The sequence below is a fragment of the Periplaneta americana genome, chromosome 7, assembly GCF_040183065.1.
Source record: "Periplaneta americana isolate PAMFEO1 chromosome 7, P.americana_PAMFEO1_priV1, whole genome shotgun sequence".
NCBI classification, from domain to species: domain Eukaryota; kingdom Metazoa; phylum Arthropoda; class Insecta; order Blattodea; family Blattidae; genus Periplaneta; species Periplaneta americana.
The window spans coordinates 15,452,890-15,524,978 of NC_091123.1; the positions used below are offsets into that span (position 1 = coordinate 15,452,890).

The window sequence follows — 72,089 nt, forward strand, 5'->3', positions numbered from 1 at the left end:
CCATCTTGGACATCATACACTTTTCTATTGACAGTATTGCAAGAGCAGTGAGACGATCCTGGGACATAGTGTTCCTTAAAAACGTTTTTATGCGTTTCAAGAAAGAAAAACATATTTCTGGCTCAGCAGTGGTCATTGGTGTTGTAACTAAAACATTTAACAACTTCGATACTTCACAGAATGGATCCTGTAAATTGTTGGATACTATGTATTGTGACAATTGAACAGCCATCTATATTTCGGAAGTCAGGTCTTCCGTATAGAAATCCAACTTGTATCTGGAACACTCTTTTCATCTTTTGTTCAGTATAGTATAGCTGTTGACAGCAACTTTAACTGGTAGATGGCAGCAGCAGTCGGACACTTGAATTACCAAATACATTGTACATAGTTCCGAATTCTTCCACAAACAAGCATTCTTTCGTTACGCTTTACTTTTGCAATCTCCAAGCTGCGTTGTGCTGAAGCTGGCTACAGCACTTTCCCGCGTAAAATTAGCCAATCAGAGCAGTGATTTCAGCTTCGCACATGCGCATAACTGTCTACATTTTTCATATGGAGCTTTGAGTAGCACAACGAACCCCCTGAGGCACCAAAGAGCGAAGAGCGAAGACTAAACACACTATAACGCGTCATGAACATAATCACGGGAAATTGTCAAATGACAGATCAAATACTATGGTGGTATTACAAATACATTTTTTGAGCCAAAATTATCATTGTGCTGTAGCACTGTAGCACATAAGGACGGGCCGCCCCTGGTTGGTATGAAATTCACTGATTCGCTATTGTATTCATATATCCAATTTTTCTTCTAATAATTGTCTTTTCGGGATTTACTTCCAAACCTATCGCTTTACTTGCTTCAAGTAAAATTTCCGTGTTTTCCCTAATCGTTTACGCTTCTACTATTTTCGTTAACTTCTGTTGGAATGAAATTCACTGATTCGCTATTGTATTCATAATATATCCAATTGTTCTTCTAATAATTGTAACTGTCCTATTCTAAATGAATCTCCTCAAGTTAAGTATCTCGGAATTATAGTCGACCAACACTTAGTTGGGATAAACATGTTCTTTTTCTTTGCATTAGATTAAGAAAAAATATTCACTATTTTGTTATCCTATGAAATTACCTGAATATTCATACTTCACGAATGATTTACTTCGCATTAATACAAGCTATATTACAATACGGTATATAAGATGGGGTAGTGCTTTTAGTACCTCCCTTATGCTAGTAACACTGCTACAGAGAAGAATAATAAAAATATGCCTTAATAAATATCTTGATTATTCCTCACAACTGTTGTATTCTGAATTTAAAATGAGCTATAAATATCACGGATAACACGAATTCACGTTCGATATAGATACTCTGCTAAAATGTTATTATAAAAATCATAATAAGCTTATATTACAGGCACATAATCATGACACAAGACGAAATAATAATTAAAAAATAGTAGAACCTAAATGTTTCACATCTGCTGGTCTAAAGCATAGCATTAATTTTGGTCCTTGGTTGTATAATATTTTAACTAAATTACACCCAGAACTTCTAACATGTAACCCACTAAAATATAACAAGAAAATTAGAAACATGTTAATGTCTTCAATTTGATTTAATAAATTTATAGCCTATGTGTATGAATTAATCAGCCTATATTATGTTTTTGTTCTATAATTTTGGAATATATATTTTTCATAAATTTTCCTACTTGTTTCACGTAGCTACGTTATTATTCTTATCTATTTTAATATTATATTATGTAATTTAGCTGTAGCTGTAAGTTTACTTTTAGTTCCCATTTTATTTTATTTTCTATATTTATCTTATATTAATAATATATCTGAACTGCGACCGAACACGAGCGCTGCTCATTCGGTCCTCAAATTTATTAATATTATTATATTTCTGTATTATTTTAATCTACTTCTATTGTTGTAATTACATTTTGTATATTTTGTATTCTATATAGCAATAAAAAGCCGATTGCAATTATCTGAGCGAAATCTGTTCCCCGGCGAACATTCAGATGTTTTCAATTCCAATTTTAAAAAATTATATACTTTAATGATTTGAAAATTTCCGTAAAAGGAAGGTAATTAGTTTAGAAATGCGAACTCCTGAGAGACAATATTCGTAATTCACAGTTGTATAATAATAATCATAATAATAATAATAATAATAATAATAATAATGTTCTAGTAATAATAATAGCAATAATAATAATGATAATAATTGAATGCTTTGTAGGTGACCGACACATGAAGAAATAGTATGATCAACATACAAATCTGTACGACCAGCATATTCAAAATGTTTGCATAATAAGGGCTAATAAGTCGGACATTGTAATCCGTAATTTAGATATGAAGTCACGCCAACTGATTGATGTCGCTATACCGTGCGGACAGAAGTTGGTATCTGAAGAGACTGAAAAAAACACCTCCTAGAATATCAGAACTTTGCAATGAAGGTGGGCTGAATTTGAGTATGAAGACAGAGGATCTTTTAATTAGAACTGCAATATAATTTTTATATATTACTCGTCGTTTGAATAGGCCTATTTCGTTTAGTATTCACCTTCTGATGTAAAAAACTAAATGCCAAAAATGTTAATAATAAATTTCAATTGAAATCCATCTAATTTAAAATATTTAAAGGCAAGTCTGGATACCGTTTTTTTTTGTCTCCCGAGAGATTGTTTCTTTTTTCAAGTGAGTTTGCTTTCTATTGTGTATATCGGCTAAGTACAACAGAGGGTACCACAAAATGTATTCTGGCGTTCAAAGATACCTGAACTCTATTCATAGATACCTACTGACTAAAATTTGTTCCTGTAAGTGTGGCTTCTTTACTTATTACTTGAACGAATAGAGATGCCAAAGATAACAGTCATTGTCGCCAATAGTACATAAATATACACGCATTATAGAATTCAACATTTAATTTCCCTCTAATGATTATAAAAAGCTCTAGGTTTAACGGGAAACAGCTGATACTGTGGTCGGTCATTTATGAGAATAATTTAAACTTAATCTACATCATCATTTTCCCGTTCAACACATGTTTACCCGTCCCGATAACAGTACCACCTATTGAGTACTAGCGGAACTATTTCAAAGTTTGTCAATTTGTTTATATCTTTGGTTCTGACATCCCGTGGTCAGAAAGTTCGCTTACACGATCAGAAAATTATAGATAGGATATTTTTGAACGCCAGTGTTCCACCAAAACAGAAGAAAAAAATATTGGAACTATACAAAAGATTTGGAACTAGTCAGGCCCTTCGAAAAGTGATGAAAAAAAATCACCTTTCTCCACTTTTCTCCTAATGAAGGTGGTTGCAAGATGGAATTTATTCTCGATTACAAATACAAATAATGATTTTTGAGAATATAAATTAGTAATGAATTTGTAATAATGATTAAGATGACAGTAATGATAACGATAATAATAATAATAATAATAACAATATCAATAATAATAAATATCACTAAATCGTTTTCAATCGCTTTATAATTCAGAAAACATATGAAGGGTTCCCTTTAAAAACGAGGTAGCTCCACTTTTACAAAGTTGCGAAAAAAAACGTTCTAAAAATTCAAATCTTAACTGAGTTCCTTTCCTCTTTAATAATACACTCGTATCCTAGTTACCTAGGAGTTTAATTTTATTACTCGCTCATTTACAGGGTAAATCAAAAGTCTGGAACCATATAAATGTCTTCCATATGCTTGATTTTCGATTACTATAGGAGTTACCAGTATTTGTAAGACCAAATGCTCTACCAGAGACACAATCGATTCTAGCCTTCAGTTATCTCAAAAGTCGCAAATTTGGATGCAACTTTGGAATTTTAAATGGAAAGGAGGTCATGTAGATATTCAAAATCATGTGAAATTTTCTGAAAAAAAAAAAAAACAATTGTGCAATCTGTTTTGAGATATCTCTAATCGTTTTCAAGTTATTTAAAGATAACTGTCATAAAGACATAAACATTAGTTAATGCACCTACAGATATTTTGTAACATGGTAGGGCTACAGTACTAAGGAGGCTTTGGGAAAGGTATTTTATGCTCGACCATGCTGAAATGTAGTAATTATATACCTGGTAGCAGCCCTTTAATGGACCTCATTAAAGTGCACCTATTCATTAAAGTTCAGGTGATATCGAGCTGCAGCTTACACCGCCGGAAATTTCGGCAAACTAATATTCAAATAAATTCAATTTGTCATCTCGTTTTTCAATGTCTAAATCAATTTCAAGGTTATATCAAGATTAATGTTTATTTTACTTTCTAGATTATATCAAGGTCAATGTCGACATTTGTTTCTCGGAAACAATCAATACTGTCGCGTCTGCGCACATCTCACAATTTACGAGGTATTGCACAAGGTCAGTTCCGCTCCTCAGTCAGATAAGAATAACATGAATACTTATGAATAATTTCAAGTTAGAAATATGGTCGAGCATAAAAAGTCGTATGAAACTTGACTATAATGGTAATTAAGACGCTCGTATGAAATGAATATTTAAATACTTACATAGTCACAATCATGCCATGGTATGAAAGAAAAATTCCACAACCTAGAGCGGGATTGTCCGCCATTTTACTTTGTCTAATCTCGCGCTATTTCTCTTTCGATTGCATATCCGAGAATAATCGATACTTGCGCTTTCATATTGCTGCAATGGTATTTTCTGATTGGTGGAACACCTGAACTTTAATGAATAGGTGTACTTTAATGAGGTCCATTAAAGGGCTGCTACCAGGTGTATAATTACTACATTTCGGCATGGTCGAGCATAAAATACCTTTTCCAAAGCCTCCTTAGTACTGTACCATGTTACAAAATATCTGTAGATGCAGTAACTAATGTTTGTGTCATTATGACAGTTATTTTTAAATAATTTGAAAACAATTAGAGATATCTCAAAACAGATTGCACCATTTTTTTTCAGAAAATTTCACATGATTTTGAGTACCTACATGACTCCCTTCCAATTTAATATTTCAAAGTTGCATCCAAAATGGCGACTTCTGAGATAGCGGAGGGCTAGAATCGAATGTGTCACTGATAGAGCATTTGGTCTTATAAATACTGGTAGCACCTAGACCTATAGTAATTGAAAATCAAGCATATGGAAGACATTTATATGGTTTCAGACTTTAGATTTACCCTGTAAATGAGCGAGTAATAAAATTAAACTCCTAGTGTATTATGAAAGAGGAAAGGAGCTCAGTTAAAATTTGAATTTTTAGAATGTTTTTTTTTTCGCAACTTTGTAAAAGTGGAGCTACCTCGTTTTTAAAGGGAGGCCTTCATATGTTTTCTGAATTATGAGGCGATTGAAAACGATTTATTATTATTATTATTATTATTATTATTATTATTATTATTATTATTATTATTGTTATTATTATTATTATTATTATTATTATTATTATTAACGTTATCATTACTGTCATCATAATCATTATTACGATATTCATTACTAATTTATATTCTCAAAAACTGTGGTTTGTATTTGTAATTGAGAATAAATTCGATGTTACAACTAACTTCATCAGAACAAAAGTGGGGAAAGGTGATTTTTTTTTTAAGTTTTTCGTCTCTTTTCGAAGGGTCTGGCTAGTTCCAAATCTTTTGTGTAGTTCCAATATTTTTTTCTGTTTTGGTGGAACACGGGCGTTCAAAAATATCCTATCTATAATTTTGTGATCGTGTAAGTGAACTTTCTAACCACGGGATGTCAAAACCAAAGATATAAACAAATTGACAAACTTTGAAATAGTTCCGCTAGTACTCAATAGGTGGCACTAGTATCGAGACGGATAAACATGTGTTCGGGGGAAAAATGATGATGTAGATTAAGTTTAAATAATTATTCTCATAAATGACCGACCACAGTATCAGCTGTTTCCCGTTAAAATTAGAGCTTTTTACAATCATTAGAGGGAAATTAAATGTTGAATTCTATAATGCGTGTATATTTATGTACTATTGGCGACACTGACTATTATCTTCGGCATCTCTATTCGTTCAAGTACGTCATCCAACATCGTAAGATGAAGTTTACATTTACAATGCTCGTATGAAAATTATGAAACTCGCTTGCGCTCGTTTCATAAACATACTCGCGTCTTAATTACTACCATTATAGGCTCGTTGCATAATGTACTATTATGCAATTCTGGTAATTAACTATAAGTAGATGTTTCATCTGCATTTGAGAATGTGATTACGTTCGTGAGTGTGGCGCCTGTCGATCGAGGCAATAAAGATTGAATTGATAATATAATTCAAGAATGCGGTTATGTAATATAGAGAGGAATGTAGCCTAACTACTGGTGACATAAGAAACTACGTTGTTTCAGAGTACACAAAAATGTATATTGAGAAAGTATGTATTATTTTGATGACACCGTTTGTTTAATGCTACAAATCTTATAATGGTCAGCTATAGTTTGAAGTTTGTATGTTCTATGTCAGATGGAAGCCAAGGGTTTTATCTGGTGTCCCTTTTAAGATTTTTTATAAACACTGAGTTGATGAATATTTTCTCAAGAATAAAGCGGCTGAAATGTGAACCTGGTTACTTAACTCTAAGAGATAAGATTACAAACACAGGAATCAGTATTTTCCTGTCCTTTTTAATTTTTACTCACAACTTTATCCTTACTCATTCTGTTGCACCAGTCTTTTCTTTTGTGCCAGGATTGTGTTTCTTAATTATACGGTTGGTATGGTACGTTCTTTATACAATATAGTGAATTAGACATATTAATTTATCCACATAATCACTTCAAAGTTACAAAAGCAGTCTGTGTTGAACTAAAACTTCGCAAATAAAAAAGTTGTTTTACTATAATTTTTCAACTACATCAGATTTCACCTAGCCTATCGGCTTTCAAGAGATCTTATGATTAGGGACCGGAATTTTAGGTTTTTAAAACCACCATTTTAGGTTTTTGGATTAGGTGAAATAGGGTTTTTGATTTTATGTCCAACCTGGGAAAGGGATCGCAAAAACTGCCAGATCGTTAAAAATGTAATCTTACAGTTATTCTTAAAAATACATTTATATATTTATTAAGGCAATATGGACCACAAAACTGTCCTTTTCAAGAACCAAGCTATTTATCAAAATTTATAAGATTCGAAATTTTTGTTCCTTCCCCTTTAACATTATTTGTAATTTATTGTAACAATTAACATTTTATCTTATATAATTTGCCTTGATGTAACTAAATACATTTTAATTTTCGATAGATAAAAGGTACAGTACACACTAAACTTTTGAATTAAATTTGTTCAAACTTTATTAAGAATTATCTTTAAAAAATAACAAACAAACACAACAGCATTATTTATTGGTACTGTTCCTGGTTGCAATATGTGACCAAATAATTTTTAAGATTCTCGACTGAGAATTTTTTTCTATTCTCTTTCAAAATACAGAGTGATTTATATAGAACTGACACATTTCTTTCATTAATTGTTTCAAAACGAATTGTGCTAGCGAAAACTTATTATACCTAAAATGTAGAGGAATTTTGGGAGATTATTTACCTCTATAGCAAATGTTGAAAATGTGACTGCTCCAGTCGTGCTCTTACGTCAACAACAACCGTGGGAAGCCTAGATGAACAATGCTTGCCCTTTTCACTCACCAGAGATCCAGTTGTTTCCAATTTGTTTACCAATCCCAGTATTGTGTTTCTTTGGGGGGATTACGAACACCAAATTCTCTCTGGTATGCCCTTTGAGTAGCTGTAATTGAATTCGTAATCCAGTATTGCTTCACAAGGAAGAGTTGTTGATTTAATGTGTACTGCATTTTCACGTTGACACAAAATGTCGAAAACAGCTTCCAACAATAGGAATAAAACATAAACATCTGCGCATCTAGTGCTGCCAACAATAGGAATAAAACATAAACATCTGCGCATCTAGTGACAAGGAATCGAAACTCCAGAACATTCTGCTTAATTTGGTGCTAAAATTGGGTCAGTGCTGCCAACAATAGGAATAAAACATAAACATCTGCGCATCTAGTGACAAGGAATCGAAACTCCAGAACATTCTGCTTAATTTGGTGCTAAAATTGGGTCAGTGCTGCCAACAATAGGAATAAAACATAAACATCTGCGCATCTAGTGACAAGGAATCGAAACTCCAGAACATTCTGCTTAATTTGGTGCTAAAATTGGGTCAGTGCTGCCAACAATAGGAATAAAACATAAACATCTGCGCATCTAGTGACAAGGAATCGAAACTCCAGAACATTCTGCTTAATTTGGTGCTAAAATTGGGTCAGTGAATGAATTTCCAACGGAATAATTAAAGAAAGAAATGTGTCAGTTCTATATAAATCACTCTGTACATTTGAAGGACGAAATGGTTCTTTTGACAGCACATGACGTCATAGGTGCAAATTTCATCGCTGCTCTGCAGCAGGTACCCACGGTAACTGACAATTGAAGCTTTCCCTCTGGAGAATGGAGCACACATTTTTCATTTTTCAAACCATAGATTCCTCTGCAATGCTTTCTTCAGTTTTAATGTGACGGGTTCACCCACGGGTCCTGGTACTTGTTTCTGTAGAAGTGAGTCAATTACATCAAATGCATCTTTCAGTTGTATCGACGAAGATTTCAAGTACTCAATATATTTTGAAAGGTCACTGAAATGTGCCTTGAGGAAAGCAAGGGAGCCATAGATGTTGTCACTGCTAAATACAGATTTTGCCTTAGGGATTGAGGCAGCCTCCTCCACGTCGAGAGTGTTCTACCACAGTCTAGTATATACAGTCACGAAGCTTGAGTTGTGAGGGTGCTAGGAACACTAGACTGTGCCGGTACTATTTCGCATTGTCTGTAATGAGGCGATATTAGCGATCCTAGTGGTTAGCAATTATATATGGATGCATATTTACTAAGTATTGAGCTTCGTGACTGTATATATTACACTGTGGTTCTACTCCCCCCACCCCCTCTATCTCCCTCTCTCTGTATTGATATTTCAAAATAAAAAAATCAATATATAACGCAGTAAATACAGGATAACGCTTATCAACAATGATTAAGGTATTTTTAGGAACTAAGGTCCAATTTAGGTTCTTTTAGGTTCAACATAATTCATATATACGACTCCTACGATTATGATTCGGGAAAGTATTGAAGAAATTAGGAGTTCAGAAACAACGAAAAAAAAAAAAAAAAAAGGTAAAATCTACTAATCCGGTCCCTACTTATGATACATTGAAGTGTTTTGGTTTAAATCTGTTTACTGACTACATCAAGTGAAAAAATTGTTTTTACTGCACCATAATATCTATCTACTCACTTAGTAACATGATTTTGATGATATATTGAGCTAATATTACAGTTCACATACTAGAAGAATATAAACAACATAAGAACTTTTAAACAAAGCAAATTTTGTAACATAACACCCATATAAACTTGAGATATAGTTTCACTACGAACTGGCCCACACTCTACTTTGATTGCCCTAATTGTGTTAGAACACAGCTCGAAACACCATCCTGGTTCGTCTTACTCATGTGAGCTATTAAAGCAAAACTGGAGATGGATAATTGGGCTATATGGCAATTTCAGTTCAGAGAATAGTGCGTTTATGAAAAGGTTACTAATGGACCATTAAATATCATTAGTGAACATTTTAAAACCGTCTTCAATTACTACAATGCTTGATTCTGAATTCGACGCATATGTGTTTAAAACTCGTTCAGGTTGATTAATTTTAACATCCTATTTCTTGGACTGTTACGGAGAGCATTTTATGTACCCCCAGAGGTAATTTCTCGATAAACATTCCCCTTCCATTGCATTCCTTGATGGTGAAGCTAAAAAAATCTCATACCACTTTGGATAGTGAAAGTATGAAAATATATAATAATAATAATAATAATAATAATAATAATAATAATAATGATAATAACAATAATAATAATAATATTAATAATAATAATAATAATGCTTCATTTTTTTTCACAGACTTTTTCCACTCAACTATAGGATAAAAATGAAATACTCAATAATATAATGTTAATGCAAAAGAAAGTTATAGGTATACTTAAGACAAAATCGAAACAGAGAAGAATATGCATAAGCCGCAGGATTATCGAACTTAATGTACTTACTTAAACTAGATGAAAATTTAAATTACATGATTATGTCAAGTGGTTTTCAGTAGAATGTTTCTTTGACTTGAATACGTTCTTTTTCCCCCCAATGTATGAGAAGATGTAACATTTCTAGCGTAACACAAAGTTCAGAAAGCCTCCGCTACATGGCTTGCTGCCATCTACCGAGTATTGAGTAATTTACTTGCAAGCGCAGATATGCATTTCATTTATGGAAGCAAAAAAAAAAAAAATGGGAGGGAATTTGCAAGGTTTAACCAGTTAAAATATAATTTATGATGCCAACTAACTTACTATGTTTATGAGACATCACCAACATCTGTAGGAACAGTTCTTCTGCAACCATACTTCAAAAGGGTGGCCTTGAGTTCGATTCTAGCTGGTTACACTGACTAACATATCTAGACTTTTAACTACCAAACGAAACTTTGTGGACATGGGATCTTATATGAAAATTGTTTATAATCGTCTCCTCCAACAGCCCTAAAAGTCCGTAACATCAAAACTGAATCACTCTGTATAATCAAATGTTTGTTGATAGTGAAGGAGAATTTAAATGAGTATTGTATACGTTCGGAAGTACATCATTATTCCACAAGATTCACTTACTTTATCATCATCATCATCATCATCTTCCTAACAAGTATTAGGCCAAGTGGCCTGTTACGGTCTCAAACTAGAATTTTCAGTCCATCTCTTCTTTGGACAGCCTAGAGATCTTTTGCCATATGGATGGTAATGAAGCAGTGCTTTTGGAATTCTGCATCGATTCATTCGTTCGAGATGACCCTTCCACTGAAGTTGATATTTGCTGATGAACTGCATAATGGGTTCTATTTGAAGTTCTTGCATTAGGTCCTCATTTTTTTTTATGATCCCAGCGAGTATATCCAGCTGTTGCTCTCATAAACCTCATCTCACTTGCTGTTATTCTACTGACATCTTTATTCTTCACAGTCCACGCTTCGCTACCATAGCTTAATACTGGCTGTGCTAAGGTTTTATACAAGCCTATTCTTGTGTGCCTTACTACTAGTGAAGGTTTCATGATTTTATTAATGATCCCAATTGTTTTATTATATATACATATTTTTTCAGCAATATCTACTTCATCTCACTTACTTTTTATATGTTCAAATAAAGCCAGACTGGCAGAAAATAAAAAGTAGGCCTATATGGCTGCATAACTGTGGATAGACTATGTTTAACAAACTTCCTGTTAAGGCCCAAATTGTAGATATATCGACATGTAGAAATGTTACAATTAATTTATTAGTCAATAACCATCTTTTACAGTTTAAAAGTTTTTTTGAAGATAATGTATTTCTTTTTAATCATGTAAATTTTTTAACTTTAATCAGTTAATATTCTGGACTCAATTTTATTATTGGCCTATATGTATTCTATATTTGACGATGTCTATGGCAGCTACAAGTATTCTGTTTGCTACTTAATAATAAATTAAATTAAGGAATAAAATATAGAAAACACTTTTGTGCGAGATCGTGCGTATTTGCTTGGTTTCCGCACAAAACCAATCCGCGGAAAGTCTAAAATTCCACATTCAGTATTCCCAACCTAACATACATAATTTCCCTCTTCTTACCGCTTAAGTGACATATTGATTTTACTGCTTTAGGCTTTTAACATATTATTTTTAGAGACGTTCAATATAGTAATAATTATAAATTGGAAACTTACCACTGCAATTTCACCTAAATTGCACTGTTAATTATTGTTTTTAAACATTTGCAAAGATTAAATAAACTCTACAACTCCACTAAAGTTACTGGATTCGTGATGCAAGTAACATTAAGGAAGCCGTGAAAAAATCAACAAGATTCCAGACTCATCATAGACTGGGGGGGGGGGGGAAAGACAGACGTATATCACGGCCTGCTGGAGTATAGTAAGCACAGAAAACATTTTAAAGCAAGAATGTTGAAGATAGATATTTTTGTTTTGCAAATTTGCCGTCATTGAACAGAAACCAAGATGGAGATTTCATTGCAACTAATTAGAAATTCCTCTTTCAGGTATGTAATAAACGATCTTCTCACAAAATAATGTACGATACACGAGCGGTATGTTTTCTTTCAATTCTCGGAAATTAAAAAAGCTCAACTACGTTTCGCTTTTTCAAACCTGGACTGTTAAAAAATAGAGTTCACGCAAGGTGCAGGGAAAAATTAGTAAGATCTGAGATGTTGGAACAAGCCACACAGCAGAAGTCTAGGTGGAAGATATGAAGTATTAAAGGGACTTTATAAAAAGAATTTGATGACAAGCTTCGAGTCGATCAAGTTGTGCAGATCTAGGGGTTTGCACATTGATAATAACTGGATTGAAATGTCTCTTCTACGTCTCATTATCAGATCATGTCTTTTATTAACGTAGAAATGTCGGAGATCATTTCCTAAATTAGATTCAAGCAATTTTGAAGGAAGTGGAATATCAATAACTTCATGAGCGAGAGGATAGAGAAAGAGAGAGAGAGAGAGAGAGAGAGAGAGAGAGGATACAGAAAGAGAGAAACAGAAAGGAAATGTAAGATTGACTCTCTCTCAATGTGCAAATCTTATTACAAGGAGCAACTCCTCGCGCAGGAGCTGTGACTTCGCTTCAAATTATTATTATTATTATTATTATTATTATTATTATTATTATTATTATTATTATCATTATTATTACACAGTGGCCGGGTCACGCATTTGCTTATTGATACAGTTTGAGAGCTGGTTCCAATCCTTGAACGAATGAATTAGTTAATTAATGAAACAAAGAAGATAGAGAGAGAGAAAGAAAGAGAGAGAGAGAAAGAAAGAGAGAGAAAGAAAAAGAGAAAGAAAGAAAGAGAGAGAAAGAAAGAAAGAGAGAGAGAGAAAGAAAGAAAGAAAGAGAGAATGAAAGAGAGAAAGAAAGAAAGAAACAGAGATAGAAAGAAAAAAACAGAAAAGAGAGAAAGAAAGGAACAGAGAAAGAAAGAAAGAGAGATAAATAAAGAGAGAGAGGGAGAAAGAAAGAGTGAGAAAGGAAGAAAGAGAGAAAGAAAAAGAGAAAGAAAGAGAGAGAATGAAAGAGAGAAAGAAAGAGAAAGAGAGAAAGAAAGAAACAGAGAGAGAAAGAAATAAACAGAGAGAGAAAGAAATAAACAGAAAAAGAGAGAAAGAAAGAAAGGAACAGAGAAAGAAATAAAGAGAGAGAGAAAGAAAGAAACAGAAAAAGAGAGAAAGAAAGGAACAGAGAAAGACAGAGAGAGAGAAAGAAAGAGAGAAAGAATGAAAGACAGAAAGGAAGGAAGAAAGAAAGAAAGAAGAAAGAAAGAGAGAAAGGAAGAAAGGGAGACAGAAAGAAAGAGAGAAAGAAAGAGTGAAAGAAAGAAAGAGAGAAAGAAAGAAAGAGGGAAAGAAAGAAAGAGGGAAAGAAAGAGAGAAAGAAAGCAAGAAATAAAGAAAGAAGAAATAAAGAAAGAGAGAAAGAAAGAAAGTAAGAGAGAAGAAAGAAAGAAAGAAAGAGAAAGAAAGATAGAAAGAAAGATAGAAAGAAAGAAAGAGAGAGAATGAAAGAGAGAAAGAAAGAAAGAAAGAAAGAGAAAGAAAGAGAGAAACAGAGAAACAGAGAGAGAGAAAGAAACAGAAAAGGAAAGAAAGAAAGAAAGAAAGAGAGAAAGAAAGAAAGAGAGAGAAAGAAAGAAAGAAAGAAAGAAAGAAAGAAAGAATGAATGACGCTATAGACACTTGTTCACAATAGCATATCATACTCTCCATTCCTGGCTGGATGTGAAAACTGGACATTAACATCAAATAACGACAAAATGCGTCATCGGAAATGAGATTTCTCCAGTTTGTGGCTGGATATTCACTGTGGTACCATAAGGAATATGTTGCTGTCAGACAAGATATACAAGATTATTGGAACTGGAATCAATTACATCTATCACAGAAGGATACAGAATAAATTGGAGGGACCGTGTATAAGTATGCCGAATACTAGTTAACGAAAACTGTGCTCCATTATAAGCCTACAGGAAGTAGGGAAGTGGGAGAAGATAGCATGAACAATTCTGAGATGGAACAGGCCAACAGGTCTAATCCTTGCCGTCGATGATGATTTATGAGAAAATATATTCTGAGGATTTTATCGCCTTTTAAGAATTAATAGTCTCAAAGTTCCGAAGTCGATACAAAATAAATTTAGTGTATAGTGTCGAATTATTCGCAACTACTGGAAGGAAGCAAATTACGTGCTCTTTTTCTCAATAAAATTTCATGGAAATACATTTCTTACGTCTCTAAGTACCTCCACAATTACACGTTATTCCGTACATTCGTTTAAGTGCAACGTTTTATGTAAATATGAACTGAAAATTCGTCGGTTAGGAAGCCAGCTTAATATTGATAATGGTTAATGCAGGTTTAACTGTCATTCCAACTTGCAAGAATTTCAAGAAGGGCACTCACAATTAGTTATGGCGGAAATAAATTAAATACCGATATATTGATACTGCAATATATTGCAAACCTAATTTCGATAAACGATATATATCGCAGAAAATATATCCATATATCGAACGATTATCAATATATCGCTATTACATAAGCAAATTGCGTTTTCAGACGTACATTTACTTATTACAATAAAATTACTTCAATTTTAATATTCCTTTTTATCATTGAAATTAACATCATAACTAGATCTCGGATTTTAGGTAAAAACCTATTTTGTTCCTCATGATATATACAAAATAAAAGTTGTGTGTATATATATATATATATATATATATATATATATGAATTATGGAAATATATGTTCGAAAATGGTGGTCCTATACAACCTAAAAATACCTAATTTCACGTTAGAAACTATTTTTACCTAATTTTACATTTCCCAATTTTTGAGACGATACCGCTTGAATAGCCACAAGTGAATAAGCTGGTTTCCACAATTAAAAGGTTTTTATTAAAGCAAGTACGAGGATTAAATTATTTCGAGAGCAACTTCCCAATGTGCCACTTCCACCAGAACCTATTCTTACCCGATGGGGAACATGGTTACAGGCCGTGGAATATTACAGCAAGCATTTGGAGGACATTAAGAACTTTGTTTTGAAACTGGGGGAGGATGCAGTGAGCATTACTTCAGCTAAAAAACTTCTGCAGGACCCAACAATTGCCCGGGATATTGCATTCATCAAATCACATTATGTATTTCTGGTCCCCATTATTAATGCTCTAGAGTCTTCAGGCAAACCGGTCTACACGCAACTGGGATTGATAGAGGAGGTGACAGAAAAAATCAACTTGATTCCTGGTTATGTTGGTGAAAAAGTTTCTGAAAAACTCAAATCAGTGCTTCAAAATAACCCAGATTGACAGTTCTCCGCACAGCTGCCGACATCTTGGCTGGCAAAACACCTGAACATGAATGTGCTGTCCCCTTGCATCTAATACCAACATTTAAATATGCTCTGGTGTCATCAGTTGATGTAGAACGCTCATTTTCGGCATATAAGATGGAGTTATCTGAGAAGCGATGCAGTTTCTCAATGGAAAACTTAGAAAATGTGTTAGTTGTTTACTCTGGCTCTAATTATGGACATGTACAATGAAATAATGTCAAATGTTTCGGCTAATTTGTAATGGGAAATGAAATAATGTAATTTTTTGTTCACCTATTTTTGTAATTTTAGAACCTATTTTGATTTGTGATAGAACCTATTTTAGGTACCTAATTTAAGATTTTTAGGACCTAAAAGTCCGTGGTCTAATCATAACAGTCAAAAGCATAAATCTAAAATTGTAACAATAAACAATACATTTCAAATACCATTTATGATGTAGGTCCTAACCTAAATCAAAATTATGGTGGAGGCTAAAATAAGAAGAACCGGAGAAGGATATGCGTTTAAGAAATAAATAATAAATTCTGAATTAAACAGAAGTTACCCTGAAAGTGAGGAAATGTCATTTCACCATTACTCCACTAATATAGGCACTATTGTTAACGATTACCTGTGAATTATCAATTTTTATGTTTCAAGGCGTGAATAAGACATTTTACATTTTGGCTGAGTTACTAACGCTTTTGGGTTACTCTCGTGAATATCTTTCGTAGAATAATAAGTGAAAATTTATGATATGGGTAAAAGAAGAAGAAGAAGTACGAGGGGACGGGAAAAGATTTAAAAATAACACTAAAACTTTACGATTAGAAAGATAGTACTTCTCATGGACCGTGAGAAGTTGTGTGCTGGTATTAAGCGGGGAAGACAGACACTACAATTGTCAGTGTCATTTTGAAGAATGCAAAACTGTCTGAACCCCCTTCACCCTTCTCTTCTCGGTGGGTAGTTGTGCGGTGCTATATTGGACGGGATCATTTGCATCTTAATTTCTTTTTATTCCTTTCGAATCCAATGTCTTGGCTTCGTTTCAAACGACATCCAAAGGCAGCACAAGAAAAAGGGTGAGGGTGCATGGAACTTGGCCATTGCAGTAGAGGGTGATGTAGTTTTCGGGGTGAGGGGGTGAGCTATACGGATGACTTCTTCTCCTCGTTGCTAAATTGACAACATTTGTATCCATTTCCCTGGTCTCTTCTTGGAAGGGTGAGGTTTGACTATATATGCATAGCCTTTTCCGCTGGCTGGTGGAGAATGCAAGCAGGAGGGCATCCTCTAGCGATATAAGAATTCTTGGCAGTAATAGAAGAGTCCTTATTCTTAAATACAACGTAGATTTATCTCTCGCTTAATAAAAAAACTTAGCCCTGCGTTTTAAAGAGATTCATTCTCATTATAATTTAATGCGTAAAATTTTCTTCTCGTAAAGCTGAGAATTTCTTTCTTTTCTTTTTCTTTCCTTGTGTTGTTTTGTGTGTATGTGTGTGCCATTTATGAAGTTAAATTGGGCGGGCCCTTTTCTCTTTTATTCTTAAACAGCGTTTTTCTTGAACTTCTGGAGAACTATCTTGTGTACATTCTAGTTCAAAAGCAAATTCATTTAGACCAAAGAATTCTCTGAATACAACAAAAGTCGTCAGAAAATATGTTCTAATAGTACATTATGCAACGAGCCTATAATGATAGTAATTAAGACGCAAGTATGTTGAGTTTCATACCATTATAGGCAAGTTTCATACGCCTTTTTATGCTCGACCATATTTCTAACTTGAAATTATTCAGAAATATCATTTTATTTGTATCTGACTCAAGATCGGAAGTGACCTTGTGTATAGCTCGTGTGAGATGTGCGCAGACGCGAAAGTATTGATTTTTTTCGAGGAACAATAATGTCATTGGCCTTGATGTAGAGAATAACATGAACTAATTTTGGTATAACCTGGAAATTGATTTAGAATTGAAAAACGAGATGACAAATTGAATTTATTTGAATATTATTTACAATTAACGCTAATTATTATAGTAACAGAACATAACCTTCTGCGAAAGTATTGGATTTCCAGCCTCCGTGACGTTTCCCTCGTTATCTTTCGATTGCATATCCGAGAATAATCGAAAACCTGAACTTTAATGAATAGGCGTACTTTAATGACATGCAGAGAGATGATAAGAAACTGAAGTGTCCTTAAGGGGTTGGGTACAGCTTACAGCAGTAAAATTTAAAGCAGTAAATTCTTACTAAACAAATTAATTGCTGATTAATATTTATTACATATAATGAAACTAACATCTGTCCATTATTATTATTAACATTAATTCTCTAAATAGATTTCTTTTCTCCCTTTAACATAGATCTAGTATGCTTATATTAAATTAATTTTCATCATTTTACTAGCTATCTCAAATCTCAAATTAATTATAATTCATTGAATTAAATTAGCTCATAAATTAAGTTACTACTTTACCTTATAGGCTTATCTAAATTTAAATAAATATGTAGTCTACTAATCGTTAAAACTTAACTGAAGAATATTGCAGGAGAACCTTTTAAGTGTAGTGTAAATATTCGTAATTTAAATATGTATTGTCTTGATTAAGGGTGGTTGAGTGGAAGAGAAGGCCTTATGGCCTTAACTCTGCCAGCGAAAATGAAACATTATTATTATTATTACTATTATTATTATTATTATTATTATTATTATTATTTTGGAAATATTCAACATTTTTTTCCTCTTTTACTGTATCTTGAACACTAATGAAAATTGGTAAGTTTAAAACACTGTTGCTCTGCTATATGAAAAAAATATTTACGATTAAAAAAAATATTTACATTTATTTTTTTTTTTCAAAATTCAGTTCACTGTGCAGTGATGAAGCGTTTCCTACATAACTATCAAGAACTATCCAACATTCTGTGATGAAATTGTTTGTGTGTATTTATGCATGACATCTATAATATGATGCAAGATTACTTCTCTACCTTTGATAGATTGTCTGATAACAAATAAATTCATTTAAAAAAGGTCATATATCAGTATTTTATTTTAACATGAAATAAAAAAATATTTATTAAGGAATGTAGTTGAAAGAGCATGATATTATAAACATAGTTTCAGCAATAAAATAAAAGAGAGAGAACATGAAAAAGTTAACAAGTTTATGAGTTATAAGGGAAACGCTTCATCACTGCACAATGAACTGCCACCATTTTGAATTTTGAAAAAAAAAATATAAATGATTTTTTTTACATCGTAAAAATATTTTTTTTTCATATAGCAGAAGGATAGTGTTTTACACATACCAATTTTCATTATTGTACAAGATACAGTAATCGAGGAAAAAAATGTTGAATATTTCCAAAAATTTTACTGCTGTACCTAACCCCTTAAACACTCCGAACAGTCTTTTGTGCTTTATGTATTTGTTTTAAGAAAAAGGGGGCTATCTCTGCTCACGACAAAAACATCAAATCTGTGATCCATCATCAGACATTAATAACTACATTAAGTTACATTGAATTCTTCACAGTTGATTGATGTACGTATATCTATTGATTTTCATCCTGGCACACAGAAAATATACCAGGTGTCCACTGGTTAGATCCGTCGGAAACAGCCGAAACTGGTCGAATTAAGTTCCCGCCCGCCGCGAGTCATAACTGAATTCGTACGCAATTGAGTTGTGAGTGTGGAGCTAGTTTGACACATTTATTGCTCTGTGCTTGACTCATTGTTTAATATTGTGTATTGTAATAATTCGACCTAATTAAGGAAAAAAAATCTTTTACGACAATTATGCGAAAAATATTCTTAGAAATTCTGCAAGAAAAAAATTAAGTTGCAATTATTCCAGAATACACACTGTATCATCACAAGAAATTTGTAAGCAATATATATATAGTTTCAACAGAGGAAACAGTTGACGATATAGGATGAATATTTGAAAATCTTTGTGAATATTAGCACAGCAAGCAAATGTTTCGAGAGCAAAGAAAACAATGAAAGAAAACTATTATGTTCCCCTGAAGATAAATGCAAACAAGACGGAGATCCTGGTCAACCAAAGGAAACAAAAGAAAGTAAACTTTCGAATTCCAAATGAGACAGTAGTAAAAGTGGACAACTTCAAATACTTTGGGTATTCTGTAAGTAGTAACACGAACTGCTGCCCGGAAGTCAAAAGAAGGACGTCGTACTTGCCCTACCCATCTCAAACGTCTGGATTTAATAATCATAATTATGTCAGGTGAGGAATACAATGAGTGCAGTTCTACGTTGTGCAACTTTCTCCATTCTACTGTAATTTCATCCTTCTTAGCTCCAAATATTTTCCTAAGCACCTTTTTCTCGAACATCCATAACCTATGTTCCTCTCTCAAAGTGAGAGTTCAAGTTTCACAGCCATACAGAACAACCGGTAATATAACTGTTTTATAAATTCTAACATTAATCTTTTTTTAGAGCAGATTGACTGATATAAGCCCAAGCTTCTCAATCGATTAATAAGAGGATTTCCCATATTTATTCTGCGTTTAATTTCCTCCCAAGTGTCATTTATATTTGTTACTGTTGCTCCAATATATTTGAACTTTTCCGCCTTTTCAAAGGATAAATTTCCTATTTTTATATTTCCAATTCGTACTATGCTCTGGTCACGAGACATAAGCATATACTTTGTCTTTTTGGGATTTACTTCCAAACTTATCTCTTTACTTGCTTCAAGTAAAACTGCCGTGTTTTCAATAATAGTTTGTGGATTTTCTCCTAACACATTCACGTCATACGCATAGACAAGAAGCTGATGTAACCACTTCAATTCCAAATCCTGTCTATTTTTCTGGATTTTCCTAATGGCATATTCTAGAGCAAAGTTAAAAAGTAAAGGTGATAGTGCATATCCTTGCTTTAGCCCACAGTGAATTGGAAAAGCATCAGATATAAATTGTCTATACGGACTCTGCTGTACGTATAGGCCAGTTTCTATCTGATGCTTTTCCAATTCTCTGCGGGCTAACTATGTATGGTGGATCCCTATCACCAAGGCATAGCGCGTCCTCAGGTTGCGGATAAAGGAGACGGCCTCCAGATATGGGGGTAGTTACGAATACTGGGTGTTCATTTCAAAGTGTGTCAAGACGTCACTGTTGTTGGGTCACAGATTTGAAGCGAGTTTCAGTTTATATGTTAGAGAAGTTGCCTATTATTTAAGGCGTTCTTCAATCTGAACTTGAGAATGTGTACGGTATAACTTGAACGTCGTAGCAACAGATGGCGGTCTGTACGGTCTGTGTGCTACCATAACCTCTTTCGAACTGTATTTTGCGCCGGCAAGTCGTACGCAGGGTATTTGTTATCATCGGTTGCGTACCACAACATTCCACAACGAAAATCAAATGCTCCGTGTCCATGTTGACCGTCGAAGTTAATGTCAACAAATACGTAAGTAATCGTCTTAACCCTCTCCCCATATCTCGACAGTACGTATTTCCAAACAGTTCACATTCCTGCCACTACCGGCGTTACCGTACGTATCGGCACGTACTCTTCAGAATGAACGCCGTACTTGCTAGCCAACTTCTCTGCCTCTTAGATTATACACCTGAGCTACGGAAGTGTAGGAAGATTGAATTCTCTAGGCTCATCAGCTAGCCACATGACGGCATGCAGCGAGCCAAGACACATTTTGAACTGAACACCCAGTATAGCTATTGAATAAGCAGTCGTGGACAGCCGATAAGGGGTGGTCCTCCAGCTTGGAGGTTGGGTGAAGGACTAACAACCCATCACCGTAGAAAAGAGTTTGTTACGAAACCACGATATAAGCGTCGGAATAATAATAATAATAATAATAATAATAATAATAATAATAATAATAATAATAATAACAATAATGAAGAAGAAGGAACAGCCTACAGTTCTCTTTAACGCAAAGCCTGAATTTTAACATACTTATTTAAATGTGACACTGTCATCGCCATCTGCAAGAGAGAAGAAGAGAAAAAAGAAAAGAAATGGCGTTCTAGTGGAGCGTTGACAATGTTAACTATACACGGCGTACTGTCACCCTATGAGCGAAAACAGCAAACCGCAATTTCGACTCACGACGGAAATGAAAACAATAAATTAGCCTGGCCAGTGGGTCGCCTGCTGGCTTGTCCCCCCCCCCCTTCCTCCATTTTACCATACAGCACCGTAACTGACGTCATTCATAATGTGCTGCCATAAAGAAACAAATGCCGGTCTTATTGCGAGCCCGCCGCAAGGAGGAGCTACTATCGCTGTTTCCCAAGGAACAATGCGCGCTCGTTTGTATGAAAAGAGCCTCATTATGGCAGGAAACCATGGCAACTCGCAAACAATTGACACTCATCCATCCAGCAGCCTGGGATGGGAGGAATATGTAAGTGCACAGTTTCCGAAACTTGTAAATCAGCTATTTTATTAATACTAAAAGAATAATAACGGAGCTACTTTACCATAAACATGTAAATACACTCCTTTTTATAGTAAGTACAGTTATCATGAAATAGTCGTGCATTACTATACTTCTGAATTGCTGTATGTTTCGGAAATTGCACCAGTATTTGCAAGTCACTCACAACTGCAATTCAACCTTCATGTTACGATGTTTTGTAACACACAGGAAACTGTTACATCCAACGCAAATGGCATAGTTTAAGAGAGACGGGATTGAGAGTTTGAATCCGAGATTTAATGCAGAAAAATGTGGTGTAAAATTATTCATTATCTGTTGTGACACTCGTAAAAATATTAATTATGAACAACTAAAAACTACTCTTTTCTTTAAAATAACGTTAGCTGTCTTAAAAGAAGCGTCTCTGCTTCCTGGTATGAAAAATAAAAACTCTTTGCTTTCGCCACGGGTTAGACATACGCAAAAAGGATCTATGGGCCTTGAAACGTGAAATAAATTCTGCGCTGTACCTGGTATACACCACGTAGAATATAATAATAATAATAATGATTTATTTTAGCTGGCAGAGTTAAGGCCGTAAGGCCTTCTCTTCCACACAACCAGCAAAAAGTGTATATACATATGCATGAACTTACAAAGAATTCAACAAATTGATTTAGATAAGAGTTACATGTATACAAGAGTTATTTACGAATTAAACAACAAAATACTATGAACTATTAATTAAACACTGAAATAAACTGGGTAGCAGAATTAAACTAAAATACATAGAATGTTAATATATTTCAAATTATATTAGATAATAGAAAGAGATTATTATGAGACAATTTTGAAAATGCAGCACCATCAGGATGATGTCTAAAGAAAAAAAGCAACAGTGTAGTCAGTAATATTTTAAATCAGTATGATTGGAGTGGAATACGTCATCTAGTTGTGTTGGTTTGAAGTTTTTATTTGTGTTTCGGTTTACAAATGGGGAGTATGGGTCTATGATAAGAGAAGTAATTAATGGAGAGCATGCAATACATTGTATGTAAACTTCCCCTAAAATAGGGGTTGCCCTGAAGGACAAAGTGTACCAGATATACAAGTATTATAGTCGCGACGCTGTTATCCCGGAAGTGAAGGCTCTATAAAGTCTAAGTAGGTAGTATCGTTCGCCATTTTTGTTCTTTCATTGCCGAGCTACCAGACGAGGAATCTATTTGCCACACCGTTAAACATTATCATGTCGTAGCTCCTATGATAATAAATCAAACGCACTGTAATTCAGCAAATAATTGAGCGGCAAATAACGTTTTCGTGTGCTCTCTGCGAACGCCAACGAAAGAGTCAAAATGGCGGGCGATTATATTAAGTATTTATCGAGCCTTAAGAAATGAATAACGACTTCATAAGCGAATCACAAGACGCACACGTTTAAATGTAGCCGTTCTGCAACGCGATTGGCTGCCGGAAATTAGAGCGACGGGACTATAGTAAATGCGTACAATTTTATGAAAATGTTTTCGTGAGAAATATGATAATAATAATAATAATAATAATAATAATTATTATTATTATTATTATTATTATGTGTTATTAATTTACTTTATATATATGATTTCTCAGAAGATAGACTTCATACTAAGCGACATTTTGAAATTAGTCCCAGCTCACAACGAATTTTTCACTATGGTTCATTCAAAGAAGTGTATCGTACGTATCTATTATCACTATAACATTGTAGAACTCGCGATTACAACTCAAACGAGTAGTCGCAAAGGTCTGTAGCTGCTCTCGATGCCGAGATATTACTGGGAGAGACCGCGCGGCACGACTAATTTTATATGCAAATTCGAAGTCTTCATGCCAGTAACGAGGGAAAGATTCATAACCTAACTACTAATAACACTAGCATTCAGCTATGGCTCATAAAGTTGTAGTCTATGTATATGTATGTATTTATTTATACTACAAATAGGTAAATACCCGGTGGCAGTGGTAACTAACTAATTACATTCAATAATAATAATAATAATAATAATAATAATAATAATAATGGCTTTATTTAGCCTGGCTGAGTTAAGGCCGTAAGGCCTTCTCTTACACTCAACCAGGATTAAAACTTGCTTACACAGTTGAACATAAAACTGGATCGGAATTAAGTAATTACATACTGATACAATTTAGGTACATGATGAGATCAAAAGAGGTAGTTACATAAAATTTACCTCATAAAATAAAAATAAACATAGTGGAATATACATTAATGTTGTTAGAATCAAATATGAATCACATAAAAAACAGAAGCCGATAATTCAATAAAACAATGTACACAGTAAAAATAAAAATAAACACATTAGTATACATATTAGTATTAGATTACAATTAAGTAGGATTTACATAATTAAACCAGAAACCGACAATTGAATAAAATGTACACAAAAAATAGATTAATAATAAAACAACACAGTGGGATACATATTGGCGTTAAGTGATAAACAGACTAAACACGATTTAGATAATAAAAATAAGAAACAAAAAAATAAATAAATACAGTGGAACACATTCCATTAAATATTTGCAACGCGTGAGGTCTGGCAACTCATTATAAGAAATTTTCCTAATTTACATTTAAAGGAAATTAAAGTTTCGCAGCCCTTGACTTCAGGCGGCAGAGAATTCCAGTGACGAGAAGTAGCAACAGTGAAAGATGAATAATAAAGAGATGATGTGTGGAGTGGTATTTCTAGCGTGTTATCATATTGTGACGGAGTATTTAAGTTATGATACTGAGAAAGACTGTGGAATCGGACAGATAAGTAAGAGGGAGTAGAGGTGTGCAAAATTCGGTATAAGAGAGAAATGACAATTAATAATAAATTAATAATTATAAATACTAATAAATAATAATAAATAATAATAAAATAATAACATTAGTATAACAATATTAACAAAGAGCATCCTAGATTAAATTAAGCACGATCTCTTAAAATACCATTTAAAGTAAATCAAATTTGTACCTTAACCCTAAGTTCTAACTAAAACCCACGAGTATGATATGTCCATACATGTACAAGTACCCGCTGTCAACTCACTCACTGCACTGGAACTACGACACATTTCACTGACACTGTCCTGAGTTCACCAACATTTCAAAAACATTTCACTGTTCAATTACTTTGCACTACCACTATAAACTATAAAACTTCACAGACACAAACACACTTCACTGACACAACACACTTCACTGACAACACACTTCACTGACACAACACACTTCACTGACACAACACACTTCTTCACTGATACAACTAACTACTAACAACATTAGCATTCAGCTGTGACTTATATTGTTGTTAGAGTAATTCTGTCATTTTTTGCTTCACCACGGATTCCTGAACGGGGAAATACGTGTTATGCGTCAAAACAACGTGTCTGCATTGAGCTCCATGTTTTCGCAACTAATTTTCTATCTCCTCTTTATAGTAAGGGGTAAATTAGTTTTAAAAATGTGTGCGACTAACAATTTATCTCAGTTGAAGCACAGACCGCATGATTCATGGCTCCAGGCCGCCTGTGACAAGTGGTCGACTCGTCTGCCCCGCTGGCTGCTGGAATTCTCTGAAGATTTACTCCCGCTTGAAGTGCATGACCTAATTGGCTTCACATTTTTATACATTTTTTTACCATGCTGTTCACGGTGATCAGAGGTAATTATGTTCGTAGATTCCACTTTTTGGTCCCTGCGCTAGCTCAATGCTAGAACGTGAGCTAGACGAGATTGGGCTCGATCTTTGTCGTTGAGTGGTAGGTCTACATGTGGTGGAAAAGAACGAGGGATGAAGGATTTTATCGGGATTCTCCATTTTTCCTCAACGTTGCAATAAATTTCATACGATCAACACTGATTTCATCACTGATGGCCTAGTGCTTACCACGATAGGCGTTTGATCCGACGTTCAATGGTTCAAACTCCGCTTAGGGCTATAACATTTTTAGCAAAGCTTCCTCTTCAAGAGAACTGAAACTATCATAGATTTTCGACATTAAATAACCTCTGAATTTGAAAGTTCCATTAAATAAAATATACAAGGACATCATTTTATTTTTACTTGCATTTTTATTGTACCTGCATTTCTGAATGTACTTCACTCCCACCCCTTCACTAATGTCCTTGCTCCCGTCAGACACACAAACTCACGGCCGCTGTTGCATTCAAAGTCTTCAAGCAGTGAAGTAAACACTGCAGTGTATAGTGTGTTTCAGAAATGTGGATGCGTTTTCTATAGAAGAAAGAACCTATATTAATAATATCGTACTAAAAAATTATATTCAAGAAACGATAAATTCAATTTCAGAGAATATACTTCAATATGTTTTTAATAATATGCGTAAAGAATTGAAGCCTGCATTGTAATGAACGGCAATCATTTTCAGCAACTTGTTTAAAAATTCAGATTAGCTTTTTTTGAATTGAGGTGGCTACAAGCAAAGGAATGCTAGTGACATTTGTAATAACATGAGTTAAGTGCATCCAGTGTAAGCTAAAGTATCTACAATTTTAGTGGCAAAGGGATATTTTAATCTCATCACACATTAAAATTTAAATAAAAATTTCACCGATTTTACGAAAGCTTAAATATTTAAACCCCATTTTCTCAAAAGTAACTTAAGTGCACTTACAGCCCTTTACTTATGAGCCCTCAATTTAAGTGCACTCTCTATATTGTATGTTAACACCAATAATTAATATGCTAAATAAAGTAGACATTACATAACGAACATAGCTGCCTGAAAAGTTGAGTTTTTGAAAAAAAAAATGTTACTACTCCACTGTATTTTGATAAATTGCATAAAAGTGATGATCAATTTGAAAAACGTAATATCATATTTCCCTACAACATAAATGGATACACTACTTTTCTCTCCTCCTATACCTAGTAAAATGATTTGTTTACATATTGCACTAGCAACATCAAACTCCTGTAATGGAAGGGGGCAACAGTGTTTCCGAGTATAGCCAGGTTAATGTTAAAAATGTTGATAAAAATAAAGTGATGTCCCTGTACTAACAGACTAACAGGCTAAGTCGTCCCTCTCCGTGGCGTCATGGTCTAAGGCATCCTGCCTAGTACCCGAGTTACGGAATGCGCGCTGGTTCGATTCCTCATGGGGAAGAAATGTTCTCATAAAATTTCGGCCAGTGTATGGGACCGGTGCCCAGCCAGCATCGCGATGCATTTGGGGAGCTACGATAGGTAGCGAAATCCGGTTGCGAATACCAGCTATAACGGCTGGGAAGATCATCGTGCTAACTACACGATACATTCATTCTGGTTGGATGATCGTCCACCTCTGCTTCGGCATATGGGCGTGAGGCCAGCAGCCGGCTGGTGGGTCTAGGCCCTTTACGGGCTATAGTACCACGGATTATTATTATTATTAACAGGCTAACTCAGGCGCAGGATCGCTCGGGCACGGGTTCGACTTCCGCTTGGTAGATAACCTGGTTGAATTTTTTCCAAAGCTTTTTCCAACAGTAAGATAAGCAAATAATGAATCCTTGGTCTTGTCCGCCAAGTATAATCTATTACCATCGATGCTCAATAATGTAGTAGTTGATACAGCGTTGTTAAATAATCGCTTGAACAGAAAATAAAATACTAAACTGCTATCATTATTAAAACCAATTTTCGTAAATATTAAAATTACATTTGAAATTGCTAAGAGACTAGTGAAGTGCTTTGTGTGGAGTGTGACATTGTGTGGGGCAAAAAAAAAATAAACGTAACGACGAAGTGAAGAGAAGCGACTTGAAAATTTGAAATGAAGCAGTTGGAAAGAGTGAGTGAAGAAAGAATAATGCTGAAACTGATCAGGAAGAGAAAAGGGGGATTGGTTAGGTCACTGGCTGAGAGTAAACTGACTATTGAAGAGTTCACCGGAAGGGATGGTGAACGGGAAGAAAGTTAGGGGCAGCAGGAGGTATGAGATGATAGATGACATTAAGATACATGAATCTTATGTTTGAGATTAAGAGTAAGGCAGAAAATAGGAAAGAATGGAGAATACTGGGTTTTCAGTGAAAGCCCTGTCCTTGAACAGAAAACTATGAATGACACACGAATAACTACTTCACATGAATTTGTGCAAAACTGATTAAAAATACAGATTACTCTAACTGCTAATACACGCAGATTTAACGTTTCAGTTAGCCTTGGGATAGGAGCGAGTTCATAAACAATGTGGCTTGGCTCAACCAAGTAAACAACTTACTCGCGGGGACGAGTTCATTTATCTTTCCTTTCTTGTTGTGTAGTCAACTGTCCGAAGACAGGTTCTAATCTCATAAGTGCAACCAATAAGGCATTACTCATGAGGCAACTAAGCCAGGAGATAATGGGGTAGGTGGCCAGTTCCTTTCCCCTCAATTTTACTTATCGCTGACTAGCTACATATTACACTAGTCAGACAAACAATTGTTCTTCCTCTGACACATATCGTCAAGTGAGATATACTGCTTGATAATAGATATGCATATCAGCCAGAACCCCAACCAGAGGTATTTCCTTTCTTACCACCAATAATATGGACCGAGCTCAATAGAAGCAAGACTATCACCTATTTGATATTTGATATATTTGGTCACAGCACTTCTTTACATGTAATGGTGTACCTCACATTTCTGTCTCCGGTGCCACCATTAACACTTACAGCAACACATATTTGCAGTACACGTCTACACAACTTCTACCAATTAAACTATGTACCTTTTTTTTATTATTACTTGTCCAATCTCCCTTTCAGTATTTCTCCTACATTTCTTTTGCTATTCTCTATTTGATCATTAATCGTAATATATCTAAATTTATATATGCCTTTCAAACCCCCTTTTTCCTCTAACTACTATTCACTAAGATTTCAATTTCACTTATTCTCTACAAATTATCATATTGAATTATTTGCCTTATTTGTTCTTTGACCTTTTCTCCTATCTTTCTCTTATATCCATTTACTGTTCCAACGTTCAAATGTCAATACTAATTTTATGCTGTCACTTGTTCATTTCTCTTAACCCTTTTTCACTTTTCCCTCATTCATATTTGCGCTCACTTTCAACTTTCTCTCTATTCCACTTACACCTAATCCTTTCACAATACTCTCACTTCCTATAAATACTTATATTTCTCTCTACACATCAGCTTATACACGTTCTCGCTCCCCTATACTTCTCTATCATTTACAATTACAATTACCCTTTACTAGCACTTTTTCATCTTTTCTTACTGCATTCGTCGCTTCTTCTCAGGCCAATAGCCTTTATACTGTGTAAGCGAGCTATCACCTATTTGTGAAACTAAAAGAAAATATTAAAAAGAAAGAAGTTTTCATCTAGTGAAACAGTGAAAAATAATATGGAAGATGTTTGCATACCAACACAACTTTTTTATTGGTTTAAATTTGCGTATGTCTTTTCAGTAAAAATAAAACTCATGTTAACGTTTTATGAAAAAACAAATTCATGATTTTTATTGACTTAGCCTGTTGTAGAACATTATTTATTGAAATCAAGTAATCATTTTCGTGAAAACCCTGTATATTATGTTTGATACCGACCGCAGATTACTCTCACTGTTAATATACGCAGGTTTAACGTTGCTGTTAGCCTTAGTTTACCTGCAGCAAGACAATTACAGTAGAACCTCTATTATCAGTGGTAATAAAGGGGGTGGATTGAACGGATAATCTAAAAAATCGGTTTATCCGTATCATAAAAGGTTTTCATAAATGAAGTGCATAATATAGTTTCGTAATTTCTCCGTGGTTTTTGGGTTTAACGCGCTAGGTAGTGCATCAGAAGTGTCGTTTTCAACGACGTGTTTTTAATAGCCGAGGAAATTCCTTATAACTGTTGTCTCTGGAAAGATAGGAATAGCAGAAGTGTCATGTTGTAGATGTACGTACCTACTTAAATACATTTTATAGTTCTTTTATTAAATCGCTCAAAGTTGTAATTCCAATCTCGTATTGTTATACGAGATGAACCACAGTTTCTCTTTTCCCAAACCACTCAATTACTTCCACTTTTTTCCGTAATACAATATATTTTTGACACCTGTGGAAAACATTTTGCATAGAAGTTAAACAGTACGGCCACTCGAAGAGTAGACCATGCTGTGTAAGATAAAAGTTTGTAAGAAACCAATTTGTAGAACAAATTCATACTAATATAATGTAGAGTACAATATTTTTTTTCGCAGAAAGAAAGAGATAGAAAGACAGTCGGATAATCCACCAATCGGTTAATAGGGTGTCGGATAATCGGAGTCCTACTGTATGTATGTATGTATGTATGTATGTATGTATGTATGTATGTATGTATGTATGTATGTCTATGTATTTATTTACACTGCAAGTGGGCATGCACCCGGTGGCAGTGGTATACACAATAAAGAAACGATAAACAATATTTACAATACACAATACAATTATACAATACACAATAAGCCTACAATTTTATACACAATACAATAAGAATACACAATATAATTTAACACAATAATAATAAAACATAAATAAAATACCTAATTTTACAATACAACCTACATTATTATGTACAGGCCCTACATAAGTTTCAATAGTCTTTCACTTTATTCTCATCTCACTCACTGTAGTGGCACTATGACGCATTTCACTGACACTTTAGCACATATTTCACTGACACTATAGAACACATTTCATTGACGCTATAAATTATCACTGATCGGAACTATTCACTGCACTGTAAAACCATAACTTCACTGACTCACCTCGCTTCACTGATACAACAGTTCAAATAAGTCAAATAATTACACCCTTATGCATACTGTACTTATAAACAGAACTACATTTAAACCAAACATTTCTAGTCTAAGACCCACTTACACGCTATTTTTAAATAATTTACAATTCAAACCAAGGAAGTAATTCGTCAGGCTAATTAAATACATGTCACCTTAAAAAATTAATAAACAATTTGTTTTGAGACTCAAAAACTTTTTTTCGTGTTAAGCTAACAACTTATCAGTACTGCTTTGTATAGTCTAGAAACACAAAATAATGGAGAAAAGGCGGTACGTAAACCTTCAATACATGTGTATTACATATGATTACAAAACGCAGTGTGTCGGTCCCATAGTCTATTATTTCACGCAGGGAAGAGATGTAATGAAAATGTACACTAGTGATCATTATTGACAGTTGCAATTCTTGGCTTATGAAGCTGCGTGTTCGAATCCCACAGGGTATGTTGGTCTTTTGCTGCGTTTCATTAGTGCCATGCCATCTCATCAACTGCTGCAACCCGATCCTGCAAAGCCATCCAGTCGGGGCCCTTATCAATAGAGTAACCCCCTCCAACAGGGTAAATGGATCTGTAGTTCAACCCCTATTTCATACACCCCCTAAGCCCTCCACCCCTTAACGTGATGCTGAGCTCAATAGATGGCGGAGAATAAACATAATTTCCAATCAGTTTAACTGATTTTGTTTGGAGACGAGGTAGCTTATTTGTTTAAGTCAATCCGCTTCGTCCGCAGTTGGACGCCTGAGATTTACATCCATCAGCAACACAAAGGCTCCAAGGATCGTGTCCAACGCAGGCATATTCGATAACCTGCCCTATGTCAATATTTGTGTGGGGGATAACTCGGATTCTACCTTATTAAATCCAAGAACTTCATGTTGACGAAGTAATAGGTAATATAAAACGTGATGTAGACCACAAGGGAACACTCTCGAAAGAAATTCCTGTAGGCCTAGTGGAAGGGACAGAGAAAGAGGCAGAGAGATATGATGTTCGCAATGAACAGATTTAGCACTTAATTCTTTCGCTATGTCCTGTGTTCAGGATGGTTTCACTCAGATTGCGGTGCTGCTGAAACTCCTCAAAATTTCATTTGTGACTTTGGTCAATCCCCATGTAAGAAAATTTAGTGTTAAGTTTCTCTAATTTATGTATATTGTTCCTAAATGTTGTTTCTATACCTATTAATCCATATTCCAATTGCATTTGTATCTGCATACTACAACCACAACTGCCTGCGTCCCATTTCCTTCTTGGTAGGGTAATGGTACGCATTACAACTTTTTCATATATCATGAACAGAAAAGAATGTTGTTTAGAAATACATTTTGCAACTTATAAATACTATTAGAACGGAACCTAATTTGTTTATTATCTCTGATAGTTTCAGTGTTACATTAAAATTATCTCAGAATTTGTAACAATAGGAAGTTAGTTGCGTGCAATTACCCCACTCTCAACTACTAATAATTTTTCTTAAAATTAATACGAGCTTACACAGTATAATTGATGTAGTTTCAATGAAATTTATTTACTACTGGTTTTATATACAGGGCTTTCATTTCAATACTTCGCAGTCTAAATAACTAATTATTTAAATTGAATTCAATTTAAACAAAAAGCACGTCAATTTAGATATTGAGGGGGAAGTCTGAAACCAGACTTAATTGCATTTTAGATTTCGCCCTCTCCCCTAGCCACCCCCAATTTAAAATATCAAATGGCACCCCATATTTTTATACTTGAATATGAAAGAGCATTCAATTGTTTATACACTTCATTCATTTGTTTTCGCATCTTTTGTTTTCTATCGTCACCTGGCAACCTGGATTGTTGTTATTGTTCATTAGAGTTGAAGAGAATAAAACTCCAAAAACTTATTGAGCATTTCTTGTAATAGTTGTGTTTGTGTACTAAATTATTTTAAAATGGTGTATACCCTTCAAGAGAGGACATAAATCATTCTTATTGATTAAATTTAAGAAATTCAGTGACGTAGCCAGACTAATTATTTTGGGTGGGCCAGATATGCAGGGCTTAGAAAGTAGCCTACCTGACCCATCTCCTGACAATGCCACTGCCATCAACTCTCTTGAAACTCATTCTCGGAAGTCTTATTTAATAACACGCAAAATTATGATAAACGATCACGCAAGGCACACCTATACAAAATCTTCATAAGGTGAACTGGAGCTGACGAGATTTCCTAGCAACGAATCTGTCGATCGCTGAAGATGGGTCCTTCAACAAATCCCAACTTTTCTCCCTCTCAATGGATAGAATTGCTAGATTACAAAGCCTTGTGCTTGACATGATTGTCGAATTTTTCTTCGTTTCAGAGCTTTGAAAATGTTATATCATTTCCTTAATAAGGACGAACATTTACTAATATCCATTTATGGAGACTGAGGTGCTTCCGATAATGAATTTGCAAGGGCAAGAATATCGTCTAAACATAGGCCTACCAAATAAAATAAGGTGTCAAATTTTTCTAGCTGATGTAACAATTCAGTAGCCTCCACGGCTTCCAGACAATTTTTTAGGCCCAATCCAACACAGTTAAATTGACTCTTGAAGAAATAAACGCATTTCTGACTTCTTACCTTAATGCTATCGGCTGTAACTATTGCTCTGGATCCATGGTTTAGTTTTAATTTTGAGTATTTTCCATTAAAAAAACGCAAAAATTCGCATATTTTTTGGGTGGGCCTGGGCGATGATAGAAAACAAAAGATGCGAAAACGAATGAGGTGTATAAACAATCGAATGCTCTTTCATAATTATTTAAGTATAAAAGGGTGCCATTTGAAATTTAAAAGTGGCGGTGGCTGGGGGTGGGGGGGTGAAATCTAAAATGCAATTAAGCCTGGTTTCAGACTTCTCCTTCAATATCTAAATTGACGTGTTTTTGTTTAAATTGAATTCAATTTAAATAATTAGTTACTTAGACTGGCAAATTTTGAAATGAAAGCCCTGTATGATCAAAAACATGAGCATGAAAGAAATTAAAAAAGAAATCTAAGTAGAAATAGTGATTCTTCATACTTTTTTTTATAACCAGAATTGAAGGAGAATAGCCGTCTTCTTCTTCTGATGTTCCGCCATACTGTATGCAGACATACGATCTGTACCATATTTTATTTCAGTATATAAATACACTGTATTCACGCACACATGCACACGCAAAGAGTACACGCATACATAATTCTTTGTGTAAAACTGCTGACAACAAAATGGAGACAACAAATTGTTTATCAAATGAGGGAAAAAGTTGCAGCAACAAGAGCAGCACCAGTTCTTTTTAACTATAGACTTGGACTGCCTTATTTCATCAACCAACATCATGAGTGAACTTCCAGCGACGCTCATGTTTCACAAGAGACTGAATATATGTATAAAAAGAGGAATATATGGGGAATGAATGAGGGGATAAATCGTATGCTTTATTTTTTCCCCTGCAGCATTGGACAGTAATTTTATCCACTAGTGTGTTTAAACGTCGGCATGCAGACCGATGTCCCGGATCCGTACGTCCTCACCAACTTGTAATGTATGGGACCAACCACGCATACGCGCTACTTTGTTGGTAATAAACCACGTCATCAGATCTGCGTGAGGGGAATATATTATATAAACCTACTGTACATACGTAGTGTGCTTTTATATTTCACTGAATAGGGGCTGGTTCCACCGCTCGGGCCCTCACCCATCCTTCTCCGCCCCCCACAAAACCTCCTCTCTCTTTTTTTCTAGCAGGGACAGACCTCCCTCCACCCTCGTCATACATAAATAAATTTAAACATATCGCGATGGAAGCCCTCCTGGAAATATGCAGCCGTGGGGGTTATACGCAAAGAGTGAAGAGATCATTTTGACGTTTAACTTTTTACGCTCCAAAATAATGAAAGAAACACCTGCGGCGAAAACGAGCAGAGAGATTCTAAAATAATGCTGAAATACTGATGTGGTCAAATTATTGGCATACATTTCACAGTTTTCTTGTACTTACACTAACTAGCATAAACATGTCATACCTACAAACATTTTGATGTCCTGTATTCGTAATACAGGGTGTAATTAAATGAACTTTATGTGCCAGGCATGACCTCTGCGCAAGTGGTATGTGGAAGGCCTAGGCCCAATAACCTCTCTGGGGGAGGCATTGGTTGAACGAAGCTACCAATCGCTTGCAGGGAGGGGATCATTTCTATCTGAACACTCTATCACGAGCATCTTACCCCTTAGCGGCCTCGGGCTGATCAGATATTATCTACTGATAACCATAGAGCGTATTCCGAATCTCACCGGTCCGGTAGCATCAATGACGTCACGTTGCAGCGAAATAAGGAACAAAACTGCTGGAAGGATCGATGGCTATCATGGCGACTGTACAAGTTGTTGTTTGTGCTACGCTAGCAAAATTTTGCGAAATGTTCGTACTCCCATCTCGTTCAAAGAAAAGATAGCATAAACAATTTATTTCTTGAACCAGCAGTAATAACTGGTCCGTTGACATGTTCGCTCATAAGCCATTACCATATTGTTTTTACGTTGTGCTCATTACAAACTATACAGCAGAACTAAAGCAGAACACACCGCCATGACACAACAGTGCACGATGTTATTCGTCTGCTAATTCCCGCCCTATACAAGAACCAATCAGATTCTCTGATGGCGGCTGATGGAGACTGCCACCACCTCTGCAAGTTGATGGCACCGGTGCGACACCGGTGGAGCATCAATGACGTCATCGGTGGAATTCGGAACACCGTGATGCCATCGGATTGCTCACCGGTGAGATTCGGAATACGCTCTATGGTTATCAGTAGTGTCAGAATTATAAGCTCCAAAACCGGTTGTGGAGTTGGATCGGAGCTTGAACTTGCTTATGTCTGTGGAAACACCGGAGCACGCAACCAGTCTAGTGGAGCGCTCCGCTCCGTTTAGTTCCTGTCTGTCAACGCTGGGTTACATAAACAAAAAAATATATATCGGTTAAACGAGCGTTGAGGGACTTCCGCCGATTTTGGAATAGACACCGACCCACTTAGGTTAATTTCAATTAAGAAATACGCCAAACGAATTACCTTTGCACCAAAAACGGATGCTCCCTGGACCAAATTATCGTATTTTATAATTATTTGGATGCAACACGAGTCAGAAGTCTTGCTAAAATCGGCGGAAGTTCCTCAAGGCTCGTTTCACCAAAAATAAATTTGAATTTCTAAGAAACATAAAACATAGCGTTAAATAAAGTGTTTTTCTTTACTTAAGATTGTATATATTTGATCTCAAACATACGAAAAAAATTTTCTTGATCTTTTAGTAAGTGTCGAGTAATTAAATAAAGATTAGGGAACGGATTACTACACTGAAAAGTAGAGATAATGTTTCAAACGAGATACTTGATTGCTTATACATATATAACAGTTGCCAAAACAGATAAAAGATCAGTATGGTATAAACAACTGTGACAATTCAAGGCTGGTTGACGTTCGAGAGTTGATCACTCCCGAAGTCCCGATGTTTTGAACGTTTGCTCGCAAGCAGTCAACGACAGACAATACTGTCGTGCGGGTTTTCGACTTTGTGGGCGCTGTTAGTCTTGCATTCTCTCTCGTAGTTCAACTCTAATCTCAACTATTTACACTGGAATCATACTAATAGAAGCCTTTAAGAAATTCGAGCCATATAGAAATCGAGGAAAGTAGGTACGCGGAGCAAAGAGATAAACCCTCGACAGGCGCGCAGGAGTTTATTTGTAGAGCGAGACAGACTTGGAATAAATCTTGTCCCTCACTCACAGTGTGAGAGGGCGGGCGAGGTAATTCAGTATTTTGCATATACCCCAGAGAGAAGGCAGTTAAATTTACTTAGTGCTTTTATAGGTGCAATTCAACACGTGGCTTGTTTCGGTGTATTGCGTGTGGCCTAATACAGGAAATAGAGCGAGGCGTTCAGCACTCGCTGCAATTACGACTTGTGCCAGATAAACTGCTATAAATTTTACAAACATAATAGTCGGCCCTACTGCCATGACGTGGAATTAGTCTGCGTTTGTTGCACAGACAACTGGTCTGATCCTAATACTGAACACCTCATACATTGTATTCAAGACCTCTGGTTGTACCACCTCCACCACCACCACATTGATCATCATATTTATCATCACCACCACCATAATCATCGTCATCATCATCTTCATTACTATCACCATCAAAATCTTCATCACCACCATCATCTTCATCATCACAACCATCATCACCATCATCATCTTCAACATCATCACCACCACCATCAACATCTTCAACATCACCACCACCTTCATCTTCATCATCATCCTCATCATCATCATCATCTTCAACATCATCACCACCACCATCAACATCTTCAACATCATCACCACCTTCATCTTCATCATCATCATCATCATCATCATCATCATCATCATCATCGCCATCATCATCTTCAACATCATCACCACCACCATCAACATCTTCAACATCATCACCACCTTCATCTTCATCATCGTCATCATCATCACCATCATCACCACCACCATCAACATCTTCAACATCATCACCATCTTCATCTTCATCATCATCTTCAACATCATCACCACCACCACCATCAACATCTTCAACATCATCACCACCTTCATCTTCATCATCATCATCACCATCATCTTCAACATCATCACCACCACCATCAACATCTTCAACATCATCACCACCACCATCAACATCTTCAACATCATCACCACCACCATCAACATCTTCAACATCATCACCACCTTCATCTTCATTATCATCATCACCATCATCATCTTCAACATCATCACCACCACCATCAACATCTTCAACATTATCTCCACCTTCATCTTCATCATCATCACCACCATCATCATCAACATCATCACCACCACCATCAACATCTTCAACATCATCACCACCTTCATCTTCATCATCATCATCATCTTCAACATCATCACCACCGCCATCAACATCTTCATCATCACCACCTTCATCTTCATCATCATCATCATCATCACTATCATCTTCAACATCATCACCACCACCATCAACATCTTCAATATCACCACCTTCATCTTCATCTTCATCATCATCATCATCTTCAACATCACCACCACCATCAACATCTTCAACATCACCACCACCTTCATCTTCTTCATCATCATCATCATCATCATCATCATCACAATTCATCATCTTTATCATCATTAACATCTTCATCACCATCACCATCATCTTCATCGTCATTATCACCACCATCATCTTCATCATCATTTTCTTCAACATCACCACCATCAACATCTTCAACATCATCATCACATCATCTTCATAATTATCATCACTATCATCATCTTTATCATCATCATTAACATCTTCATCACCATCATTATAACCACCATCATCTTTATCACCACCACCATCACCGTCACCATGTATATCATTACCATCGTCATCTTCATCATCACCACCATCGCTATCTTCATCATCACCACCTTCATAATCTTTTATATTTATCTGTAGGTCTATAGCTATATTATTTTGAAATTTCAAATGGCACTCCTATATTTTTATGCTTAAATAAAAAAGAGCATTCAATTGTTTATCTACCTCATTCATTTATTTCACACCTTTTGCCTGGCAATCTGACAAGAAACAGTTTATTTTGCACCGTAAGTATTACCAATTTGTGTATAAGGATTATGCAAATAATATTAGCAAAGACATTGCCATGTTCTAATACTTCTATAAGGTAATTCCGGGAGAGTTGCCCCACTTAAAGTTTTTATCGTTTAAAAATTAAACAAACCAAAGCAGATATTTTATTCATGTGTTATAGCAAGTGAAATACATTAAAGTTTTATGTAAAATATGAAACAATCGATAATTCGTACACAATAAGTGGTAAAATAAAAATTAATCAGATACGATATCACTGCAATATACACACATATAGGGGAGAGATGCCCCTCTGTGGTAATTCCCAAATTACACTATTAATTTGATAAATAACACTCTAAATAATGTTGCTTATTTTATTTTTGCAATAAGTTCATTTTCTGAACTCGTTTTTCAGTGCGACCACACATATGGCACTTAGCCCACATGTTATGGAACTTCTTGCAGAAAAGTCACTGAATCCAATCAAAAACTTCCTTCATTTGATAAAATGTTCAAGGCACTCAACAAAGTAGGAACTATCTACTTTGTTTCATTTGACGACACTCGCTTAATATTTTCTCCAAAAGTGTCTTCTATATCTACTAGATTTTGAAGAATTTGACTTTGAGCTTTTTGGAACTGGGAGGCTTTCAAAGATGGTATTTCCATTTTTATCTCCACCTGTAACGCGTTCTACCGATCGCTTTCTTTTCTTCACAGCAAAAGATATTACTGGCACATAGTTTATTTCATGAAGGGATTTGAAAGGAGTCGCTGTCGCTGAATTTTCCATTGTGGCACTTGAGCCGCAATTATAACTTCTTATCCCGTTATCATTAGAACTTGTAGCCGATAAAGTTTTCTCTTCTTTGAAATTTCCTGAAGAGGCACAGAAAGGAATTTTTACAGCTGTGTTGTTGATTGATGCATCATAAATACTGAAGAGGTGCTCAGGAACTGCATCTGGATTGAAAGGATAGAAACCTCTGGCTCGAAATCCAAATGACCTCTCTATTACTACCAACGCAGCTTTCTAGATGGATAGTCAGGCTTGCTTTTTATAAGCTATCCATTGCTGTGATTCTCTTCTTGAAATAATGCTTGAGAGACTTAAAATGTTAGCGATCAAGAGATTGAAGTGCCTGAGTTGCATAGGTTGGTAGGCAAACAATTGTGATTCATTATCCTCATTCTAGCATTTTATGTTATGTAAATGTACTGAATGTTCATCCAAAATTAAGAGAATTATGCCAGGATTCTTTCTTGGAGTAAAATTTTCCTTCAATCGCTTCATAAATAATTCTGATGGAACATAGGAATCCGTAAAAAATCTTCCATTTTTCCTCTCAAACATTGCCGGTGAAAGAAATGTTCCCTCGGAATTGCAACATGTTATGACAGAATCACTTCCACCTTTTTCGCTTGAAGTTAAGACTTGAACATTTTTGGATCACTTTTTCTCAACCACTTTTCCTTCTAAATTTGTTTAGTTGGATGCCACTTTCCTCTATTTTATGTGGTTTTTCTACAAATTGCCTTCACATAGAGTTGTTTCCAGTAGGTCAAAATACTGCTTGTCTCGACATACCTTGACCTCTTCAGAGAGATGGATGATCCTTCTGACTGCCTGACAGGTAACTCAAGGTTTCGCTCTAGGAAGAATTGCAGCCATTGGATGTTTCTTGAAGACTCCACTAGATTTCAGTCGGTTGATTGTTCTCTAAATAATTCCATAACAATGCGATGCTTCATTAATTCCCAATTCCCCAAAAAGTTACAGTAAGATCGGAGAAATCTCTGGGATTGCATTGACTAACGTTTGGTCGTGAAATGTGTCTTTCAAACACAACTTTGGACATCCCTTAAAATTTGGAAGGCCGTCAACTTTGGGCACCTATTGAAAATGTCGCTCCAACAAATTTAGAATACCGGTATTCCTTAAAATGTTCATGGATTTCAACTTTGAACACCTCTTGAAAATATGTGATCCTCTAGCAAGTTTTGGTCACCCTTTACAATTATTGGCCTCTAATATACAATAATTCTATTCTAATATAATAATTCAATTAAAATTCCAATAAATTCAGCAAGGACACTAATAATAATTAGTTATGTACCGTAATATCAGTCTTAAGTACATGGGGCGTCTCTCCCTCAAACAGGTGGGGCATCTCTCCCTTTAGCATGACCATTACGCCTTATGTATTTAAGGGTAACCGTAATGGACAATTACTTATTTTTTTGTTTAGAATGGAGTACAATGCATGTACTTGTCAAATATATTGGATTAAGCAACATATACATAGCCATTATCCCAATTACGAATTTTGAAAAATTATAAATATTACAACAAAGCCTAGGAAAAACAGCATTTCTTTTCCTATTCACTTTTCACACACAAAAAAAACCGTCACAAAGATTGCACTGCTTGCCTTCGAGGGTGGTATACGAATTAAACAAATGGTCCCAAGGTCGATTCCTTAGAGATTTTGAGATAAGGAGAAAGTGAGGGTGGGGCGACTCTCCCCGTGGGGCATCTCTCCCGGAATTACCTTACATTGAATGGCTCGAAATCGCCTATATGTAAGTTAGCATTTTTAATACATTTCGAGACCGGCGAGGAAGATTTAAAATTTTTAATATAGAAGAGTTTGTGATGTCCTTCATAGGAATACGAAAAATATTATTATTATTATTATTATTATTATTATTATTATCATTATACCAATAAAAATAATAAAAATAATAAAAATTATACCTCCAAAAATCTAATTCTGTGCATTTAAAATATGTCTAAACAACCTTATTTTTAAACGACTGAGGACTATACCTGGTAAGGTTTATGTTGTCTCAGTAGCAATAAAACCAAGTCCCTTCAAATGAGGGTGAAGATTATAGGAGGGTTGTAAATTTTCAGGATACCTTTCAAAATCTTGTTATTGTACAGGCTGCCGGAACTCAGTTTCTTGAAAGACAAGGTCAGTGACGGAACTACACAGTACGAAGAGAGATATTTTGTTACTTTATTTTGCGCTACAGCATTTATCAACTAGTCCCTTCCGCCACTGGCATCGCTTCACTCCCCCCATCGCAATAACAACACAGACAAGGTAAGAAATATCTCCTTTCTCTCTCTCTTCACAGTGAGACAAGATTCATCACACAGACTTTAAGGCCCAATTGTATAAAAATCCCTGACTAAAGATCAACTTTGATCGAAGATCGAAAAGTGAACCGAGTTCAGACACTTCTTCTAATGTATAAAACTTTTCTGCGATCAAATTACCTTGGTTCAAATGCAATCTAAGTTCACGTGAAAAGGATTTGGCAACATCGCATAAACAGGTGAAATACGTGATGCGCGGACCATGTTATACAGGTTTATTCAGTGTTGCCAATCTAGCGACTTTAACTCTTTTTCAACAACAATTTCCTTTAACTTTTATATTGCTTAAATAGGGATTTAGTGACCTTTTTAGCACCCCATAGTGAAAAAATGTAATCTTTCTTTGTTGATAATGAGAAATCTAGCGACTTTACAACTACTTTTTGGCGACTTTCCGTACACTCTGTTGGAGACACTGGTTTTTTGTGCAATGTAAATAATGGCGGACAATAAGAAGAAGGTTGACTGTTCTCCGAGTTATCATGTTATGGTGTTTGATACTGCTAAACATAATAAAGCTTTATAAAACGACAATTTTCGTTTAGTAATACAATTAATTGAAAATTTATGAATGTACCTATCATATCCATTAATAATTAATGGTTGTTATAAACATACTATAATTATAGGTTATGTTATTTGATACTGCTGAACACGATACAGCCTTATAAAATATAAGATTGATTGTGTATTAAGGCAAGAAATTGAAAGAAATATATATAAATGTACCTGTCATATCTATTAATATTAATAATAATGAATATTTTATTTGCACAATCTGTCACTCTTATATTTCAAACAGAAAAGAAATAACTGAACTTGGATCATCTAAGTTAATCGGAGAAATTTCTTCAGTCAAAGTTGACTTTAGTTTGAGACAAATTAATCTCAGAGCAGACTTTATACAACACAAAATTCCAAGTTCAGCTGAAACAAGGATCAATTTAAGCTCTGATCTAAGATTAAATGGTTTATACAATCGGGCCTAAGACTACCCCTGATTTCCAGCGGCAGCGAATTCCATGGCTATTGAGAAAGAACTTGAGTACAGAGATGTCTGATGACGTGGTATTGATAGCAACAGATTGTGCTGTGAACGTGTATTACGATTATGATGCGAAGCTAGGAGAGTAAACCGAGAGGCAAGGTAGTTGGGTGTGGAATCATGTATAATTAGATATAGCAGGCAAAGAGAATGTATATAAGATAAAGGCTAGTTCACAATAAACCGAAAACGGAAACGACAACAATTCGAGAACGGAAATAATGTTAAAATGAATGTATTTATTTTAATAATATTTCCGTTCTCGTTTTTGTTCCCGGTTTATTGTGAACCAGCCTTAACTATTATAATGGTGGTGTCAGAAAATCCTGATGAGTTTGAGTACGAGTCTAACGTAGTAGCCATCCGATCTGCAAGCCATCCAACCTTACTTTGTGTGCAGTTAGACACGTGCACAACATAAACTGTCTCAACAGAAATGCGATAAGAAAACAATTTGGTGCCAGAAGCAACACGACATCATAATCATCTAGCGTCTCAGTAAAATGAAGGTAATAATGGCAATGAAATTAGTCCAGGATCCGGCGCCAAACGTTACCCAGCATTTGCTCTTATTTGGTTGAGGGAAAACCCAGTAAATAACCTCAACCAATAACTTCTCCAGATCTGCTCTTTACTATCAGGAATGTTAACCGTAACTCCACAGCAATGAACTAATTATTATTATTATTATTATTATTATTATTGTTATTGTTATAAACAAATAAAAATATTTTCGTAATGACCTACAAGGTTGTCTGTAAAGTCCTAGAATCATTGCAAACACTGGAATGTAAACTTCTCGCTGATTCATTTCACGAAACTTTTTCTTTCCTATTTGATCAGATTTACTACTGACAGAGATTACTATAAGTCGCATATCGAAACAACAATCTATAACTAGCGTTCGTAGTAGTTGAAAATGAGCGTTAAATAAAGGATTGCTAATTATCAAAACACTCTGGACGTGTGGATATTTTGCAGCTGTCAACTCGTTTTCCTTTAATAGAGTTAGGCTCCCTTAATGTACCATGCAACACTAATAATGGTGGACTGTCATACGTGATGGATGCCGTTATCAAGTATTTAAAGCCCTCATTTTCAACGGAGGGGTCATTTCAAATCAAATTTCGGGATTCCCGGAATATTTTTCTGTTGACATGACCATTTTTGATTTAGCATATCAGGACACCGAATTTACCATGAAATGGTTTATTATAATTTATGCTCTCCCATTGCATCACACACTATCTGATGTCTGTGTAAAAAGCCACTGAACATCATGTACGTCATGAGTAATGGGTAGTACAGACGTCTCCAAAAGCGTACTCGCGAGTAAGCCCCTGAACGGAACCGAAGCCAGTACGTAATGAGCGCGCTCCACCTCACCCATCCCCACCTGTACTGTACTCAATGTTTATGCGCAAACGAAGAGCAGTGGCGGACTACCATTATCACTGTATTGGTCGGAGTGTTCCACCGTTTCACAGTGTCTTCTAATCATGGACGTAGTACAATCAAGGATAAATAGGAAGTGAATTTTTTTTTGTGTTAGTGGGGAGAATGTGAAATGCTTAATTTGTTCGAAAATTCTTAAGGATGTGTTAAAATTCGACATGCGACGACAATACTCGACTCTTCACAAAGAATATCATACAATTACAGGCATGTTGGACATGTGAAAATAATTTATTTTGGGGCTATCTGTATAACTGTTGGTTATACATAATAATCAGTACATTACTCAGTTCCGCTTGACAAAAATATAGTTTTTCGTTTAACTTTAGGTGAAATGCATAGGCCTACAAATATTTTGATAAATATAAAACAAGAAAATACAAACACAAATCACACACGTGTCCTCAGTGTTAAACAAAAAAAGCTTCTTGCTAGCTATGATCTAACTTGGAATATTGGAAAATCAATGAAGCCCTTTACAGAAGCATCATTTGTAAAATCGTGCATACAGGACGTTACTACAATACTGTGTCCAGAACAAAGTAAAAGTTTATGTAAATTAAATTGTTTCCAATTACAGTTCACAGAAGGAATTTCAAGATTGTATGTAATTTAATCTGAAGCAGAAACCACAATTAACCAGTTTGTAGCTTACTCACTTGCATTGGACGAAGCACAGATAGAAATGACAAAGCTCACCTAGCCATTTTCATCCGAGGAGTTAATGAACATTTTACTCTGTCTGAATGTCTTCTAGATTTAATTACAAAATACAACTGGAGAAGATCTTTTCTAGGCACTGAAAGGCACCATAGAACAGAAGAGATTGAATTTGCAATGACTTGTTTCAATAGCAACAGACGGGGCTCCAGCTTCATAGTATGTTAAAATAATATACAAACGTATGGTATTTCTTATTCTTTTGATGTTATTATTTGTAAACATAAGCAGACCGTTGCCACGATCCCTCACTGATCGCCTCGATCTGTTGAGGTACGAGTCTCTCCCCCTTCTCTAGCCTTACAGCACACTGTGTTCGGCGGGCAGCATCGAGAGCACGAATGACGACACGCTTTTTGGAGACCTCCGGTGTAGTATTTTCTTGTTCTCGCCGTTTTAACAAAAGCGCAACTGTGGCTTAGTGGACTTATTTTCACCAAAAAATGAACAAAATTCCGTCTCTGTTGTTGTTCTTCTTCTTCTTTGTTTTCATATACTAATAAATATTGATAATTCAATTAACATTGAGGCGCGTCCGTGAAGTAGGCCTAACTTTCCCACTCGTCCCACAGCTAGCAAACCATATGTTGCGCGAAGCGATTGCGTGTACGTGATAGAGTAATGTCCTGGCATGGCGCATGCGCTAGCGGAACTTCCCGAGTGCTATCAGTAGCTTCGTTGCATTGGTTGAAGATGGACGTTCCTATTCCAGCTCCCGCCGCGTATGAAGTGCGGTCAATGATAAAGTTTTTGAATGTACAGGGCATAGCGCTGATTGAAATTGATCGTCAGCTGTGCCCAATCAATAACAACAATAAAATGCAAAATGAATGCCATCAGAATGCGCCGTTTGTTATGGTGCCCCATTCATCTTACACAAAACTAAAGACGACTGACGTCCGTACACGTCGTGTGTTGTGTGTTTGCTGTCTTAACATGTAAACAAACCACAACTCCTGTCGACGCCACAATCCACGTACAGTAGCTTGCACGTTCTCCGGACCTGTCGCCACTCGACTTCTTCCTGTGGGGAACTGTAAAGGACAGTGTGTACCAGAACATTCTGACAACACCAGACGACATGCAGTAACACATTCGACAGGCTTGTGTGTCCTTCAGCCAGCAACATACCTGCAGTCGTACGGTCTTTCGCGGAACGCCTTCGAATGTGCATTAATGTGAATGGTCACCATTTGGAACATCTTTTGTGACTTTCAAAGCATAACATTATCACATTGGAAGTTTTTGTTTCGTTTTGTTGTTAATGATTAAGGAGTTGACATTGTGATACATTTTTGGACTCGTCTTAATTTGTGTAATCAAAGTATGTAGTGCTATTTGAAAAATTGATAACGTCACGTGTATCTTGTGTATCTCCACACTCAAGTTAGCCCCTCGTTCTAACATAACGCTCAAAAACAAAAATTCCAATACCTATCCAAACACAAAAGTTATAATTGGTGCACAAGATAAATGGGACACCCTGTGTCTGTATATAAAATATACACACATATATATTCGAAACACAAATGTTTCTTGCACCAACTAGACTACTCTTTACCAAAGAGAGTTGATGACAATGACTTTCTTCCATATGAAACTGTAACTCGCATACAGCGGTACTTCGAGCTACTGTATGGTCGGGAAAGTATAAGACAAAAATTGATGCCAACGTACAACATTCAAGAAAGAAAGAGCATACATGCAGTTTCTAAGAAAGGTAAACAAATTTTCAATTCCCTACTTAGAGTCGAAGTCCACACCTGTGGAGTAACGGTCAGCGCGTCTGATTGCGAAACCAGGTGGCCCGGGTTCGAATCCCGGTCGGAGCAAGTTACCTGGTTGAGGCTTTTTCCGGGGTTTTCCTTCAACCCAATACGAGCAAATGCTGGGTAACTTTCGGTGCTGGACCCCGGACTCATTTCACCGGCATTATCACCTTCATATCATTCAGACGCTAAATAACCTAGATGTTGATACAGCGTCGTAAAATAACCCAATAAAATAAAAAAAAAACTTAGAGTCGAACCCAGCTCCTTTACATTTGTTGTTAGAATCTTTACAGATGAATGACGCATTGATATTTACTTTTCGTAATACGAAATATTTGATGTAATGTGAGCAGAATGGCTGTGCTGTAATTGCTCATATTTTTAATAAGCGAATATAATTCGAAATGACTGTGAGTAAACTGTTTATTACGCCAATGATAGGGGATAGAGCAAAATAAACTGAGTTATTACCTCCCTGATGGTACTATTTTATCGTCACATCTTCTCACTAATAAAATTTCATATTACTACATAATTTTCCAGCAGTTTACAACTACAAATCAAAGCCTTTCAGACAGCGGAAATAATATAGAGACTTCTGCAGAATTGACTCTAGCTGCAATTTCAATCAATTCCTTTCTCCCTCCAATGCATACATCGCCGATTAGCTGCATACAGTATTTCACTAATCAGACTTCAGATGCATACAAACAATTGTTCTTACTCTGACAAATATTGTCAAGTGAGATGTACTGCCTGATAATAGATAAATACAGGGTGTTTCCGGGCTGGTGTTACAAACTTTCAGGGATGATGGGGAAGGGCACTTGTATCAATTTGAGATAAGGAACCCTGGTCCGGAAATGACTGAGTCGAAAGTTATAAGCAAAAATAGTTGTTAATTAATATTTGAGGAGAAAAATTCGCTCCGGCGCCGGGGATCGAACCCGGGTCCTTGGTTCTACGTACCAAGCGCTCTGACCACTGAGCTACGCCGAATTCAATCCACAGCACCGGATCGAACCCTCCTCCTTCAATGTTTCCCTTTGTGGCCTGACTCCAAGTTAGGCATATATGTTGACATATATGTCCAATGTCAACTGCCATTATACTAGGAGCGCACTCAGCTGAGTGACTTGTTTGGCCGGGATGTATGCCTAACTTGGAGTCAGGCCACAAAGGGAAACATTGAAGGAGGAGGGTTCGGTCCGGTGCTGTGGATTGAATTCGGCGTAGCTCAGTGGTCAGAGCGCTTGGTACGTAGAACCAAGGACCCGGGTTCGATCCCCGGCGCCGAAGCGAAGTTTTCTCCTCAAATATTAGTTGTCAATATTAAAGATATTATTCTATAGGACAAATTAATAAATCTATAATAAAAATAGTTGTGTTGAAATGGAATTGTAATTTCGCATCACGTGCCCTCCTTCCCTTAACCTTTGGAACAGTCGTGGAAAGATGGTATGGGCCGGATGTTTCCTACGTGGGTACTCGGCCCCGATACAATCTGTGAGCTTGTCTACTGTTCCCATTGGCTCATCCGTATTCGAAATCAGGTCTGCTTATTCCGCTCTCGTGTACTCCTCCATTTCACTAGGACTGATCGACTGAACACTGCATCTTGTATACATACGCTGCTGTCTACAGACGTGCATATCAGGACCGATCATGTCCGTTACACATTACGCTATCTGCATTGCTTTAGTGTAGTTTCCTATCCCCTCCCTCAGACAGCGCACTGAACGGAATACTGTAAGTAGACAACGTAAACAAAGTCAGATGAATACAGTATGTGTAAGATGTACAGATAAATACACATAAATAAGGTGTACAGATGAATAAAATTATTTCATTTCCACACAACTATTTTTGCTTATAACTTTTGACTCAGTCATTTCCGGACCAGGGTTCCTTATCTCAAATTGATATATGTGTCCTTCCCCGTCATCCCTGAAAGTTTGTAACACTAGCCCGGAAACAGTCTGTATATCAGCCAGAACCTAAATCAGAGGTAGCCTGGTATTTAAACAACATTATATTCGAAACAATGATCCATTCGATTCTAACACTACTAAATTTGTGACATGATGACATTTTTAGTTTCTCTATTATTCTGTGAATGTGAAAAAAAATATATATATTTTTTTTTTGTTGGAGCACCTGTAACGCTGAATTCACTTCCCCTCTCCCCCCCGTGTTAGGAAGATAATCGAGGATAACAAGTTACAAATTAAATTTTGACGTGGGAGAGTTAGGGCTTGTAAATATTGTCTGCAGTGCCCTAATTCTAAAGTTCACTTTCGTTCCGAAGGAAACTATGCTGGGAAAACTTCCGAAATCATCAGATGGAAATGTTATTCCACAATAAATCTTTTGCGAGCTATACAGTATATGGTTTTATTGACAGTAGTTCTGCTGCACACTCTACTACATATTAATAGATATTACACTTTTACTACGTCATACTACTTTTGACCAATAAAACGATACGAAAGCACGTTTTTCAATCAATCACGGCTGCTTATCGCACAATTTTATCACTTCCCTAGCATTTGTTCTTTTTTGCCAGTATTTAAAACTACAAATTCTTTACGGAACTATAAAACATGCTTTGCGATCGTCATTTGTTTCCCGCATAGATAGTCGACTGAAAATGGCGGCTCCGTTCAAACGTTTTGGTGAAGCTAACATTAGTGAAATATAATATTAATAAGTCCATTAATATTTTATTGAATTAGAGAGTACTATTTCTTCTAATCTTTATATACTTTCTTCTAATCGTGTAATAGACAATTAAATCCCACTCGAATTTTGATTTTCTCTAGATAAATAAAAACCTCTAGTGAGACTACTGTTGTTAATATTTTCTAAATGGAAATCAGTTTCCGTTCGGTCCGGGATACATAATTTCATTGGTTTTTCACAGAGTATTAATTATCAAACGAAACTAAAATATTGAATAATTATTAAGTTATTTTACACTTTATAACAATGTTGACACCGAAGAAAAATTCAACCATTGAATTTTTTTATCATACTAAAAATGACACTGAAGCAATTTCAACAATTAAATGACTTTCTCTTGGCACAATAAAACTGACACTGATTACAAATTCAATAATTATATCACTTCAGCTGATTGAGTTGAAGAGAAATTCAACAATTAAATCGTTTAATCTTCGTGAAATTAGAATGACACAAGATAAATAAAAAAACTGAACCATTTCGATTTCCGTAAGATGAAACTATAGGCGAATTCAACAAATAATGAAATCATTAAATTGACACTCATGATAAATTAAACAATTGTATCACTTCAGAAATTCAAAATTCAATACTATTACATCTCTTACGTATTAATAATATAGCTGTCGAAGACAATTTTAATAATTAAATCGTTTCAATATTGTATAAAGAATTTGACACAACAGAAATTTAACAACTGAACCATTTCGATTTCCACAATGAGATGAATCCGAAGATAAATTTAACGACTGAAGTGTTTAAAAAAGAACTATAGTCAAAGAAATGCAAATGTGAAATATTGAGCATATGATGAGAGTATTGTAGTGGCCATCTACTGAATTATGTTATACATAGGTTGGATAAAAAGTTATGGCAACACTGCTGTCATGTGACGATTTTGCGTTCGGGAGCTGCCAGCTGTGTGGACATGAACAAGGACTGTTAGATGAGTTAGTGCAGCCAGCGGCGACAGTACTCTGTCAATCTACTGCAGTGTGTTAGTCCTATGTTATAGAAGTGGAAATTTTCAGTGGTTTTCAGAAAATAACTATAGTCCAAAGACTTTTTAAAAATGAAAATAGCCATTGTCCAGAACGATGGAAGCATTTACAAATATTCCATTCATATAATCTTGAAACATTTATCCATACAATTTTAAACTGTAATATACTGCTTCTTATGTACGCGGCATCAGAGAAAAATACTTTAGCACGTGAATTATATTAGTTATGGAGTCATCTTTAGGTACAGAAGTAACTCCATGGAAGGAACGTAAGCAACGAAAGGAGAGGAGCAGGATATAATAAAGAAATAGAAGATTAAAGGAGAGGCACACTTCAGCCACAAATTTTAAAGGATAGACAAGAAACTGTCCAGAATATCCAAGCACAAATTTTAAGGATAGACAAGAAACTGTCCAGAATATCCAGGTACAATTTTTAAAGGATAGACAAGAAACTGTCCAGAATATCCAGGCACAAATTTTAAAGGATAGACAAGAAACTGTCCAGAATATCCAGGCACAAATTTTAAAGGATAGATAAGAAACTGTCAGAATATCCAGGCACAATTTTTAAAGGATAGACAAGAAACTGCCCAGAACATCCAGGCACAAATTTTAAAGGATAGACAAGAAACTGTCAGAATATCCAGGCACAAATTTTAACGGATAGACAAGAAAGTGTCCAGAATATCCAGGCACAAATTTTAAAGGATAGACAAGAAACTGTCCAGAATGTCCAGGCGCAAATTTTAAAGGATAGACAAGAAACTGTCAGAATATCCAGGCACAAATTTTAAAGGATAGATAAGAAACTGCCAGAATATCCAGGCACAATTTTTAAAGGATAGACAAGAAACTGTCCAGAACATCCAGGCACAAATTTTAAAGGATAGACAAGAAACTGTCCAGAATGTCCAGGCACAAATTTTAAAGGATAGACAAGAAACTGTCCAGAATATCCAGGCACAAATTTTAAAGGATAGACAAGAAATTTTCCAGAATATCCATCCTTTTAGCATAAATTATAAAATGTTATGTTGAATTTTAACCATTTGTACTGTTTTTTTTAGAGTTATTTTAACATAAATTGATGTCTATGGTAAGAGAAAACATTTCAATCAAAAATGAATTGTGAAAAAAATGTTACTTCCGCCCTTTTAACAAACAGCGATTCATTTTTTCTTAAAACAACCATTGTCCACAGTTACCTACATTTACACATGTATTTCTATGAGGCAATTTAAGTTATAAATGTACCATTATCTTTTCCAAAGTTTCTATAACACCTTAAGAAATAGCATGATGAATTTCATACTCGAAGTTTCAATAATACCCATGCCAGATAGTGTTTTGTATCTCCTGAAAATATATGTCTGTGGCCTAAGGTTATTTAAAAAATAACAGAACTCTTCAATAACATCTAACATTCTATTTATGAGCTATATATTTACTTTCAATTTCATATAGGCTTAACACTCATTAGAACTATTAATATCTAGTAACATTGACAGTAGCTAAAATTGCTTTAGTTCATCGTCTATTTCACATGTAGTAGTTTTTAGAAAGTAATTAATTACAGTGTTTAAGAACGATTAAAAAAATCGAAATTTTAATTCTCTCATTTAAAACTGAACTAAATTATGAACACTGAAGTGAATAAAGGATTTATTTTCACATAGGCTGTACTAATTCTAGAGATTTATAAGCACAAGGATGGAGGGTTAAAAGCTTGGCGGTTTCAGATCCGCATTATGAAGAGTTACTGTGACTCTAAATAAAACAATAATAAGTTTAATTGGCTCGAAAGAAGTTACTAATCTGCTCATTAGGACATATCTTACACTGAAATACTCTTTCAAATGAACTGTTTTCTATCAGAAACATAAATAATAATTCCCAAATAAAATGGAGTGTATTTATAAATGAGTATTTCAACATTTGCTGTACGTCACTATATTTTACTATTGATTGCTTACGATAAGTTTAGAATAACACAGAGAAGGGTACACGTGAAAAACGAACAATGTCACAATTCTGTTAAGGGTGATGTCGTTATCTAATTCACTGTATTACTACAAACTTTAGTGTTATTTTTACCAAAAATGGTAAAGTGGAATTAAAACCACGGATACACTCGTAATTTCCTTCATTTCAAATAGAAACACCAATAAATTTAGCAGTAATATACCGAAATAGATCATTACCTCACCTTTAATAGAAATGTGACATTGTTCGTTTTTCTCGTGTAAGATTATATTCTTGTAGGCCTACGTAGATTTTATTAGTTACAGTAGTATTCATTACTATTCTCTGGTTTTCCGTACCATTTGTATTCTGATCATTTGCACTTTGCCGCTCTCAAATATACTGTAAGTAGTCAATAGCATTATTGTATAGTTAGAGTCACTTACGTATTATTATAGGAGCTAATTAAAAAAATTGAATGTATAAGAATCATTTATGACAGTTTCGAAAACAGCTATAGCGTTCATGCAGTGAAGCGCTTCCTCTTTATTTTCTTCTATTCGGTAGAAATTAAAGTGTTTTTGGGATTTAAAGCACGGACCGTACATTGTACGACATCACCAATCACTGTTTACCCTCATAAATTATTCTTCTTCTAGCTGGAAACACTTGAAACTAAACTACGATTATTTTCATGTCCCGCCACAAACAGATCTCGCGCGGTGGGCAGGCAGAATGACATTGGCAAGAACGCCGTACGCGCCAAGTGAGGCTATTGAAGAATAATTGAGCGTTTAATCGTAATTCGTGATCAGAGGTTACTAAATTGCACCTTCTTTCAAATCTGATATTGTTACTACACTGTACTCCAAGCCGTTACAGAACTGGCAACTATAATCTTTTCGCTGTAAGAAAAATCCTAATGTAAACAATAGCACGTGACTGAAGTGAGGCTTCATTGGCCACTGTTTGGCGCCATAGACTCTCAGTACATGTTCCCGCCTACTGTTGTACATTCTGTTTCTTGTTAAACAATTCCCGTTACTCATCAAGTAGGCCTAACGTCACTACTATGCAGTTGTTTGCTTACTTTACTTACGTTTACTTTATAATTAAATTATTACATAACCTTTAAGACTATTTGTTTTTCCGCTTTTGAGAGAGTTTCCACTCTTATGATTAATAACCACACACACCGAGGATACAGAAGCCATACTATGACAACTACGAGCTCATCTGACGCCAGCTTTTCACAAGAACAGACTACCGCGGTGTTACTGTTGGTATTCATCCGCGTTCATTGTACATAATAATATATAAACATAGTTTTTCTTTTACATAGCATTTTACATATGAGCGAAGTTATATGTTCCATCGTATTTAACAAGTAGAATTCAATTTTTTATTTTCAAATAATACAAGATTATGGTTTCCAAATACGAACTATATTTTCCTGCGTCATGTGAGTGTTTCGACTAGGAGCCAATCACGGGTATGACAGCAGCGTGCTTATGTTTACATTAGGATTTTTCTTACAGCGAAAACAGTGTGGTGTTTACCTCTGCGCATAACGAAGGAAACAGCAGTAACTTGTGTGGCCTTCTGCATTCAGCCCCCACCCCTGGTTTTTACTCCGAGCGAAGTACAATATATATTTTTCCGCAAGTGAAGCAATCACAAAACGAGGGCTACGAATAAAGCTGAAAGAAAATGTAAGCCAAGCTGCATTATCTGGGAATGTCGTACTTGAAAGCATCCTTGTGGTACGTCGAGAACGTCACACCCCATCCAGTTCCGGTCCTCCCACGGCATCGCAGTAACCCGGCCTGTGCTTGATGCACAGTAAGTTATCGCTGGGGCATTTCATGAAATGTACTTTACGACTTCTGCGGAGGTGCTGTCATTGGGATTATAACAATGCGCTTCGTAAATTTGGAGGTGGGGGGGGGACTGAAAGCCCGACTTGTGACTAAGCATGATTGAATCTTTCGCAGGGCTGTTTGGGGATTTCTGTTAAGATTAAAAGGGCTGTAGCGAAGCAACTCTTCTCTTGTGTAAGATTGTTAAGACTGAATGCCAGTTATGGTTTTTATAGCCGTACTAGAGCTCTCCCCTCTGGCTTGAGTGCCTCCGTGCAACAACAGCACAATGATCCTGTCAATCCTCGGTCCTGTATGACACGTCACGGCTTTTTACTGGGTGTTCATTTCAAAGTGTGTCATGACGTCACTGTTGTGAATCTGCGATTTGAAGCGAGTTTCAGCTTTTATGTCAGAGAAGTTGCCTATTAATCAAGGCGTTCAATCTGAACTTGACAACGGGTATGGTATAATTTGAACGTCGTAGCAACAGATGGCGGTCTGTACGATCTGTGTGTTACCATAACCTTTTTCGAACTGTGTTTTGCGCGGTCAAGTCGTACGCAGGGTATTTGTTATCATCGGTTGCGTACGGCAATATTCCACGACACAAATCAAATGCTGCGTGTCCATGTTGACCGTCGAAGTTAATGTCAACAAATACGTAAGTAATTGTCTTAACCCTCTTCCCATATCCCGACAGTAAGAAAAAAACTCACCTCAGTACGTGTTTCTAAACAGTTCACATTCCTGCCACAACCAGCGTTATCGTACGTACTCTCAGAATGAACGCCGTGCTTGCTAGCAACTTCTCTGGCACATAGGTAATACGCCTTTGCGGAAGTGTAGGAAAATTGAATTCTCTAGGATCGTTGGCTAGCCACATGACGGCATACAGCGAGCCATGACACACTTTGAACTGAACACGCAGTATAGTAGGCAACAGTGTCCTGCAATGTTCAGGCTACCAAGACATTACGAACTTCGTCCTGCTTCGTATTAAAAATTAATCGCAAGATCTGGAGATAAAATTCTTAAGCGGTTAAAACATGAATGGGTGGAAGTGGAGGACAGGGAATACTTTTATAACAAGGCAGAACAAACACGACAGGCCTCCTCCTGCAGAGCGAACGAACATCGGCGAATATCGAATTTAACCATACTCGACAAACTTGAACCGAACATAGCGCCTGCAATGCACGATGCTAATAGGTAATGACCAGCCTTCGGCCTAGGCACACAGAGTAACCAGTATGAGGTTTAGAGTACACGGAGTATAAATGACGTCATGACCCGTGTGAAAGAGTGACTGCAACAGCACAGGTGGGTTCGTGATGTGCATTACCGTTGTGTGTAAGCCTATTGCTGCTTGGCTGCGGTACGTGTAACAGGCTTCGGCGTAGGGACACCTGATTGAAGGTTACAACTTATGTTAATACTTTAATGGTAGACATTTATTGTCTACACTGGGAATGTACTGTATATATTGCATCTGTACAGGGTGAAATATATTTCTGCCGTACTATGACGGACTGTTTACATATTGAGACACGAAGTAACGGCGCGCTTCATCTCCCACTCCACTCGACCAACACAACACTATCAACCGTGCGTTCTGAACTTCATGCGTTTCTGTGACCAAGACCGAAGCCTGGTATTGACTCATCTCTGCTAGCTGACGATTTTTCAACAAAAACGAGAACTAGGATCGCTTCTAGGAATGGCTTAACAGATTTTTTAAGGAGAAAGTCATTTTAATAGTACTGATAATGATTATGATTTAAGTGTTAGGCCACTTGTTAGCCTGTTCTAGTATCACATCAGGTTTTAGTCCAGTAGTCCCTTTACAAGTCGTTTCTTCCTATCAGTTTAAGGGTTTTTAATATCTTAGGCAGTCTGTCCCTTGTCATTCTCTCTACATGTTGTAAGCATTAATTTTAATGATAATAATAATAATAATAATAATAATAATAATAATAATAATAATAATAACACTTACTTACTGGCTTTTAAGGAACCCGGAGGTTCATTGCCGCCGTCACATAAGCCCGCCATTGGTCCCTATCCTGAGCAAGATTAATCCAATCTCTACCATCATATCCCACCTCTCTCAAATCCATTTTAATATTATCCCCCCATCTATGTCTCGGCCTCCCCAAAGGTCTTTTTCCTTCCGGCCTCCCAACTAACACTCCGTATGTATTTCTGGATTCGCCTATACGTGCTACTTGCCCTGCCCATCTCAAAAGTCTGGATTTATGTTCCTAATTATGTCAGGTGAAAAATACAATGCGTGCAGTTCTGTGTTGTGTAACTTTCTCCGTTCTCCTGTAACTTCATCCCTCTTAGCCCCAAATATTTTCCTAAGAACCTTATTCTCAAACACCCTTAACCTCTCTGAAAACAGTTCTTTACTTAATCCTCCAAGTAGATAAAAATAAATTATGAGTTATTTAACGACGCTCGCAACTGCAGAGGTTATATCAGCGTCGCCGGTGTGCAGGAATGTTGTGCCGCAGGAGTTTTTTTACATACCAGTAAATCTTCTGACATGAGCCTGTCGCATTTAAACACACTTAAATGCCATCGACTTCGGCCGGGATCGAACAGTAACCTCGAGCATAGAAGGCCAGCGCTATACCAACTACCGAGGGCGACTCCAAGTAGATGTTGACCAGAATAAGATGTATAATTGATTGAATACTCTGTCTAAAATATAGGGATAATACACTCAGGGACAAAAAAAACCGGACACTTTAATATTTGCTGGTATTTTGCACAACATTATCTTCTCATACAATATTATGGTAGCCATTTGTTGTTATGGAGACGTGTATACATTGGTGATTGTTTTTTGTTTTATAAACAAGCAATTACAACCAAATATTCCAATTTTCCTTTCGGAGTCTCAGCTATAACAATTTTGTCTCAACCATTTTGTGCTTCATTATCGTTATCATTCGTTATTTCTTTATTTTTACATTTTCTGAGTTTAAGTGGGGTTGTAACATTTGTCTTAAAACAAGATGCGACCTGAAGATGTGGCTCGAGCTGTAGCCCTTTACGATGATGGACGCAGTGTACGTTACATTGCAAATGTTATGAATATGGCTAGAAGCACAACCCATGATGCCATAAAACGGTATAGAGAGACCCTAGAATATACCAGAAGACCAGGTTCGGGTCGTCCAAGAGCTACAAATCCAAATGAAGACAGGTATATGGTGTTGAGAGTTATTAGGGAGCGCAATCTGCCAGCTACTAGTGTAGCCCTGCAATTTGTTAACATGCATGGACGCCCAATTTCGGCCAAAACAGTTAGAAGGAGGTTGAAAGCAAGTGGACTGATATCGAGTAGACCTGCAACTGGTCCCAGACTTCTCAGGATGCATCGAGTTGAACGACTGCGTTTTGCAAATGATCACAGCGATTGGAGAAATGGACAGTGGAGCTGTGTTCTGTTCACCGATTAGTCCCGTTTCAATCTGTGCTCACCTGATGGACGTGAAAGAGTTTGAAGAAGGAGGGGAGAACGATTTTCACAGTGTTACATTTACGAAAATGTGCAGTATGGAGGTGGTGGAGTGATGGTTTGGGCAGAAGTGTGTACGGATGCTCGTACAGAGTTGGTTTTTGTTGAAAATGGAAGACTAACAGCTGATAGGTATATAAATGAATGTTTGGCTGATCATGTTGTGCCATTTGGCCAATTTGTAGGCGATAATTTTGTTTCAATGCATGATAATCTACGGCCGCATATTGCCCATGCGGTCGGAGATTATCTCCAAGAAGTGGGAATCCATTTTCTTCCATGGCCAGCAAGGAGTCCAGACATGAACCCAATTGAACACGTGTGGGACATGCTGGGACGGCATGTTGAGAATAGACGACCGAGGCCAGAATCGTTACAAGAGTTGAGGCGAGCACTTGGCGAAGAATGGGAACTTATTCCTCAAGAAGACATTGCTAACCAAATTGAGAGCATGCCAAGACGTATGGATGCAGTTATTCAAGCCAGAAGGGGTAATATCCGTTACTAAAGAGAGTTTTTAATGTTTAAGGCACCATAAAATGAAGAAACAGACCAAACGATGCCATAGTTATACGCCCTTTGTAATTTTTTGTAAATTTTCTCATCAGAGATTTTTTTTCTTCAAATGTTGTCGTATAAGCTGCTAAATGAAAAATTATTTTGTTTAAATGGGTTTTGTTTCATTTTGAAATAATTGGCAACAAAATACAAGCAAATATAGAAATGTCCGGTTTTTTTGTCCCTGAGTGTATTTGAAATTTCCAAGGATGAAGAGGTGAGGGGGTTAAAAAAATGCATTTCACTGGTTTTAAACTTCACCTTAAATATCAAAATTGGCGTGTCTTATTTTTAAAATTAATTCTATTGAAGTAAATATTTCGATTGGGAAGTTTTTAAATGAAACTTCTGGAGACTTCATCTAGATTTTCAGGTGTATTTTATTCCATATCGTGTTCGTAGCGCTATCGGTAGGTTTGAAATATATCAAGTTGAAATCGCATGCAACTGGAGTGCATTTAAGATTAATTCGTCCCGGTTTTGAACTCTGGGCCACTGAAATCAGCTGCCACAATATATAAAACGTTTGTTGTATCGTAAATAAAACCAACAATGTTCATTAAATTTTTAATGGTCGCGAATGGAGTGAGTCAGACATTGTGCGAGTGGAGTGCAGTTCTCTTTATTGTCGTGAGAGGGTTATTAACATGTTTATGACTGCGCGATGGCATATAATGACGCTGAAAGCCTCCAGCAGATGTGATTTGCTGATTAGAATTATCATCGTGAGACAGAGATGTGGCAATAACGTTTATTACCCGACTTCTTTCCGCTTTGAGCTGTTATCGTCCACATCTCTATTTCTGTATAATGTGCAACTTATCCAACTCTATTGTAAGAACTTCCCGATTCCTAAATTAGGCAAGCTATAAGCAAAGCGCTCCGTTAATTGAACAACTGAGCGTTTGTCCACGATGAAGACTAGTGATGTGTGACGAGATATTTTGTCATGTATTTCCGTGAATTAATAAGACTATTCGATATGATTGCCTACATTGAGTTTTTGATCTCTTAAAGTCATCCTTAGTACATTGTGTATTTGTACAAACTAGCAAACGAATAGAAAAGTAAACAGAAAAGAAATACGGGTGAATAAAGGAACAAAGAATAAAACCGACAAAGGATCAAACTAACAAAGAGGCAGATCAATGAAGAGCAAGCCCAACAAAGAGACAAAACGATAAAGAGTTAAATCAATAAAGAAACAAGCCAAACAACTAAGATACAAACCAATAAAAAGCCAAACCGACAAAAGAGCCAGGCCAACAAAGATATAAACCAACGGCAAGAAAAACAGACAAAGAGGCAGATCAATGAAGAGTTAGATCAACAAAGAGACAAACCGATAAAAAGACAATTCGACGGCAAGACAAACCGTTAAAGAGCCAGATGAATGAAGAGCTTGATCAACAAAGAACAAAACTAACAAAGAAACAAATGGACAGAAAAATAAACCTTCAAAGAAATAAATCGACAAAAAGCCAAGGAGACAGAGAAGCAAACCAAGAAAGAAACAAACCAACAAATAAACATATTAGCAAAGAAACAAGCCACAAAAAGAGAGATCAACAAAAAGACAAACCAACAGAGAGATAACCCAACAAAGAACCAATGCAACAAAGAGACAAATCAACAAAGAGACATAGCCTACTAGCAAAGAGACAGCCACAAAAAGAGAGACCAACAACAAGACAAACCAACAGAGAGATAAACCAACAAAGAACAAATGCAACGAAGAGCCAATCCAACAAAGAGACAAACCAACAAAGAGACATACTAGCAAAGAGACACGCCATAAAAAGAGAGACCAACAAAAAGACAAACCAACAGAGAACAAATGCAACAAAGAGCCAATCCAACAAAGAGACAAACCACAAAGAGACATGCTGGCAAAGAGACAAGCCACAAAAAGAGAGATCAACAAAAATACAAACCAACAGAGAGATAAACCAAAAAAGAACCAATGCAACAAAGAGCCAATCCAACAAAGAGACAAACCAACAAAGAGACATGCTAGCAAAGAGACAATCCACAAAAAGAGAGATCAACAAAAATACAAACCAAAAGTGGGATAAACCAAAAAAGAACCAATGCAACAAAGAGCCAATCCAACAAGATGACAAACCAACAAGTAGACATACCAACATATAGATATATATTTTTGGGCAGGAGACGTGTGAGATTCTGTAACAACGGATTTAATAAGCTTGTACAACATCCGCAGAATCCGAATGCTTGAGATGTTTGAACATTTGTGCCTTGAAATGTATACCTGCAACACAGCCTGATGAGCTGTGTGTAAAATTATTGGGTATCGCTCTTACTTTGACATGTTTATATTAACTTTTAAAACATTTTTGTGTATGGAATCATCTCGCAGAGTCTGTGGGATAATTTTGGGTACAGACTGTATGATGTGCAATATACACGTACAGAAAGTATTTACGAAGTTTCCATACTAACACTAACTGTATTTATTTAAAAAAAAACGTTTTCAAGTAAATTTTACGGAAATTCATAATACAAAAATTATTTCAAATTGTATGAATAGATAATATATGATTCAGTTTATCACAGTTCACACACTGTACTTCAGCAAACAAATATTTATACGAGAAGGGTTATATAGTAACGTTTCGAAGTCGGGTCTCAGGCGTGGAAAACCAACACTGTAGCTATTCGATGAGGCCGTGCTTTGAGTATGTATTCACAAATAGCTATCAGTGTTCTCAACGTACGCGATCAAAACCATGCGGCAACGCTATTTCGCAATAAAGCGTGGAAAGCATAAAACAGAGCGCAGCAAACAGGCTTTGTACAATGCACTGCATCCATTGCTGCATATTTGAAAACAAACACGTACATATTTCACAGTTTTATTTCTATTTTAGTACATATATTTTTAGTTCCATGTTTCTTTTACCTTTATTTATGAGCGTGGTGTTACAGTAGATAAGCAAAAAAAAGTTAAAATGAAGCATTTTGTAATATGTGACTAGTAATAAATCTAGACTTGCTGAGCAAATCTGTTAACATTTTATTTCGTCTTTCACTTACACAATAATATTTCTAACATACAGAATTCTGTCTAAATGATCTTTTCCCCGTTTTTATTTAATAATTCCTACGTCATTTGTTTTGATATATGGCTCGAAATAAATATTGGTATTTTATATTAAGTTATATTGGCAATTAATTATTTTTACACTTTAATTTTACTAACGGCAGGAAAAGAATTGCGAGGATGATAGAAAAAATTAGTTCAAGATTTGTACAGAAATACAAGTCTCCAAAGTCCATAGTAAATAAGAAAAGAAAAATAGGGGAGACTGTTGTATAGTTCGTCCAACTTCTTCGTGTGCAGTTCTGTGGCTTCTTTGAACGCCCAACTGCACTCGAGAAAATTGAACCTTTAGCATAATGTACCTTTGAACATTTTTTCCTTTTTAATTTTTGCGACTATCTAGAAGACTCAAATTGAAGTAGATTGAAGACAAAGTCGCTAAGTAGGTCTGGACGTAGTTTCGGTTTGATTTATTGCAAAGTGTGAGTTCTGTGGACAAAATAAATTTTTTTTTGTACCAAACGTAAACATTTAGTTAATTGATATATGTTTTCTAACACAAAAACAGATTGTATTTGTTACTGTCTATCAAGTACAGTGCGTTCCACATCATCTGGTGAGTAATAACATATTTCAATTTCCATGATTTATTCGAATCTCTAGTTTTGGGAGCCACATTTGTTTAAACGTGCACCCTCTTGTCCCTTTGAACAGAAAACATCTCGTACCATGGAACATGTTCCAAGGTCCACAATACTTTTGGTTTTTGTCTTTCTTCTACATGTCACGAAGTAAGTTTGGAGTTAAGAGGTCCCCAATTGATCCGGATATCTTGAGGAAAGCTGTTGAAGCAGTTATTGCTCCTCCAGGATATAAAATCTCTAGTTTATGATTGCAAATACATTTTAAATATGATTGTCAGTTCTTACAACTATATTCCCACCTATATTCCACGTGTTCCAACTCACGAGAGGCTATGTTCCAAGGTACATGAACCTGTTGTACCATAGAAGCACATTACATAGCCCTTCATTTTATTTTTTCCATCCTTAATAGATGTGTAGAACAGGAAAGTACATACAGGAAGTTGTAAAGAAATCTTCAATAATTATTTCAAGCATTTTTCATTTAAAATTTTCTTTTTCCAATTAAAAAAAAATAAAATGTGAAAAGTGTTTAAAGGTACAACGGTCTTCCCTACTGTATCGCTGTTGTCCTTAAGTCAGTGTGTCCATCTGGGTGCAAATTTCCGCCCATATATTTTACTCGTACTGGATATTTACGAATAAATTTAAAATGAACTTGCATTTACAGAATGAGTCAAAAGTCGCTTAACATTGCCTATGAAAGATAGCTAAAACTGGTCACATTAGAAACAGAGATGGAATTCAAAAATACAATCTGGTCTGTTTGGGAAGACATAAAATAAAATCACTATAAAATTTATAATGGGGGTGCTGTAGAATTCATTTCAGTTGCAACGTGATACTGAAGCACGTAAGTTTTGTATCATCATTGTTACCGCATATGAAACAAAAGAAGTTACTCAGCAACGACCGAATAAACAAAATGCTGTTTATTGCACAATAACGAGCAAAATGTGTCTTCCATATCAGTGGGCGAGTGAATACCCATAATGCAATCATATGGAGACATGAAAATCCGCATGTATCATATGAACTGGAAAGGGCTAGTCCTAAAGTTAATATCTGGTGCGCTGCAAGTCGCTATGATCTGTTTGAGCCGTTTATCTTCGCAGAGGAAACAGTTCGATCAGGACCATACCTCGACTTGTTGAAAAACTTTTTCGAACAATTTCAACATGAAAACAGCAAGGATATCGTATTCCAACAGACTTCCGTGATTATCTGGATGAACATGTGGTAACAACTGGTGTGGTCGAGAAGAGCCAATTATGTGGCCTCCAAATTCCCCAGATCTGAAACAACCCAATTTCTTTCTCTTGGGTTTCGTGAGACACCCGGTATAGCAATTCCACTTAGCTGTCTCACGAACATTGCAGTTCTCTTCCGTGATTTTCCATTTAAGTCTTACTAAAAAGAGTATACTATGTCACTCTACTTCAAATTATTGGTGCATAATTCTTTTAGAAGTAACAAGTATCTTATGAACTGGAACGGGTTAGTCCTAAAGTTAATATCTGGTAAGCTGTAAGTCGCCATAATCTGTTTAAGCCGTTTACCTTCGCAGAGGAAACAGTTCGATCAGGACCATACCTCGACATGTTGAAAAAATTTTTCGAACCACAGTGCAACAGGAAAACAACATGGATATCGTGTTCCAACAGGATGGTGCACCTCCTCATTGGACAACAGACGTCCGTGATTATCTGGATGAACATTTGTTAACAACTGGTGTGGTCGAAGAGGGTCAATTATGCGACCTCCAAATTCCCCAGATCTGAAACCACTCGATTTCTTTCTCTGGGATTTCGTGAAACACCCGGTATAGCAATTCCACTTAGCTGTCTCACGAACATTGAAGTTCTCTTCCGTGGTTTTCCATTTAAGTCTTACTAAAAAAGAGTATATTCTGTCACTCTACTTCAAATTATTGGTGCATAATTCTTTTAGAAGTAACAAGTATCTTATGAACTGGAACGGATTAGTCCTAAAGTTAATATCTGGTAAGCTGTAAGTCGCCATAATCTGTTTAAGCCATTTACCTTCGCAGAGGAAACAGTTCGATCAGGACCATACTTCGACATGTTGAAACAATTTTTCGAACCACAATTCAACAGGAAAACAACATGGATATCGTGTTCCAATAGGATGGTGCTCCTCCTCATTGGACAACAGACGTCCGTGATTATCTGGATGAACATTTGGTAACAAAAGGTATGGTCGAAGAGAGCCAATTATGCGGCCTCCAAATTCCCCAGATCTGAAACCACTCGATTTCTTTCTCTGGGATTTCGTGAAACACCCGGTATAGCAATTCCACTTAGCTGTCTCACGAACATTGCAGTTCTCTTCCGTGGTTTTCCATTTAAGTCTTACTAAAAAAGAGTATATTCAGTCACTCTACTTCAAATTATTGGTGCATAATTCTTTTAGAAGTAACAAGTATCTTATGAACTGGAACGGGTTAGTCCTAAAGTTAATATCTGGTAAGCTGTAAGTCGCTATAATCTGTTTAAGCCGTTTACCTTCGCAGAGGAAACAGTTCGATCAGGACCATACCTCGACATGTTCAAAAAATTTTTCGAACCACAATTCAACAGGAAAACAACATGGATATCGTGTTCCAATAGGATGGTGCTCCTCCTCATTGGACAACAGACGTCCGTGATTATCTGGATGAACATTTGGTAACAAAAGGTATGGTCGAAGAGAGCAAATTATGCGGCCTCCAAATTCCCCAGATCTAAAACCACTGGGGGAGTTTCGTGAGACACCCGGTATAGCAATTCCACTTAGCTGTCTCACGAACATTGCAGTTCTCTTCCGTGGTTTTCCATTTAAGTCTTACTAAAAAAGAGTATATTCTGTCACTCTACTTCAAATTATTGGTGCATAATTCTTTTAGAAGTAACAAGTTGACTAATACCGCTGTTGCACTGAGGAGGTAATGTATAAGAGGGTGAGAGGGAAGGGGGTGGGAGGCTTTCACAAAGCATAAAGTTAAATTGCTGGTAGATACGTGGCTGCAGATTACACAACGTTAACCGTATAATATGTGAGGGTAGTTACAGAAATCTGGACTGCGATTGGTCAAAAGATCGTCAACGGGAGATGACGCTATTGCACCGCCTGAATGTTCCTAGCTACCCCCTCTTGTCCCTCGGCCCATTGCACAGGAGGGAGGATTCCTACTGCCCTCATCGCTCCTGTATATTTTGTCCCCGCCAACAAATTTTTATCCTGTTCCCAACACATTTAACGGCGCCAAATGCTCCGACCATTATGAATGGAAGGCAGGGAGCGCGATGGAGTAGGGTTCTTAATCTGTGGTTCGCAACCCGCTAGTTTACTGCTCTTGGAAAATAAGAACGGACCCATTGTATTTGGATGTGTCGTTGCAGTGTTTTCAAATTTTGGACTTTGTTTCACACACTGTTTTTATTTTCTCATTATATGGAACATATGACGAAGTACTGTGACGGCCACCGGCGTACCGCAGTCGGCTAAGACACTAGACTGCCGATCCAGGGTTGCGCTCGGCCTGGGTTCGATTCCCGCTTGGGTTGATTACCTGGTTGGGTTTTCCCGAGGCTTTCCCCACTCGTAAGGCGAATGTCAGGTAATCTATAGCGAATCCTTGGCCTCGCCTCGCCAAATACCATATCACTATCACTAATCTCATCGATGCTAAGTAACTGAGTACTTGATAAAGCGTCGTTAAGTAACCAACTAAAATAATAAAATAGATAGTACTGTGATGCTACAAAAATCAATTACAAGATTTTCAAGGTAGCTATCACACGTCTTCAGCATCTATAATAGCCTATCGTAAAAATTGTTTTTAGCGTATTGCATACTTGTCTATGTAAGTAACTATGTAAAGCAATTTCTTTTGAATTATGTAGATGTTTCCAGTCAATTTATTCCGAAGTAATGCATGTGGAAAAGGGCTGTGTGTTCACAAAAGTGTAACCGAAAAAGAAGAAAAAAGTCACGGCGATTCATAGAATCCCTATAATTGCGTGAAAGATTATGTTCTCAGTTGGCTGATATTTTGATATGTTTCACAACTTGATTCTTATTTATAAGAATTGTGGAAATGATTGAGAGTGTAGTATATTTAATATAATTTGTGTGTTTTATTATTAATGATTTTTCCTATACTTCTGGAGTACTAGTCATGACAACTTTGTTTACTGAAAGAATAACAATATAAAGGAAATTATTTCTTACAAATTTAAACTTATATAAATAAAAACCGAACTCTAGAGCAGTGATCGGGAAAGATGACGTCATATAAAATACAATCGGCAATACACAGCAAAGGGGAAGGTAGTGGGAGGGAGATATAAGAGGAGAAGGAGGGGAACACATTTACTATTGGCCTATTTCACTTGAGCACTGCGTAACTTGAACCGAACAAGTGATGGCTAAGTGGAGGGGGATCATGCCTTACTCCTCCACCCTGTTTGTATATTAAGGAGTTGACTCGGGAGTCAAGAAATGCCGATTACTGCTCTAGAGCAAAATTGTTTGAAGCAAACAGTCGAAGCTCAAATTTAAGATCAAATTATTGCGTTAATATTTTATTCTCTAATGGCGGGTACTTGACTGTTCGTTATTCATCTATATGAAGCCAGTTACGTAGGCCAATTTATCGACAGAATTATTGCCCAGACTGTACCATACGTACGATACTTCTATTAGATGAGCTGATGATGGAAAATTTTAAATTAACTTATGGTATATTTAACGACGCTCGCAACTGCCGAGGTTATATCAGCGTCGCCGGAGTACCGGAATTTTGTCCAGCAGGAGTTCTTTTACATGCCACTAAATCTACTGACATAAGCCTGACGCATTTAGGCACACGTAAATGCCATCGACCTGAAACCGGGATCGAACCAGCAACCTCGAGCACAGAAGGCCAGCGCTATACCAACTGAGCTATCCAGGCCGACTCTGATGATGGTGATTTATTCGAATGCCACAGGGGAACCAGAGCTCACAGAGAAAACCCCTGTGTTACCTGTAACACCGGGGATCGAATTCGGCTCCACAGGGTCCCCTTGGGAATACTAAATGGATCTGTTGTGTAGAGGACAGTAACCTATCCCAAGCCCTTCTTGGGAATACTGGATGGACTCCCTGTTCACAGATACATTGGATCACATACATAGGATTTGTTTGGTGTTGACTGAAAATGTGTTAATATTTTATTTTTAAAGTTATCTTTAGGCATGTTCGGTTTGACCGAAAGCCCATATTTAAAATGTAATTTTGTATGGGGTTTATCCAAGTTTGACTCAAAATCAATGCACATATCGATTGAATTCCGTAAAATTATAAAATAAATATCACATATTTATTTTCTTCAAATTATGCACTTGTCTGGTTCTGGACGCAAGCTCCACACTTATACTACATTCCCCTTAAGTGATTTTGAGCAATTTTGTGTCTCTTTTGAAGAGAAACAAGGATATGAACTCAAGTGCCTGTTTCTAATATTTATTTGCCTTTTCCGCAGAGATTTTTTCTGCTAAGTTTTCACCAGAGTAAAAAAGTATATTTGAATCGCCCCATGCAGAAAGGTCTTCAGTCCATTGGACCTAGTTTTGAGAAAACTAAAAAAAAACACTCTGTGCACTATATTATGAGCTCGAAGCTTATGAAAAAAATCACGGTTATTTATTGACCTAGCAAGAATGCTCTTACAGAGCTGCAACGACTTTGAAGTTTTTTAAATTACCAAAAAAAATTGTTTTGTGTGCTGGACTGAAGTTCTTTCTGCATGGAGCAAAATACATCTTTACATTTTTTGTATTTTCTTGAAAAAATGAACATCATTAATTATTTCATTGGGGTAATGGTTACAGTTTGGGGTTGTGAAAGAGTAATGAGCATAAAATAAACTAAAACAATTGGTTCTGAAACAATATTTATGTAAGCAAATGTCAGAAATTTAAAAAAAATTACAATACACTATCTATTTCTTCAGTAATCTTGCTCTTCTTGGTCAACAACTTCACTTGTGGACCAGAGTGTAATTTCTTGGTAGAATTCCTGATTTACTGCGATATTTTATTTTATTTTAATTTTATTTTATTTTAAATCCACCACCAAAAGAAGCAGGCTTCCAATTACAGGTTGCTTATATGGATACATATACAAAATACATAATAAGAAAAAAACAAAAGAAACAACACAAGCGAAAGAAAGAAAATAGAAACCCGTAATATATGCTATAATATAATATTGCAGTTAATAATAGTGCCAAATGTCAATATAATAATGTAATATACCGAAGTACATAACATATTTCCGTACAGAAATTCTGCTTTTTCATATGATGGATTGGTGGAGCGGTGTGTGTTGGACATTGTGCCACTGTCACACATCTGTGACACAGTGCATGAGGGTTGGAGACTAAGAGGTGGAGATTAAACTGAGAGGATTCAATTCGGTAGCAGAATTGGAATCCGATGTGGCTTAGTGGATAGAGCGTCAGCACATAGAGCTGAAAACCTGGGTTCGAATCCCGGTGTCGGAGAGAATTTTTCTCCGCTCCACCGATCGTTCAGTATAGAATTCCTGATGCTCATTGGTACATAAGAGAGTGATCTACTAGTAATGTCATTTATTTTTGTCGCTTTCACTGGAATTTTTGCCTTTGGATATGCACGGTTTGGTGGAAAAGACGGAATGTGTGTTTCACGATACCATCAATGAACTGGGATGTGATTATACAGCCACGTAACTGGCTGTTGTATGAAAACTGCTTCATTGTGTCTGATATCAAAATGTACTTCTTATCTCGTGGTACCGACTTCGGTGCAGTTTCTTTTATACAACATTGGCCACCAGTTCTTAATATCCAAAATGTCCTCAATTTGGACTTTACATACCTCATACTTCGCAGATGCCTTACTTTGTATGATCAGTTCAGTTATTTCATGCACAGAGTACAGTCGATCATATCTTCTGAGGGAGTGTTTGATTGTAGCAAAGTATCTGTCGCAGGACAGAAAAGAATGACCTCTTACAGGAAAGAATTGCTCGATTCTTTCAAATCGACCGGTGTCTGTTAAAAATATGAGCAATCTTGCTAAGGTATGGTTTCTATTCCGCCCTGCACAGATGTCGGAAAACAAATGAAGCACTGTAATTTCAGAAGGAATGCCTTGCAGGTAATTATCCAGAAAAGAACACACCTTATTACATATATTTTTGTCAATACCCTCATGATAAATGCGTATTATAACTTTATTTTTCCTAATGTCATGAATGCAAAATATATTAACATTCAGCTGCCGCAAGTAAAAAGTTTCCCGGACAGGAATAACCGGTAAATAAATATTTTTCATAAAATCTATTTCAAGACATAATACATGGGGTTGAACTTCAAGTTTGTTGTAGAATTCCCTAGCCTTTCGTTCGTGCACCAATTTCTCAGCCAATGCACACCATTTTGTCTTATCATTAATATGAGGATGTCGAAGTTAACTTTTATCTAGTGTTTCACCGGTAAAAATATTATTATTATTATTATTATTATTATTATTATTATTATTATTATTATTATTATTATTAAAATAATGTAATAACCTTTTCTAGAAAAACTTCTTCACTGTACTAATTAACAGAACGGATTGCGTAAAAGATTTGGGAATATTCTTTGACAGTAAATTGTATTTTCATAGTCACGTTGATTACATTTACAATCACGCAATCAGAATGCTAGGAATAATACGGTCAATAACTTATTCTTTTTCCACGCCCGATTCTCTTTTAATGCTATACTATACATTGGTGCGATCGAAACTCGAATATGCATCTGTAGTTTGGAACTCGATTACAACTACGGACTCGGCTAAATTAGAAAATATACAAATAAAATTTATATCCTTATGTTCATTCAGATTTCTGCCCATTAATTCCGGGTATAGTTATGAGAGAAAATGTGAATATTTTAATTGTCAAAATCTATATGCTAGACGCCATGAGCTAGATTATCTGTTCTTTTGTAAAGTCCTCAAAGGTGATATATCCTGTGACTCTTTCTTAAACAATATTACCTTACGTATTTCAACAAAAGATATGAGAGCCCACAAACTTTTCTATATTAGAAATTCGAAATTTCTTTCACCAGTCTCCAGATGCATTAAAAATGCCAACATGCATGGCTGCGAATTCGATCCCTTCAATGTATAGACTTTGTTTGCTCTTGGCAACGATTTATCATTTATGTATTATTTTAGGCATTATACTCAATTAACATTGTCTCATAGTATTCTTAGTTATCCATTCATCGTCATTATTGTAATTAATTGTAATTATATTTATGTGTAATAATTATTTTTGTTTTATATTTTTTGTTATATTTGTGCTGAACTGTAATTGGCCACTGGCTGTTGTACAGCACATTAAATAAATAAATAAAATAAAAATTATTATTATCTTTGCACAAATGCAGGTTCTTAGCAAGAAGGGCTTCAGTCCTGAACTGAATTCCTTTCTGCATAGAACTCTGAGCCTGACGCTTCAGTTTCTATCTTTCCAAGCATTGGACTGAACACCTTTCTGCACAGGCCGATGGAGCCACCCATAAAGATATGATTTCCATCGATATCTCATTTTTCAAAATTTGTGACTGAAGCCCTTTCTGCATGGGGCGATTCATTTATTGTTACAATAATAGTAATGATAATAAAAATTATTATTGTTCTGATTATTATTATGATTATGACTATTATTATTATTATTATTATTATTATTATTGCACTCACTCAAGACACACTAAGACTAAAATTACCCAGTTTTAATTTAACATAATACCAAACTGCATTGGAATCTAATCTTGGGTATAAATGTATGTCTTTTCGTATTTAAAATTCTGTAGTGCTCGGGAAAAGTGGCACAAGCAAAAAGTGTGAATTTTACAGGAAAAGAAAAAAAAAACTGTCTTCACACTGATGTATGACGATTTGATTTTCCTCTGAATGAATTATTGTAATGGGAGAAATACTTATGTCTCTTTTCTCAAGCGAGCATATATTCCGTAAGTTGTCAATAAATTAATAAAAAATGTTTGTGAAAACTGACTTATGCCACTGTTCCCAAGCACTGCATAATTACGTATGCTTAAATTTAGGCTATGTTAAGCTATGTAAGACGAACACTTTTGCACCTGCTTGTTATTTAAATATTCAAATAAGTATGTTAGAGATAAACAGATACGTACTTAAATAAATACATAAATAAATAAATAAATAAATAAATAAATAAATAAATAGATGGATGGATGGATGTATGGATGGATGTATGGATGGATGGATGGATGGATGGGCGGGCGGGCGGGCGGGCGGGCGGGCGGGCGGGCGGGCGGACAGACAGACAGACAGACAGACAGACAGACAGACAGACAGACAGACAGACAGACAGACAGACAGACAGACAGACAGATAGATAGATAGATAGATAGATAGATAGATAGATAGATAGATAGATAGATAGATAGATAGATAGATAGTTAAGCAAATAAATAAATAAATAAACAAATTAAAATTTAAATAATTATATATTTAAATACATAACTGTGTAAGTAAATAAAGAGATAAATAAATAAAATAAAAATAATTATATAAGAAAGATATATAAATCAAAGAAGAAGCACAGAAAGAAACAAGTATAAATAAACATAGAAATGTTGAATGAATGAAACAAGAATGTAATGAAATTAGTAGGCTATAGCCTATATAAGAAATAAATACGATAGATACACAATAAAATAAATAATAAAAAATTATTCTTCGTGACATACCTAGAATAAGATGTAGCGAATGCCTCTCATTACACAAGGAACCTAAGAGAATTAGAGCCCGAGGCGTGCACTAACAGGTGTCCGGTATGCACAAGAATTCCCGCAGGGTGAAAGGCTTGCAAGCCAGCAGCTTCGTGAAGATCAAAACAACCACAACAGACACCTGTAGGATATGCAACACAGCTGGAGTGACGTATATCCGA

At 35.9% G+C, this 72,089-nt stretch overlaps 2 non-coding genes across 2 annotated transcripts; one reads left to right on the forward strand and one right to left on the reverse strand.

Annotated features, from left to right (window-relative positions):
- The first annotated feature begins 47,925 nt into the window (after positions 1-47,925).
- TRNAY-GUA (transfer RNA tyrosine (anticodon GUA)) lies at positions 47,926-47,998 on the forward strand. The gene has a single exon. It is a non-coding gene; the product is annotated as a tRNA-Tyr (tRNA).
- An 18,952-nt stretch (positions 47,999-66,950) lies between these two features.
- Positions 66,951-67,023, reverse strand: TRNAR-UCU (transfer RNA arginine (anticodon UCU)). The gene has a single exon. It is a non-coding gene; the product is annotated as a tRNA-Arg (tRNA).
- Between the last annotated feature and the right edge of the window lie 5,066 nt (positions 67,024-72,089).